This window comes from Pezoporus occidentalis, unplaced genomic scaffold (genome assembly GCF_034315485.1).
Source record: "Pezoporus occidentalis ecotype Australia unplaced genomic scaffold, CSIRO_AGI_Poc_V1 ctg135, whole genome shotgun sequence".
In the NCBI taxonomy this organism is placed as follows: domain Eukaryota; kingdom Metazoa; phylum Chordata; class Aves; order Psittaciformes; family Psittacidae; genus Pezoporus; species Pezoporus occidentalis.
Genome location: NW_026913157.1, coordinates 3,172,575 through 3,233,299, shown reverse-complemented (window position 1 = coordinate 3,233,299; position 60,725 = coordinate 3,172,575). Strand labels below are relative to the sequence as shown.

At 39.5% G+C, this 60,725-nt stretch overlaps 3 protein-coding genes across 5 annotated transcripts; 2 read left to right on the top strand and 1 right to left on the bottom strand.

The window, feature by feature from the left end:
* Positions 1-1,036: 1,036 nt before the first annotated feature.
* Positions 1,037-26,709, top strand: SLC7A6 (solute carrier family 7 member 6). The gene is made up of 10 exons (XM_062609159.1): positions 1,037-1,439; positions 6,775-7,347; positions 10,335-10,460; positions 12,262-12,406; positions 14,077-14,200; positions 21,599-21,702; positions 22,463-22,559; positions 23,427-23,576; positions 24,302-24,485; positions 25,847-26,709. Exons 1-10 carry the CDS (start codon positions 1,391-1,393, stop codon positions 25,924-25,926), a joined length of 1,632 nt encoding a protein of 543 aa, XP_062465143.1. The 5' UTR covers positions 1,037-1,390; the 3' UTR covers positions 25,927-26,709.
* A 1,862-nt stretch (positions 26,710-28,571) lies between these two features.
* On the bottom strand, positions 28,572-33,895 carry SLC7A6OS (solute carrier family 7 member 6 opposite strand). Of its 3 annotated transcripts, none has more exons than XM_062609160.1 (5): positions 33,688-33,895; positions 32,264-32,638; positions 30,256-30,474; positions 29,250-29,373; positions 28,572-28,809 (listed from the first exon to the last, which is right to left on the bottom strand). In XM_062609160.1, exons 1-5 carry the CDS (start codon positions 33,847-33,849, stop codon positions 28,688-28,690), a joined length of 1,002 nt encoding a protein of 333 aa, XP_062465144.1. In that variant the 5' UTR covers positions 33,850-33,895; the 3' UTR covers positions 28,572-28,687. The 3 variants fall into 3 exon arrangements, with proteins under 3 accessions (XP_062465144.1, XP_062465146.1, XP_062465147.1); XM_062609162.1 differs by having other exon boundaries at positions 30,256-30,453; XM_062609163.1 differs by having other exon boundaries at positions 30,256-30,450.
* Positions 33,896-34,764: 869 nt separating this feature from the next.
* PRMT7 (protein arginine methyltransferase 7) lies at positions 34,765-50,825 on the top strand. The gene is made up of 17 exons (XM_062609158.1): positions 34,765-34,936; positions 35,769-35,805; positions 36,504-36,653; positions 37,524-37,632; positions 37,955-38,067; positions 39,265-39,506; positions 39,643-39,820; positions 40,624-40,751; positions 41,598-41,739; positions 42,233-42,316; positions 43,550-43,597; positions 44,642-44,731; positions 45,438-45,599; positions 47,628-47,702; positions 48,486-48,646; positions 49,737-49,833; positions 50,591-50,825. The coding sequence occupies exons 1-17, from the start codon at positions 34,842-34,844 to the stop codon at positions 50,747-50,749; spliced, it is 2,070 nt and encodes a 689-aa protein (XP_062465142.1). The 5' UTR covers positions 34,765-34,841; the 3' UTR covers positions 50,750-50,825.
* The last annotated feature ends 9,900 nt before the right edge of the window (positions 50,826-60,725 follow it).

Sequence of the window (60,725 nt, the reverse complement as noted above, 5' to 3'; positions counted from 1 at the left end):
ACACCCCACCCCCCCCCCCCCAAAAAAAAGGAAAACCAAACCAAACCAAACCCCCAACAAACTTCATTGTTGACCAAGCACAATGTAAGGAGTATCTGGAGATACAGAGGGCAGCGGTCGCTTTGTACGCCAATTGTCTGTGACAGTGAAGGAAAAAAAAACACGCCTCGATAAATCAAGCAACCTTTGAGAGAGGATGTGGTACGGCAATTAGAAGCGTAAGCCTCGTGGCCACAGAACTGTACTTCACCATCTTATTTGCTGGCACATCTGCGGGTATTACAGGTTATAGTTTGCGTTCCCCTGCTCCTTTACAGCACTGTAAATAGTTATTTGCCCCTGTTTTAGGAACAAACTCACGTGCACACAGGGCACTGCGAGGCCTACGTAAGCCGGCAGCGATTTCGCCTCTGTGGCGAACGATCTCAATTCCCCCGCAGACAAGCGAAGGGGGGAGGCAACACGCACGCCCGCTCCTCCTCCTCCTCCTCCTGCCGGAGAGGGCACGCCGCGCGGCGGGGCGGAGCGGCCGCCATGACGTTTCTCTGTGGCAACGAGTGAGCATCCTCAGAACACCAGCGGCGCTGCCGGCAGGAGGGGAGGTAACGTGGGCCGGCGGCGAGGTTCCGGAGACCGGCACCGCGGCGGGGCGCGGTCTCTGTCCCACCTTGGGTCGGGTTGGCTTCCAGGGCGCGGCACGTCGTGCCCGGACGTTCCCATCGCGTTTCTCTGCAGCATCCGGCCAGCCTCAGCTGCCGGTGAGGGGTGGCAGTGCGACAAATGCCGTGTATATTTGATTTAATTCTGATTTTTTAAGGGTGGTTCAGGGAAGCCACCTGTGGGTGCCTCATCCTTGACAGCCCCGGGCGGGAAGCGGCTTGCCCCGCTCCTTATGCCCGAGGCGCTGGGCAAGCCACTTCCCTCCCGGGGGTGTCCAGGAGGCGTAAAATATGCCTAAGCGTTGCTTATTTTATAAGGAAAACAGGGTAACCGCTATCTGTGGAGGGGAGGAAGCCACCTTGGGGTGAAATAAGCCCAATTCCTCCCTCCCGCGGCGCGACCCTGAGGGCCGGTTTCCTCAAGGCGTTCCCGTCTGTGACAGCCCATCATGTCGCGCACATGTCGTCTTGAGGGACGCTTTCTGGAGCCACGTGTTGTATTTAGTTTGGCAGCATACGGGTTATAAGGGTTGGTTCTCCGCTCGGCTTATAACAGGATGTTTTCTGGTGCGTGTAATTATAACTGTTCTGTTAATTAGCTGTTGCAGGGAGCTGAAGTGGATTTAGCAGTACCCTCAGGCGAGCCTTCCTTTGCTTACTGGCATTTGGTAGAGATCTTGGTTGTTTATGTGTTTTCTAAGTGACACGTATTAAATGCAGCATGGTTAGGTATGATTCAAAAGTTGCAGCTGAAGAGTACACGTGGGTGTAGATTTGTAGGTAAGCATATCCCTTCTGACATTGCTTTTCTCCTTTCTGAGAGGTTTCCACTTCTGTGCCCCAGCATAAAAAAATAATATGAAATATTTTAACAATCTGTTATCGACCTTTCTGCTTTTACCTGGGGCTTATTGTATAAATTTCATCAGATGGTACTTCTCATCACAGCTGCTTCATGAATTCTCAGCCTTACTTCTGTCTAAACCAAGACTTGTCTACCACAAAGTCCCCCGTTGTGAGCTTGCTTCTGTTTTTTCCTTGGAAATACAAATTACAAGTGTGAAGGTTATAGTGGCATGTTATTTTCCACTCTAGCTAGCACAGTTCCCTAACTTTGAAGTAGCTTGGCTTGAAATCTAGTTAATATTACTGAGGTGGATTTGTCTAGGATTAGTACTTTAGGAAATTTTGAAAGTTTCTGACATTGTAACTTAATATCTGTTTCTGAGCTGATTATAGGTCTTTCACTGAATGTTCATAGCTTTATTTAAGATTTGTCTAAACACATGGGTAGTATGTGCATTTGCTGAACATCTCTTGTGCAGCTGTGTCACGAGTATTCTCTTTCATACCTTTTTACATAATAAACATATCTGGTCCTTTAAAAAAAAAGTTGATATTACAACCAATTCTATTTTATCAGTTGTTTTTTTGTTGCTCTAAAGATAGCCATGAGCCCAAAAGACTTCCTTGAACAGATTAAATCTTTACATTACATCCTGTCTGCTAACTGTATGTATAGTGGAGAAGTGATTCTTGTCTCGCCAGAAACAAGAAAAACAGACTAGACAAACTCTAAGCCTTTCCCACTTCGGTGTTCAGACTGTTAGGTGCCTAAATATATACACTGCAAGGAGTAGGCATTTCTGGGACTTACAACCTTTGCTCTGTTGGTGCTTAACTCCCTGAAGACTTTCATGCTGTTTGCCTGTGTAGGGCAATCCTGACTCTTACCCAAAGGACCAATCTTTGTGTTCAAAAATAGGAGTTTTACAGCTGGTATATGTGAATATGAGTCGAAGTATTTATGTAGTGCTATGTTACAAGTGTTTTATGCAAGACAGCTACCTAAGACATAGGCAAGAACACTGGAAATCTTTGCTAATGAGCAGGCACTGTATAAGAGTACAACAAAACATAGTAAGCTTTTAGCAGTTTGGTATTTCTCATTGGTCATTAACCCACTTGCAGGTTCACCCCCAAGTTGAACAAATGACAGGTCAGCTGCTGTCCTGCTCAGTGGGGAAGAGGATCTTGGCAGATGGTTCCTCTTTCTCCTCTCTTAGAGGAGAGCCACTCTGTAACCCCAGTGTTCGTGCTTTACTAACTCTGCATTAGTCTTTATTAGGTCATTTGGTACATGGCCAAAGTGTGATAGACCTTATCAGAATGTATATTTTTGGTGAGACAATGAAGTGATCTTAATTTGAGGTCACTGTCCTGATTTCATATCAAAGCTTTCTATATGAACAACAGTGTCATTTCAGTAAGAAAATCTTACACGTACCAGCAAAAAGATTCCTCACAACTGCAGTGATCAGCAAAAAAAAAAAACCAACAAACAAAAACAGAGTGTAAAACTTGTATTGCACCAAGGGTGAACAGTGAGGAAATCCATGTGTTATGTGAAGGCATAAGCCTGCATTAGCCACAGCAGTCCTGTGGTAAGGCGTTGACAACATTAGAAATCATTCTAAATTGTATTAACTGCAGTCTTACAGGATTGTTGTATGTTAGAAAATATATGCCGTTTGTCTCTGTTCTTCTCTTCCAAGCCTCTTTTATGTTTCCAAAAGACATTCTTTCTGAACAATGTATTTTAATATATGTGTTTTTTCCCTCTATATTGCTAACCTTGACATAGCTTCAGTTTTCTCTGGTCTCATCTCCTTCTCCCTTCCTTTGTAGGTGGGGTTTTTGGTTTTCTTATTTAGGTTGTGGTGGGTGGTTTTTTTTGTTTGTTTGTTTTTTTGTTTGTTTGTTTTTTTTTTCAGGTGGTCAAAGCTGCTGGCTTTAGTTCCAGTTAAGTGAAGTGTTTGTAGGGAAAAAACTGCCAACTGTCGTAGAGGTGGTGTAACAAAACACACATCTTGGGCAGATAAGCAATTCCTGCCCTGAAGGCTTTAAGGATATAAAACAAACAAAGTTAAATAGGAGAATGAAGTGCCAAATCTTGAGTGAGCTGTTGCACAGCCTTCATGCAAATCCTAGTTACCAGCAGATCCCTGAGATTTGGAAAAACAAAAGCAGACTCCAAGAGGAAGAAAGAATATTGGGAGACAAAACGATCTAGGTTGAGCAATACTGTGGTTGTTTTTTCCCTGGGTAGAGTAGGGCAAGAAGCATTCAAAGTCATCAGTGACAATATAGAATTACAGTCACGTGCTGGTAATTGAAGTGGAGGCGTTTGAACAGTGACATGGTCTGTAGTTGCAGGTAATTAAATGTACCTCTGAACTTCAGACCATGAGGTATATCACATTGACTCTTAGTGCAAAACTGCCTGTGTGTGAACACGTCAGATTGATTTGATTTGAATGATCCGATTGATTTGAATCAAATAATGAAAATGTCTGAGTATTCAAAGTAATAATGTTTATGCTTCTGAACAAGTCATTCTTTGAAAAGCATTGTAGGAAGAAATGGTGGTGTGGTTTGACACCAACTGGCAAATAAGTACCACTCAGGAGAAAATTATTTTGGCTGTGTGGAGCAAGAAATCATAAAGCTGTACAAATATCATGAAAATGATGCTTTACATCCATGAGTCAATTCTCAACATATTACTCAGTTTTGTCCTTTAGCTGGAAGGGCTAAGAGGGAACATGGTATATTTTCAAAGTGGTCAGTCAGGTGTCATAGTAAAAGCTGTAATATTCTTGGTTTTTTTTCTGCTGATATTTGTTCAGACTAATTTACCTTTTGAAATACATGTGCAAATAATGTCCTGAGTCAAAATAAAATGAAGAGACTGAATTTGGAGTTGATGCGTCACAGGTGTTCTTTACATCCACTTCTTTCAGTCAAATTAGTCATGAAGGCATCTGCTTTGATTAGTTGTCCTGCAGTTTTACACATCTATGCTTTCTCATGACTGCATCATATTTTGCAGTTGATTAGTGTAACAATTTATATTCAGTTACACAGTAATAACTGAACTTTCTCTTGTAAAGCAAACCAAATAATCTTACAAGCTCACAAGCCACATGCCTTTTTGAAGACTTAGTTCTACTAGACCGGTAACAGGAAATCAACCAGTATGTTGTTGCAAATGAATTTTGCACAAGGTATATGTAAGAGTTAGTAACAAGGAGAACCGGTAACAAGGTGATGACATGAATTTGCTTTCGTCATCCATTGCAGTTTTGAGCACAGTTATCTGTAAAAACTGTGTCTATGCCTCTCCCTTAATTAGTTTAATTTTTTCAGAAATGCTTCATAATAACAGTAAAGTTTTTAAGTTCTGAAACAGCAGATTTAATTTCTGGAAGTTTGAAAACTATTAGTCTAATTAAAAGCATTTTGCTTGCTTTTATGTGTGACACTTTGCTTTGCTAATTAATTAAAAGCAATTTGCTTGCTTTTATGTGTGACACTAGATAAGATGTTGGCTCATGTACAAGTGATAAAATATGTATTTAGTAATCAACCACCTTTAAACTGTTTTTTAAATATTGAGGCAAAGAGAGGCATCCCACTAAATAGATTGAGGATCTCATTTTACATTATTTAATAGAACACAGCCTCCATTTTAATGTGGAAAAAGCTAGAAGATTCACGAGTTGGAAATGAATGATGTAATGTGTTTCAGTAAATGATGTGTACTCTATTTCCATGGAAGTTACTTTTTTATAAACTGAAAATAATCTTTAGTATTTTCATCTCTTCAAAGGTTCAGGGGTGTCAGGTCAGATTTTCTGTACTGCACTATTAGATGTTGCTTTATGGTAAAGGAAGAGTATGATTACAAAGAGTTCCCTGCAGAAAGGAGTGCCTCTGCATGATCAAAACTTAGTCTATTCGTATATTACTTGATGCATTGATACATCTGTAGCTTGGCTGATTCCAAACTGCTGTTTCAAAGTCCCCATACCAGGGGTTGTTGTTCCCTTAGTTGATAAGTTTATTGTTGGAATAACAAGACCTTTTGTCAAATTAGTGCTACCCCCAAAAAGCTGCAAAAACTATTTTTTTTCATTCCTACCCCCTGCCCCCCCCCCCCCCCGCCCAATAAGCTGCTTTATTCTAACTGATATTTCTGTCTATAGTAAATGGCTGAAGAATACGCTGAGGGTTTAGTGAGGGGCAGGGCAAATGACTCGTAGTGCATCCCGGTAGTTATGTTGGCCTTGTTCTCTAAGCAGCTCATAGTAAGCAAAGGTACAGCTGCAGTTTAAGCTGGTTCCCATACAAGACTGTTCCTTGAATTGATTATTTCTTACTTGAACATATATAAAATGGGGCTTATTGAGGATTGCAGCTAATTGTCAGTATATTTTTGTGCTAATGAATGTCATTAAGCAGTTAACTTTCTTTTGGAAGGCATGGGAGAATTTCCTGGCTCTTCTCTAAGTGGTCAATTCTGAAGATGAGGAAAAAGTTTATTTAATTTCTTTGTTCTTAAATACTGTTAAATACAGTTGCTAATGGAGGAATTTGGATTTAAACTACTGTGGGTTCTTTTCACGTGCAGCCTGCACTCTTAGATAACTGCAAGAAATGAGGCAGTGGGAACTGGGAACAGTTTTGGGGAGGGAGCGAACTATAGAATCAGTTAAAAGTCAAGAGCTGAATCAAGGAGATTCTGGTGTAAGTATCTCTTCACATTGCCCTTAGTGGGAGCCTACACTGTATTAACAATATGCACATCCCTGTTATTAGATCACTCATAACTTACAGGTATAAGTACAATAATTTGATTAATCTTTTCGTACTGCAGTAAATCTATGTTCATGCTTAGAACTTCCAACTTGGTTTTACAGTGCTTGCTTTCTATATCACCTCTCTTTGCTTCCATCTATTCTTTCTTCCTTTTCAACACTGGAATCCCTTAATAGTGCCCTTCCTATGGTTTTGGTTGTCTGGGTGGTTTGTTTCATTTTGTTTTTTCCCTAGAGGTACAAGTTCCTTTCTGAGTTTAAGTTACATTGGCATTTGTCTCTTGCTCTGTATGTGTTGGTTTTTCTGTTTAACTATGCATGAATTTACCATTGTGTAAGAACATATATGAAACAACCTTTGTAAACTGTAGGGTAAAGAGGTGTAAAGAAGACTTGGCAAGAAAGTCCTGGGATAAAAAAAGTGTTATAATTTAGCTGTCTGTGTTTTGTTTTAGATTGTGATTTGGAGTCGTGGAGAATTCGTGCGTTTTCCAGAATGGGAGAAAGGACAGATTGTACAAAGTCGCGTAGTTCACTGGCTGAATACAGCCCAGTAAATAAATCAGACAGGACAGATCCAAGTGACTGCTGTGAAATGCAGGATGGAAACCAAAATACAATGCAACTGAAGAAAGAAATATCTTTGATAAATGGGATAAGCCTTATAGTAGGCAACATGATTGGTTCAGGTATCTTTGTCTCTCCCAAAGGAGTTCTCATCTACAGCAAATCTTACGGATTGTCTCTAGTAATTTGGGCAATTGGAGGGATTTTTTCAGTCTTTGGAGCTCTGTGCTATGCTGAACTTGGAACCACTATTACGAAGTCTGGAGCCAGCTATGCATATATCTTGGAATCTTTCGGGAGCTTCATCGCTTTTATTCGTTTATGGACCTCACTCCTAATTGTTGAACCAACTAGCCAGGCAGTTATTGCCATCACCTTTGCTAACTACATAGTTCAACCTTTCTTCCCTTCTTGTGATCCTCCATATTTGGCTTGCCGTCTCATAGCAGCTGCTTGTGAATGTAAGTATTTCCTGAAATTTACTGTGGTAACTTTTTTCTTCAGGGTTAAGTTTTATTAAAGCAAATCCTACCCAGTCTCAGAGTTGCTGCATACTGAACCTGCAATGGTTTGAGTTACAGTGGGAAAAGAAGAATTCCCAACACATGAATTACTTGCAGGTATTCAGTCAATGAATTATCATTTTCTCATTCGGGAGCAGAACAAGGTGTTTAACTCTTTCAAGTTTACTTACATGGCAAAAAATGGGGGAAAAAGTTTGTTTTCCCTCGAAGGTGTATTCAGTCAAACCTGAAGGTCCTCTTGGTCTGGTCTAAGACTTGCTGTAGAATAGCTCTCGTGCTATAAATTCTGGTGTAAAATATTTTACAACAGCCTCTCAATATAAACATACATAAATACTTAATGTGGTAGGATTTCAAAAGATCATTTATTCAGGATTATTCTTTATCTCATGATTAACTGTACCTGTTGTAAAGATGTTTTGAAAAGCAGCATTTTGTGTGCACATAAAACATTGAAATGTTTCTAATCAGCCAGTTCTGTTAGTCAGTATAGGGGAACAATGTCCACCTGCTTCAAATGAGGACTGTTCTGCTGTATCAAAATTATGAAACCATGATTGCACTGTGTGTGTCTTATTTAATTTTAGGTATTTCCTATTAAAAGTATTTATGTGCATATTTTACATTTCCAGTGTAGATGTAGAAAGATAATGTGATGTCCTCTACGCATGTTGCTCAGAGAGGGGATTTAGCACCATTCTCATTAGTGGAGACATGTGATGTCAAGATTACTATCATATAGGTGGAACAACTTTATTTAACAGTCCATTTTATGGTTTAACTGCTTGTTCTGTCCTGCTGTAGGTGTTAGTGCTGAAACTCACCTCGACTCTACAACTTCATTTAGCTGTTCTGTTAAGCCCTGTGCTTCTCCCTGGCCTGACAGGATTTGTGTGTCAAATCTTTAGCTCTAGATATGATTAGTAATTTATTAATGAAGTTGCTGGGAGTGAAAGGCTGAACACTGGTTAAGTTGCAGATTGTGTGTGAGAATTGGTGGGTCTGTTGCGGGGTTTCTTTTGTTCTTTTTTAAACTGTAGCAATAACAGTACTAGATCTATCGTGAGATCAGTGTTACTGGTAAGTAATGCTGTATAAAACTCATTTTGGCAATGGAGGTGGCATCTGTGCTGCAGAAGTAAACTTGGCAGTTTACTAAAGTTCTCAGGGACTTTAAGTAGCAAAACAATAATTAAGTTGAGGAAAACAAGGGAGAATAATTGTAATGAAAGAGGGAGGAGATGTGGCTTATTCAGTTTCTTAATTATAAGTTTTTTTAGATACCAGAGACAAAGTAGCATTTCATTTGGAGACAGACCAAGCCCTAACTCACTAAAATAAGGAGTTAATAATGTTACTTCTAATGAAAGCTGCTATAAAAAAAAAAAAAAGGCTGAAATAAACCCTGTGAGCAAATACGCCATAGATATTACTAATCATGAAAACTCAATAGCAGAGACCAAGCAGAGTTGTTGTTTTTCCTGAGAGCTTTTTGGCAGCTGCAGCAGCCCTGACTTGAAATTTGATGCAACGTTTTTTTTTCCCCTCGTCATGCCAAGCCCAGTGGAATCTCATTCAGCTATTCCACTTGGCTGGACTGGTATAACAGTGCCATACTTTTGAGATCATTACCTTTCTTTTGTTTTCTTTTATAAATTATTACTTTTCTATTTGGTAACTGTGCTAAGTACATTTTTATCTTAATATTATCACATTAATCTCAGGTTATGGGAAAGGAAATGATATATCACATCTTTTCATTTACTCTTGATTGCTACTTCCTTTACTCCTTAAACAGTCAAGTTTAGTTTTCATTTAGATGCATATTTAAAATACATAGTGCAAGAAAACTGTTCGGAGATAAAAAGTACAGTAGAAAATAACCACTGTTTTACTAGCTAGAGAAAAACCTGAGATTTGGGGGTAATACTTAAACTTCCTGGTAAGAATGAATAATGTAATTATAATCTGGATAACAAATACATGTATTTTGTTCAGTAAATTGAAGATAGTGAATCATATTCTGTATTCAGCATTTGAGTTCAGGCAGAGGTTGGCTGGCTCTCCATTAGAGGAACAAGTAATAAATGCAAAAGCAAAATGTTGAAAGCCATGAGAACAACGTATTTAAACAATAGTTTGAAAAGTGTTTATTGGGGAAGTTGATCATGTGAGTAAGTTTAGTCAGCCACTGTTACTAAAATATTTGTGAAAACTGTTGAGATGAGTCTAATTTCAAGTTCCATTACAATCTTGTGAAATAGGCCTTGACACTGTTTTTGGATAGAGGGAGAAATACACTCAGGATAGTCATTACTTACTACCAGTTCTTAAAAATACAGATTAATATCACATTAGCTGTAATGTTATTTGATCAGATCTGTTTTAACTTCACTTAGTAATGCAGTTTAATGCAACTGGAAAAGATTATAGAATTGCCTGTGACCATATTCAGTATTGCAAAAACTCCATGGATGTTGAACTCAGCCTAACAGGGGAGGATAAACTTTCTTAAACACTATTCTGCTTGCCTAAAGGAATTTCTAGGTAATCTTTAATTTATCAGAACAATATTGATATATAAATATTAATTAATTAATTTAGTGGTTTCTTTAGCTTCAAGGTAGTTGCAGGGTGCAGCTGATGAGGCTTAGTGTTAAGAAAATGGGCATATAATCACAGTAGGGGAAGTTCTTCCATCTTTTGAAACATTAGGTTTAGAACATCTGTTTCCTGCTGTTTTGTTTAAAAATATATTTTCAGTACCAGTGTGTATTTTGCTGAATTTAACCTAAGTGTTAGTATAACATGTAAGTGTATATTTAGATCGCAATTTAAAATCTTCAAATAATGGATTAAACCAAATATTGTTCAAATAGTATTTTAATTTGTCTTTCTTTTTTTTCCCCTCCTCCCCTTCACAGGTCTTCTAACATTTATAAACTGTGCCTACGTTAAATGGGGAACACGAGTACAGGATATATTTACTTATGCTAAAGTTACTGCTCTTATTGTGATCATCATAACTGGACTTGTTAAAATATGCCAGGGTAAGCTTATAAAATTAAAGCAAAGGTTTGTATTTATCAGTTTAACTGGGTAGCTAAAGACTGTAAAATACCTCTGTATGTGTTCTTAAATGCCTTGGTAGAGCATAATATAGCCACTTTGAAAACACCAGTAATACCAATGTTAGGCATTATCATGATATTATATCATGAGAAGCTATCCTATCTCAGTTGACTTTGAACTGGGTAAAAGAAGGTAACTGATTGCTCAGCAGTGTTATGGAATTTACAGCCTGCAGTATAGAATAATAGAGGAAATGAAAACAGCAAAATACAGAGCTAGCAAAATACAGTGGGAGCAGAGAAAGCTGTAGATTTCTGTAGGGAACATAGTGCTTTACAATGAGATCAACTGATTTTTCATCATCCCCCCCATGAATTTTGTGCAAGTCTGGAAGTGACTAAATTAAAATAAAAATAAATTTGTAAGAACATGCCAATAGGTCTCTGAAACCTCAGCTCTTTTTTGTTCATATCCTGAGTTCTCTTATAGCTGTTGAAAATTAGAAAGTTGCTGGGGTTTGGATTTTTTAAAATTTATTTTATTTTTGATTTGTGTGTGTGTTGGCAATAAGCATTCAAGTTAGAGGAATTCTGAATTTAGTTTTGTTCTTAGCCCTTGCTTTAGGGAGAATTTATTGGTGTGTTAGCTTTAAAAAAATTATTCTGCTTTCAAAGGTGCCATAAAGGTCTTTCCTGGCAGTTTGTGTCCTTTGTTCTAACCAGTTATTGTTGAAAGTCCATGATCAAGATAATTATTCTGCATGGAACAAGAGTATGTGAGCAGCATGCTGGGATGCTTAATCCTTAGCACATCTGTCCATCCCTTGTTTTGTAGATACTGAGCTTGTTCACTACTAATTTCCTTGACATTGTCTCCATTTTCTGTTTTTAACTCAGCAGTTACTCTGCCTATGTCTGTGCAATAGCACATGTCTGATGAGGATAAAAAGTGGGGAAGAGAAATAAGTGAAAATATCCTAGAGGCCTGAAATACTTCCCTGGCTGATTTTGATGAAGTCTGAATATTTCAGGATGCACAGTACAGGGCACGTTTTGGAATTACATAGTAACTCACCTTTCTCTATTGGGTGGTTTTGTTCACGTGTGCCTGTATATGTAAATTAGTCTGAATATATAAAAAAAATGCCATTGATGAGTTTGTCTTGACTTGCTTAAAGTCAAAAGATAGCACAAGTTCTCACAAATGCTGGTGCAAAAGACCCATGCACTTTTAGGTTGGGAAAATTTTATCATGTAATAATAGTATTTTATATTCTGTTAATTGCTCTTGGTTTTCTGTTTTTCAAAGGTGAAACTTAGAAATCTATTTAGTTACTGGGGTTTTTTGTTGTTTCTGTTGTCATCCAAAACTAACTAATATTTATTTTCTGAACAGGCTAAATGATTGAAAACTTAGAAGTATGTAGAAGGACAGAATAGATTGTAAATATATATGTTATATAAAATACCCTTAGCCTGAGTCATTGCCGGTTGTTTGTAGCTTAGTCTGTACTTAATGTTCATGAATTTATTGTGCCATTATGGACAAAGCATTTTATTATAGAACAGTATCATGCACAGAGCATAATTTTTAGTAGTATAAATGCCATGCTTATTGTCATGGCTGACACACAAGAGTAGAACTGGAAAAAGTTTAATAAGTACTTTGAAGGAATTAGTATTTCTAAGGTTTTTTTGTATCTGTGTGCCAAAATGAAGAAAAAAATATTACTAGCTTATTTTATTATCCTACACCTCACTGCATCTTTTCCACACACAGGACATTCATCGCACTTTGAGAACTCTTTTGAGGGATCCTCTTTTGATATTGGAGACATTTCCCTTGCACTCTACTCTGCCTTGTTCTCTTACTCTGGTTGGGATACACTCAATTTTGTAACAGAGGAAATAAAAAACCCAGAAAGGTAAGCAATTTGAGCTTTCTAAACCTGAATAGTTCCCAAATTGCTTGTTTTGTGGCTGCTCTGAGCTTATACAGAAATGCGTAGAACTGCTCTGTACTTGATAAGGCTGTGAACAGCTACTAGTGAAGATTCATTAGTTTTAAATGCCATTAAAAAGAAGGCAGGGACAGGGGGAAGGTGAGAACATCTGCTATTTATAGGCATCGTTCTTGTAACAGTTGAAGCTGATGAAGTGAACTTCAGATTTCAGCTTTCTATGTTGTCTGTTCTTGGGAATAGTGAGATGTTCCAGACTTATATAAAATTACTCCAAGAATTAAATGTTTTTCATATTCACTTGATTCGTAGTACCCTCATGCTTGTCCAGTCAAAAGTTACAATTCAGAAATGAAATTTGAAAGAGACCCTTGGCTTTAATCTTAGGTGATGCAAAGTCCTTAAAATGCCATTCCAAGTTAATTTCTAAGTGCTTTTCTAATTACATTTCTTCTCTTCACTGAGATTCACAGGTCTCTTACTGTGAGTGTACAACCTGGAAGGAGAGTCAGAACTCCTAGTTACTAATTTACTGATTTATATGGGGGGGTTGTTGTGTGTGTTTTTCAGCTTCCGCAGCATCAGACAGCGCCAGCTGGAGTTCTGGGTCTCTTGAAATTTTTGAGGAAACTTCCAAAGTGCATTTCATTTTTCTGCTTTGTTAGTTTTTTTATTGTTACTGAAAACCATGTTCATGGCAAATGCTCATCCAAGTCACCATCCTGTGTTTGATTTCAAACTGGGCAAATGTGAGAGTAACAGTCAGTTCTGCTTCCACTTTTGGGACATTTGAATATCCCTGTGAGCTTTGGGGAAAAATAAGGTTGAGAAAAGCCAAAGCCTAAAATTGAAAGTTTGCTTCTGGTCTGCAGTTTATCCCTGTGTTGCTGCAGACTCAGGGCTGTGAGTTTATCTCAGTTTTGAATTAAATCATGCCTGTTTAGATCTAGAGGTTTTCATGTTACTCTAGACTTCTTCTGCGCTACTTTCTAGATGTGTTTGCTAGTAAGGAACACCACATCTTGAGATTCACAGCTGTGTAGCAATTTTGGATCTGCCCTCTGCATCTCTGTTTTCTGCAGTTGCACCACCCAGATAGTTTTCTGCAGTGAGTATAGAGGAGAAGACTGGGGTTTTGGTTTGGTTTAGGTGATCTCCCTGCATCATTTGTAGAAGTAGGTGCTAGAACAACAGTAGCATTCCTTAAGGAGAATAAATACAGTGGCTCAGAGCTCTGCCCTGTGTGTTCTAGTTGTGGTAATTAACATGGCCAGTAGGAAATAATTTAAAGCATGTAAATTTGAAGGCTGTTATGGGTCTGGAAACTCCGAGGCTAGGGTGCTTGATGAGCCCTTGTGCAGAATCCATTTTTAGGCTTAATTTAGGTTTTAAGTTATTGCAAAATCTTAGATTTCTTTCCCAGTATTATACATTAGAATTTCTAGTTTTGACAGAAATAAAAGTCTGTCAGAGATACCTGTTTTGAAATCTTTATTCCGTTTTTTGTTTCTTTTTGTTTTTTGGTTTTTTTTTTTTAATCTCTTAAGGTAAAGAATTTCAATAAGTAAGTTTATTCTGTTACTAATGTATTTTTTCGCCTGGGTTGTGGGTTTGGTTTTGTTTTTATCTTACAGGAACCTGCCACTGGCTATTGCAGTGTCTATGCCAATTGTGACTGTTATCTACATTATGACCAATATAGCTTACTACACAGTTCTGGATGTTGAAGCCGTTCTTTCCAGTGATGCTGTGGCAGTGGTAAGACTTTTCGATTTTTAGGGATGCATTTGATTTTGAGAAACAAACCAGGAAAAATCCCTAGTTTCCTGATTACAAAACAGCTGAGGACAAAACAGCTCATCATGAATAATATAATCTTGAAGTTCATCTTCCAATTTAGCCTGTTATAGTCGGAAACAAGTGTTTCACTTGGAACACCTAAAAATGATTCCTGGTTGAAGCAAACGGTTGTACTGCGTGATAACTGGCTGTTATCTTTCTTGGAGCTGTACAGATTCGTTGGGAGAGTTGGGAAAAAGGTGACTACTTCAGTGCATCTTTGAGTGCCATTTGATCAATCCAGTTTACCCTGATGTGCTCATATTGAAGAGCGGACTTGCTTTGCTTCAGCGTGCCCTCTTCCTCAGTAAATGAGGAATATGGGAGGCTGTGTTTTAGCTGTTCTTCTTTGGCATATAGCTTAGTGATGATGAGTGTCTTTCTTCTGACTGAATTCAGCCAGAATTTCTGAAGTTACTCTTAGACCTTTTGGGTATTACTTCTCTTCTTTCATTTGGCCAGTCACTGGTTTCTTTTCTGAAGAGGAAAATCTGCTTCTCTTTGGCTGCTGGTGTCGTGTCCCTCTTGTTTTCTCACATTGACACCTTCCACTAAGGTTCTCTTGGATGAAATGCACATTTTAAACTTTATCATGGAAGAAATCTTCATTGGGCTAGGCAGTTGCATTTATAAGGGAGCTGGTTAGCTTGCTTTCTTGGAGATAGCACTTCTGTTGCCACTTAGGTTAAATTCTCTGGCTTTGGAGGCCAAGATGGAAACCTGAGCTAGAACTCAAAAGAGTGCTACGTAATAATCTTCATTATGAGGAAGGTAAGAGACTTTGGAAAACACTGAACTCTTGTTCTACAGCTAGTTATTGAAAATGCTAAGAACAGCATGAACACCTGAGAAAATTTAGATCTTCAGGACCTTCACGGAGACATAAAAGAAACTGTTTTATTGTTGGAGCTGTCACCTGTAATCTTAATGTGGACCATGTAGAACAGACATGTCATATGCAGTGGGCATGCAGTATATTAATGGAGTAAAGTAATGCTGTTTTCAGTAAGAGCTGTAAAATTTTATTGAGTGACCTCAAGATGAAGAGGGAATTTCATACTGGACCTTGCACTGCACTGGTACGTTCTTCTTCCAGAAAAGGCATTGCCAGTAATACAAGGAGACAATTATGTCTGTTTGAGTAGAATCAATCAACAGGATGGTGCTTGAAGCAAGAATTACAGGAAACCTGAATGTTTAAATTGCTTTCTTTTGCACCGTTAACAAACTTCTGACTCTGTTTCAGTTGATGTGCACTCTCTTTCCTTTATTTAACATATATATGATGTTAAATCTAATTTGGTCAAACTTGAACGTTTGTCGTACAGTATCTTGACAAATGTAATTACGGCAGCGGAAAGAAACTTCATCTACTCAGTGGCTTTTTTGCATGTGTGGTTTCCTGGTTGCCATAAATCAGAGCTTCTTTGTTTCTTTTAGGAAGTAGCTCCTTAGAGGCCTGAGAAGCTAAAAACTGAGAAAACAGACTGTAGTTTTTACTGCCAAATCATACTGTTATGTGGAAATGTATTTATACTCTGCCTTAGGAGAAAAGTCAAAGCAGAATTCACTGCACTTCTGAGATACTAGTCAGATTGCTTGTAGATATTCATTGTTCTGTACAGCTTTCAGGGTAAGAGTATGTTTTACCAGATGCTGAGGTCAACAGAAAGGACACTTGACACCAACAACAGTAGGCTTATTTTGCTGTCTATGTCAAGATAATACAGAAGTAATGCATTTTGCTAAAACAATAAGCTTATTATACTCTAGTTTTAAGCATCAAAGCAAATAAGCAGGGTAATGCACCTAATCGTTACTACACAAGGTTAATTGTAGTGAGAAAGCTTCATCACCAGTTGCCCTTATTATGCAGATCTGCAGTCACTGGGGAGCCCCGGTTGCAGTGAGGATTTGAAGAACCTGTCCTGGCAGTTGGGAGGTCCTACATAGCGCATCCACTTGTAGATGAAGTCTCCAAAGTTGCTGCAAGAGGGTCCAGCTTTTACATAGTTGAATAAACACTGGCAAAACTTCAGGTGTGGAAACACCCTCCCTGTTGGATTCCACCCAAAGCCTGGCCAGGACTTAAGGAGGAGCCCAAGGGAGTATCTCCATCTATTTCAGCTTTGACCACATATTTCTGAACAAGAGAGTATCTCTTATCTATTTTTTCAGCAAGGTCAGACACCTGATTTCATGGCCTTGCAGTATGTCTCTAAATAAAGAAGGATTATTCTGCTGGTTACTATTACACAATAAGCATTACAGCAAAGCTTTCATAGATTGGCGTATTCATACTAAAATAGATAATACATTGCATATATGATTAATACTGTGCATTTTAGATGTATACATTGTTGGGGTGTGGGATTCATCCAGAGGTCAGCTTTGCTTCCAGACCAGTTGTTCAGGCCTCGGTACTTCAGAGTATTACAGAACTGAATCTGGAAAAGCTCACGTGTGATAGGATCTTGAAATGAGCTACATAAAGAGGCTTTGTAGCTGCCTTTTAAGCCTAATAGATACATCTCATACTTTTGGCATATAGTTTTCTGTAAGCTTCTTACTCATGTTAGTCTACATTCTGTCTGCATTTATACACCTGATCAGTACCGTTTAGTGCTTTGCCAGCCTAGCATGTGTTCACAGCTCCATATCCTCTGCGTGTAGTCTGACAGTTTTTGTGTGCTTCTAAGAGCACTTTTTGTGTGCAGTTAAGTGGTGAAATAGTTTTCCGCTTGTGATTCGTAACATAAATGTGGGTCTTTCTGATTATCTCTGTGCCTGAATTGCTGGTGTGAGGCAGTATCATGTGTGTTTTGTTGTGGCAGCTTGTGTAGTAGTAGTTCCCACTGCTTTTAGTTTAACCTGTTTGTATAGAACAGTTGTTCGAGCCTTTAAAAAGACAAAAAAGTGTTCTTGCAAACCAGTCACAAGTTATCAGCAAATGATCATGAGATCAGACTAACCCAAGATAAAAATAAAATGTCAAATCAGTCATTCATATCTTGAAACAAAGCTGTAATTCAGTTTTGACCATTCTTCTGGGAGTAATGTAACATTTTAGTCATGATGAAATAAGGGCAGTTCAGCTGAGAAGTGCACTGCTGGAAGCTTCTTCTTTCATTATTATTCCTTGTTGATGGTTTGGGAAAAAAATCCCCAAACCAGTCAGAACAAAGGGGAACAATTCCAGGTGCATGTCTTTCTACAGTGTGCATGTATGTGTATATCTTACATGTCCAGTGAATGGGAGGGCGTAAAAGGTCTTTATCTGTAATTGCAGGTGCTGTATCATCCACTAAATTCTGTTTCCTAGCTGTTAGAAGCAGTTATAGTTCAGGTCTGGACTACAGGACTTGTCAGACTGTAGCAGAGATGACAATTTAATGTCTTAATCCTTCTTGCTCTTTAGACTTTCTCAGAAGAAACCTGAGAAGAAATCCATCCCCATAGCGGTGGCTTTCTCCTGTTATGGTGGACTAAATACTTCTGCTATAGCTGCCTCCAGGTAGGCTCCTCTGTCATCCTCCGCACGCCCTTGCAAATGCTCCAGTCTTTTCCCTATTGCCAGCTCATTTGTTTTTATAAATGCACTACTCCCAGAAGTAGTGGTAGTTAAAATGGAATTGGTTAGGTGCTCAGTTCAGAGCCCAGGTCTACCTCATTTGTGGAGGATCTGTGATTGTACAATTGCAGTTTTAGCAGAAAGCAGGCACTAACTCTTCTCCCTCCTTTTTTTTTCCTCTTGATACAGTGCACGTGGTGTATGTGCTTGATAATTTGCTTTTTTGTACTTCCTTCTGACCTTCCTTCTTATTCAGAATAATCTTCTGACATATTCACATGGTTGAATGCTAATTGTAGCCAGTTCTGCTTATGCTTCAGTAACGCTTCCTGCAAGAGACACTGTAGAGGGTATAGCTCAGCTCTGGAGAAGACATTTCTTGGCATCTGTTAAAATGGGAGTGTTGAAGGATTTATAAATGTGTACTCTGAAGTGCAAAGGTGTGTTTATTGTCTGAGTAGTAATACATGAACTTGGCTGATTTTGATGTTAGATGTGTGGCTAAAGTGTGTCAGAAGACACTTGCATAAAGGCAGGTGGGTCTGTACTTGTCATGTTAAGTTTGTTGGTGTCACCAGAAAGTTTAGCTAAACTTAAGTACCCTCGACTTCGTTTTGCTGAAAAATCATTTTGCAGGCTTATCTACTTGGCAAACCAAGCTGAACTTTTTAGAACATTATCGATTAAAATACTCTTTTGCATTACCTACTTAGGGAAAAGTTAAGCTCTTGAAGTTAATGCTCCATCCCTTGCTCTGTCAGGTAGCCAAACCACAGTGTTAGAAAGTACATCAGAAATGAGTGTTTGGTAAAGGCTGTCACTAGGTTATTCTCTTTTGAGATGTCTGACTTGTACAGATCTAGGGAAATTAATTATTTAGACTTTGAGCTGGATTAACAGTTGTTATACATCATAAGGCTTGCATTCAGAATACATTGAATCTGTAATATCTTGATCTGCATACAATTTCTGGCAGTGATACCATAGCTTTGTCTTAACTCTTTGTGGTTTTAACATCTCATGGGAATGATTGCTGCTTTCCAGGATGTGTGTAACAGTATTAGTATATCTTAGAAAGATTAGGTATGCATTATAGCATGGAAGTGGCCTTTGAGTTAGTCCCACATCTGGCATTCCACAGTGGCCTGTTACTGGATGTTTCAGAAGGAGATGGGAGAAACTTGCAAAGAAGAAGTGAACCTGCCTTTTGGGAGAAGAAGTTTCTTCAAATGATATATGAGCTAATTTGCATCATGCAGCATAAGATTACATTGATACGTTTTCTCTCTCCTCTTTAGCTGTTAATATTACTTATCTAAATGCTTATCCTTTAGGCAACTTTACTAACATCTTAATTCTGTAACATCTTGTTAAGTGAATTCATCTTAACTTTGTATATTAAAAAATGCTTTGAAGTTTGATGTCTAGTAATGTCACTTATTATTTGACTTTGGAAATCAGGAGTCCAAGTTTAAATCATCCTTTGAAGTATCACAACAACTGCATGTTAAAATCTTGTCCTCATTCTCGTTGTGGAGAAGTTGTCTTAATTCATTCACTGGATCATTATGAATTACGTTCTGCTTTGGGAGACCGAGTTTTTCAGAGCTGTATTTAGGTCCAGCAAGGATCTGAAAGAAGCACTGTGGGTTCTAGTAATTCTTTATTTTTGAGCAGCAGAAATCTTTTATATACAATAATGTAAACTCATGAGTTGCTTGTTCAGTTTCAATTGACTGAAAATGGGTAATTCATGGTATACGGAACACATTTCTTATGGCATTGTCTTGCTAAATTGATGTTCTGATGAACCTTTGGTAGGATTTCCATTGAAGTGATTATATGGTTTTACATTGTCCTTTAGCAACAGGAAATCCTATCTGCCTTTGCTGATAAAGATGGAACAAGTTTTACTTTTTAGTGTAGATGGTGGTATATGGCTAAGCAGAGTTGGATTCTGAACCTTAACCTGGATAATGTGCTGAACAAAGCACTTTGTCACCTCTGATAAAAGACAAGAAACTTTGGCTGGCCAAGCTTTGGTTTATGTCAGTAAATTTTTCTGCATTTTATGGTTTAAAGATTGACATTATATGAAGGGTGTTGCCTCATGAAAATCAGTCATTTCACAAAACAAATCACCCCACTTTATTAAGTCATTTTGTCTTTTTTTGACATACAGAAACATTCAGATAACAGATCATAATGCACTGCTCTGGGTGATCTTGTTCCTGGAGTAATGAAATCAAAATTTGACAAAATCCAGAAAACTTTACAAACAGAGGCCAGTTCTGAATGTTGATCGACTTTGACTGAACTCCTTAGTTCATGAATCTTATGAGGAAGACCAGTAGTCTAAAGGGGAGGTCAAAGGGGAGGTGTTTTAAAATACTAAAATATTAAAAACTGAAGAAAATTTTTGTAATAGAAAAGACAGATCTGCAGAAAGCTGAACTAGAATATATACTTTTTGCATCTGAGGAGCTGAAATTGGTATGCAAGAGAAAGCGATTAGAGGAAGGTTCATAAAAAAGATTAGATTACTACTACCTCCTGAGGTATGAAATGTTCTCATACCCACAGAGTCTTTGGAGTTTGTTTGAATATCGTTTATACATAAGCATATACCTTTATGTTTCTATAAATAGTTGTTTCATGCTGTCTAATGTAGACATATTCCTTTTGGTACCATGACTGTTACTTTGCTTCTGTAAAAGAAATCGTGGAAGTAATTTAGCTATTGGTAGGTAGAATTGGGATAGGAAGGCTTTCACCCACATCTTTTGGACACAGCATGAGTGGATTTTTGCTTAACTCCAAACATGATAATGTTCAGATACGTACAGTGCTCAGACCAAGATGGGATTTGGAATAGCTGCCAGTCTTCATGTGTTAAGTTTCTTGATTTTTTTTCAAACATTTTGTCTGATATTCTAAGTCTCCGTCCCTTTTTTTCTCCACCCAGGAGGCTGAACAGAGTTGACAAGGACAATATTTTGCAAATTAGTACCCATTTTTATTATAGGTCCCAGGTCACTGGCAATCGAGGACTTCTACCATTTGCTGTGAAACTTTGATGCTGCTGGCTTTGAGGTTTCAGAGCTCTGTGTCAGAAGGTCACTGCAGTTGGCCTGCACTATTGTCAGGCAACACTAACAAATGACTGCTACTCAGATACTTGCTCTGTCATTTGCCATGTTGTGAGACAGAGCCCAGAGGCCCTGGTGGTGGAGTTAAAGGAAAAGGTGTTGCTTAGGGAATCGAGAAAGAGGGAAAATTAAATAGATTCCTAGAATCTAGGAATCTACAGTATAGAGTCTACATCAGGAATAAGCAGTAGGTGTGATGGTGGCTACGTTGATAATCTGCAATGTGGCACTATCCTTTTTGTATATGTAATAATATTGTTGTTCTTTATTCTCTGTAGTTGCTATGTCCCACTTGAGATGGGTAGCTCAGTTAGATAATAAAACATACTAGGTTTGGTGAGAAAATTATAAAACCTTTTTGTTTTCCTTTGTGAGGAGAAAATGTTAGTTCAGGTGGTTGGCCAAGGAAGTTTGTGCTTATTTAGAATCTATAAATAAATAAATAAGCTGTGTGCTTCTTTGTATTGCATTATGGATTGTCCATACAATAGCACTATTTTTCCATACAAACTTATTACAAAAGCTCTGATGTCATTATTTTATGTATGCTTTGTTGCAGATATTTTCATGTTTCCTTTCTTTTTTCCCTTTCATCAGACATTTGCTGACCAGGTATTTGGTATCTTCAGCTGGACAATTCCCATTGCTGTAGCCTTTTCTTGTTTTGGTGGACTTAATGCTTCAATTCTAGCATCATCAAGGTAGCGCATACCTCTTTCTGTTTGACAAACATTTATAAGTATTTTCATATGTTACTGTTATGCTCATCTGTTTATGAGAGTAGCAAAAATTGTTGGGTAACCGAAACTATAATGAGTAGCCACAATAAAATAACAGACCTAAATAAACCTCTGTGCACGTGTACATACACCTGTAACACTGCCTTACTTTCCCAAAGCACACCTAGGTGTATGTGGAGTACAATTAAAGATCAAATGAATGTTGTCTGTGTGGTGAGTCCTCAGGCCTTCTGATTCTTCGGATTGAGCTATCTTCCATTTTCATTTATACAGTAATTCCTGCAACTTCTTATTTTCAAATGTATTTACTTAAGATTTACTTCTAAAATCAGTGTCTTTAAGGTTTTTTTTTTTCATTAAAAAGTTTTAAAGGTTGCTGCTGCTATTAAGCTGCAGCCAAAAAGCTGATGATACAGTACAGAAACTTGCCTCTGAACACTGATTATGGATGTGACTAATGAGAGTTTTAAATAGATTAATTCAGGCATTTTAAGATCCTTCTTGTCCATTGAATCTATGTGGAATGCCTCTGTACTGAGAACAATATGAACATAATCTGGTGAAGTACTGAATACAGAACAATTTGCAGTTGATAATATTTATTATTTATTTAGTAAATTATTTTGACTGGTATTGTCCTTTGATTTTCTGCAATACATTATCTCTCATCTGTGGCATCAACAACTGTGTTCTGGTTTGGGTTGGGTTGTTTTTTTTTCAGGCTGTTTTTTGTAGGATCTCGAGAAGGTCACCTTCCTGATCTGTTGTCTATGATACACATAGGCAGGTTCACACCTGTGCCAGCACTGCTCTTCAATGTAAGTTACTATTGCTTTTCAGCTATTCAGATGTGACTATAGGAACTATTTAAAAGAAGACTTAAAATCATGAACTTCAGATGTAGAATAGAATCATAGAACAGTTAGGGTTGGAAATAAAGATCATCAAGTTCCAACCCCCCTGCCATGGGCAGGGACACCTCACACTAAAACCATGTCACCCAAGGCTCTATCCAGACTGGCCTTGAACACCACCAGGGATGGAGCATTCTTCAGGCAACCCATTCCAGTGCCTCACCACCCTTACAGTAAAGAATTTCTTCCTTATAGCCAATCTAAACTTCCCCTGTTTAAGTTTTAACCCATTACCCTTTGTCCTATCACTACAGTCCCTAATGAAGAGTCCCTCCCTAGCATCCCTACAGGCCCCCTTCAGATGCTGGAAGGCTGCTGTGAGGTCTCCACGCAGCCTTCTCTTCTCCAGGCTGAACAGCCCCAACTTGCTCAGCCTGTCTTCATACAGGAGGTGCTCCAGTCCCCTGATCGTCCTCGTGGCCTCCTCTGGACTTGTTCCAACAGTTCCATGTCCTTTTTATGTTGAGGACACCAGAACTGCACACAATACTCCAAGTGAGGTCTCACAAGAGCAGAGTAGAGGGGCAGGATCACCTCCTTCGACCTGCTGGTCACGCTCCTTTTGATGCAGCCCAGGATACTGTTGGCTTTCTGGGCTGTGAGCGCACACTGCCATCTAATGTCATCAAGATGATTTCTGAGAGAGTGATTTTTGAGGCATAAAATTGTGCCAAACACCAGAGTGTAAGATGGTACTTTAAGTCAAAAAGCAGCATAAACAATAAGTTCCAAACTTCTGTTGTTCAGCTCACTCTTGCTTTTTTCTGACAGTGTGTTATGACTCTTATATACCTGGCTGTGGAAGATGTCTTCAAGCTTATTAATTACTTCAGTTTCAGTTACTGGTTTTTTGTTGGTCTGTCCATTGCTGGGCAATTATATCTGCGTTGGAAAGAACCAGATCGACCCAGGCCTCTTAAGGTAGTATTCATTTATTACAGAATTGTTTAAAATATCTGTCTTCCACATAATGTAAAAGTACTGTCTAAAATCTGGACCATACATAGTATGTCTAAAGATTACAAATTGAACAGGACATAAAACATTACTTCCATTTTCTATTGTGCTGTGAAAGCCAGTTTGTCTGCTAGATAAGAATAAGTGATTGTTGTAATAGTGTATTCTTTTATTGCCCATTAGTTCAATCAGTAGCCCTTCTCATCAATTGGAGAATGTCTGAAAAGGTTAACATAGTAGTTAGCCTTTTCTCTTGGATTAGTGATCTCTAATTAGGAATGCTAAAGTTAATTGATTCTGTCAATGTGGAACACATTTCATACTGATTGTGTTTCAGTTCAATGTCTGATCCTCTTAACCATCTTCTCGTAGTTTAACTTGATGCTCTGCATGAGAAAATCATTCTTGTTTCCTCAGTTTTATTGGATTTATCTAACAGCACTTTGTGCTGCTATGCAGTTTCTGGCAACACAGCAGAGTTACCACACTTGATTACTTCTGCAATTTTTAGCAGCAATTCTGTTCAAGAATAATTCTGCAATTTGCTTATGGTTCCAAATAGCCAGATATGAAAGAGGAAGAGCAGGTAGTTTCACAAAGGGTAGAGAGGGAGAAGTCTGTAACTGTCACCAAAATGTAACTGCAGACCACAGATATTAAAACATTCTGTTCTGTTTTTCTCTCTCCAGCTGAGTGTGGCTTTCCCAATAATATTCTGTATATGCACAGTATTTCTGGTGGTAGTGCCACTCTATAGTGATACTATAAATTCGTTGATTGGAATTGCCATTGCTTTATCTGGAATTCCAGTCTTTTTCTTGGGAGTCTATTTACCTGCATCAAGGAGACCTCGGTTTATCAACAAGATTTTAGGTAAGTAAGTTTCTTTATAGACAGAGGTGTTAGGAAAGAGGAAAATTAAATAAGTGAATCTCAGTTTGTTGATGAAAAATGTTGTGATCAGGTGACCCCAACCAGCAGCTAAGTACCCACAGAGTCACTTTCTCACCACCATCCCTCCCAGCAGGATGAGGGAAAGAATAGGAAGAACAAAGGTGAGAAGACTTGTTGGTCAAGAAAATGACAGTTTAGTAAGTGAAGGAAAGAGGGGAAGAAAACCTGCTGCTGCAAAGGCAATAATCACCACCTGCCACAGGCAGGCCTGTATGCAACCAGATTCCAAGCAATGGTCACCTTTTGGGACACCTTCCCACTTCTTCCTCTACCTGTTTTTATATCTGAACTAGAAAATGTATGGCCTGAAATACCTCTTTGCCTAGTTTGGGTCAGCTGTTCTGGCCATCTCCCCTTTGAAAACTTCTTGCCCATGCCTATCCCCATTCTGCTTGCAGGGAGGGCAGAAAGGAAGGGGAAAAAAGTAAAAAGCCTTGATACTGTGCAAGCATTGTTTAGCTATAGCCAAAACACTGGTGTGTAAAACTGTGTTGGAGCCACAGATCCAAAACACAGCACCATATGGGCCACTGTGAAGAATGTTAACTGCATCCCAGCCAGAGCCAGTTAAAGGGGTATGCTGATTTTTATATATATATTACATGCTGTGCCAGTGAGGGGCAGAAGAAGCAGGGAGGAAGCAGAGACAGGACATCTGACCCAAACTAGCCAAAGGAGTATTCCATGCCACAGCACATCATGCCTAGTATAGAAACAGGGGGGAGTTACCCTGAAGGGATTTATCACTGCTTGGGTCAGGCTGGGTATCGGTCAGTGGGTGGTGGGCAGTTTGTATCATGTGTCACTTGTGCTTATTTATTGTTTTTTTTTTCCTTTTTAGTTTATATTCTCTCTCCGTGTTACTTCTCGTAGTAGTAGTAGTAATTTTATACTATGCCTTAGTTACCAGACTGTTCTTACCTCGACCTGTGCGATTTACATTCTTTTGATTTTACTCCCCATCCCGCTGGGAGGGGAGCAGAAGGGGGAGTGAGCGAGCGGCTGCGTGGTTGTGAGTTACCAGCTGGGCTTAAACCACAACAGTTTGGCAGGGTGCCAACAATAAAAATACTCTAGGATATCAACAGAACAAATCTAAACATTATTTGTTTAAAAAAAAATGTGTAGAAAACAATATTCTGTAGTAACTTCTATAATTTGTTTCCCTGAAGAGGTGAGGCAGCATTCTTGACAGCTAGTTTTCCTTAGTCAGATGCATATTGTGTAGTTAAGAGTTGAGATAGGTGGCAGTTCTGATTTATCTCCAATTTCCTATGCAGGTGCAGTCACACGAAACGCGCAGCTGCTCTGTTACTGTGTTCTAACAGAGATGGACCCAAGTGAAGAAAAGAAGTTATAGATCAAATCCAACAAATATTTCAAAGCCATTACAAGAAACAGAAGGGAGGCTAAAGCAATTACGACAACAAAAGGGAAGAGGTGGGACTGGAAAAAAACAAAACAAACCAGAAAAACTGTTTCCAGTGATCTTTCAGAAACACTGAAACTGTACTTCCTTGCAGTTGGATTCCCACACAGATCACACCCTCGCCTCACCCTTCTGAACTGTGGCATGTTTCAGGGCATGTTTTTTTTTTCTCATTGGATATGGATTACCTGCTCAGTTCAGGCACACAGGCTATGTATCAATACTGATCCTTTTCCAGAATTGGTATTCAAATGATTAGAGCTAATAGATCAAATTAGATTTTTGCAGAACCAGGTGGTGAAGTAATGCATTTGGTAAGTTAGACTGAAAACCACTTTGACTCAGAAGACCAAAAGCCGTTTCCAGTTTAATTCTATGGATGCTTGCATGAAATTTGCTGTGCTCAGTTTTCATCACAGAAGATACCTGGTCACAACAAACTACCTTATTAGTCACTATAGCAGAAAAATGAGCTAAAGTTGTGCTACATTATTTAAAGACTGAACCAACTTTCTCCCTTGAAGATAAGTATTTTATTCCATATGCTATGTGGAAGTGTGCCAAGTGTGGCAAGGACATAATCAAGAAAGCACCTTGGCACTAAAGATTTGATTAAAGGTTGATGATTCTTTCCTGTTAGCTTGTTAGCACATGGTCAACTTCTGTTAGGCTTTATGAAAATTTCAAAATTAAAATGGTGTTTGAAGCTTGTAAGCGTTTGTTTCTGAACTTTTTCCAGTAAGCACACATTGTGTTGCCTCAGCAGTCACAAAGCTCTGTTTCTAAATTTGTCACAAAGCTCTGTGTCATAAAATGGCCATCCAAAACCTCACGGAACAAACCACTTTCTTTTTTGCTTCTATATCAGAAGTAAAAGTTCTGTATCAGCTGGAAAGCAGTATCTTGAAAGATAAGTAGCAGGGAGTGAAAACAGGAATAAAAACAGAAATAAAAATTATTATTGCAATGCAGATTGATGCTGATTAGTAGTATTTGTAATTCCAAAGCTGTTAAGTCTAGTATTAGGACACTTTGATACTTAATTCTGGTGCAGCAAAAGAGATGAAGCCAGCCTGTTTGGCTAGCAGAGTGAGGTACACTTTAACACTATGCCTAGAATTTTTACCTTAGTTCAGAATGTTTACTTCAGTTTACCCGAATTTGGCCATATATGCATTTTTTTGTGCATTTAAGTTGAACTAAATCTTGTAATTGCAAGATTATAGTTGAAGCAATGCATGCATCAGACACTTGAGTAATAGTGAGGGTATCTGGATTCTTGCACTAACTCTGTGATTAAGGTTATCTTAAAAAACTACGGATAATGGCAAATGGTAGTAGATGGTGAGGACTAATGTAAAACAGGGTTTGGGGCAGTCTTCATGAAGCAGCATAGGGATATAAGAGAAGTGAAAATTCTAGCTGGGGAATTTTGTGCCCGCTTGGCATGTAAACATGTAGGATCTTTTGGTATTTGATGAAAATTAGCATTTAGTTATTATAATATAGCTTTTAATCTTCCATATGATTAGAATAAATTCAGTATGTTAAGACATCTGTCCAGTAAGCAAGAATAGCTTTAACAGGCTTAGGGCTGTGGCACAGGTTAACAGCAGTATTAAAACCAAGGAAAAAAAATTTTGCCTCCACTACCTTGACATCACCAGTCAAACCTAATTTACCTAAAGTCTCTGCTGCAGCCTACAGGTTGTGAATGGTGTTGATCTAACATCCTATTAGCTATTTTTTACAGACTCAGGTGGGAGAGTGCTGAAATAGTTAGTATGCCCAAACAGGTAAGATTAATTTAAAGATCTATGAATGTAAAGTAAAATACTGACATGGCTTCAGCTGTATCAGCTTCTATGATCTTTAAACAAGTAAAGAAAACTTAGTCAAAAATTGTTTATTTAAGTGCACATATATTGTTCTACTCCAATGGCAAAATTACTGGAGAGAGATCAGCAATAAATGGACAGGTCAAGGCATTTCATATGCGCAAATACTTGTGAGGGAAGCAACTTGTGAACAGTAGAATGTACTAGGACAGAGCACCCTTTTCCAGGACTTTCACTTGCTGCCATGGAAGACATGTTGGTCTTCATGTGAAACCTGGCACATTAGTCATGACCAGAAGGGCTGCTCCCAACAGTACCTCCATACTTTATGTGGATGCTTTAAAAAAACAAAAATGTTCCTTCAGAACCACAGCGTCACAGAATGGGCAGAAAAATATTTTAAAGTATACAGTATCTTTTGCTTCGAACAAAACTCTGTTTTGTTTTTGAATATGTCAAGTGGACATAAACTCATCTGTTTAGTAGCTACCAGCTGAAGCTGGCTGCTCAGATGGTAAAAAGTTTTACCTTTTGCTGGAGTCCCAGTCTTGTATCTAATCTCAAGCCTAGTCAGTAAGTGCGAGGGTAAACCTGCTAGTCACCAACAGCTTCTGAAGGTCAGACAGCTCATACATGTGAAGACTGGTTTCCTGCTGTCCCAGTGAACACAACTTTTATGGAAAAGGGTGTTCCAGGGTTTGTTTTGTTGCTTATTTTTTTTTTTTCTTTTATTCCTTCCTAAGTTGAGTTCAGCATTCTTTAAAATAGTTATCAGCAGCTGTCTGGATTTTCAGTTATGTTGCAAACGTAGAATTTAATCTTCAGTGTGCATTTAATCTTCAGAAAAAGGGCTGTTAGTCAGACTCCAAATCCTGGATCTCTTCGTATCCAAATTCCTGTAGAACCTCTTGTCGGTATTTGTTCCATGTTCTTCTCCTGTAGCACTGGTCCTCATCACTGACGCTGTCTTCAGACTCTTAAAAAAAAAAAAAAAGCATCAACTTTTAGATAGGTTAATCAGACTATTTTAAGCTTCTTCAGTAATTAACAAAGTCTGAGCAACTTCTGTATTGAGGTTTGAACTGTGTGTGGCGTGTACTGGAAAGGGAGTTAAGAAAGCAGAGGCACTGTCTCAAGCATGGGGAAACAAGTCATTGATTTATTTCAAAATAAGCAATCCTTTGCCATAGCAGCAGCCTGCAAAGTGAAGTTCTCAATTTTGACTTTGCAAAAACATTAGGAGCTCATGTAGTTGCAAGACAGATTATCCTTCTCTAGGCAGATTTAACCCATTACAAGAGGAGAATACTACCCCAGCAGTGCTTACTTATTTGCTTTTTTAGAGATGGCATCTAAAAAGGATGAGATTTACACATGCACAGTATGAAAGCAAACAAGTGTTTATGACAGGCACACCTTTTTCTCCATCACTATCTTCCTCAGGTAAGAATTCATCTTCATCGGGATAGTCATTACGCCAGTTATTTTCGTCATTTTCATCATCTTCATCTGTTTCCTCTAGAACATGATCATCATTTACCTGCATGTCAACACAACAGATAAACATTCACTATAAATACACTTAGCATTATGGTGGTTTTCATTCACCTATACCACCCTGTGCAGATAATAAAAAAGCCAAGAGATACTCATCTGCTGCATGCGTAAGTAATTCTGCAGTTGCACACAGGGCACTGCAGAAGCATTTGTGTTGTCAGTATGTGACAACATTTGTGTTGTCATAATACAGCAATCTGCTTTAGGTGAAAAAACAGTTAAGTGATGCGTTTACTTCAGCATTTAAATGCTAATGTTAACGTCTAAAGTAATCCTACTCACATCAGCAGCAGTGTAATACATCAAGGAAAAGAAAGTATATTCAGGTTCCCAACCTGCTAATCTATTGATCACAGTATCTACTATGGAAGACTAAAGCTTACATTAAACTTCCTAACTCCACAGCAACTGAAGGGACAATTTTATTACAAGAAAGTATCTCATATTGAGATTAAAGTCAAGTTCTCAAATACTGGAAAAAAGCGTGTCTCCCTTTGCTCCTTTTTTCACATAACCATATTTACAGCTACATTTTAATCACTGCCTCTTAATCACAAATAAGACATGTATTACTGAAGTTTTCATCTGTGTGCCAAAATTTGGCAATTTGAAGCCAGACACATTCTTACGAGTCCATGAGCTATATCCCTTTAGTTTTCATTGTCATAACGTAATTTCCTGGAATCAGCAGTAACCTGTAGGAACACAGAACTGGCAGCTGGAAAAAGCCCAACACATAAGTCCCTGAGCATATGTGTAGTATCTCAAAGCATCTTTCTTGGTATGGCAACTTCCAATGATAGGATGTTAAGAATATTTATTTGTGAGCTTTATATTTAAGAAAGCTGTTTTCCCAAGACCTTACCAGTTCATATTCTTCTCTGTAGGGCTGTACAGAAAGAATATTTTGGATCCAGCCAGGGGCTGATGATTCCATATAGTAGATGTCATAAACATACTCATCTTCTTTCTCGTGTTCCTTTTTACTATCTTCAGAAACATTCAAACGCTCACGGATCATCTCTACTGCATTGCAGAGGATCACATCTGGATCAGTCTTCTGCTGAGAAAAAATAAAAAATGGCTATTTCCACTGAAGCCACACAAAGTTTTAGTTACAACCAACAGTTTTCATTGTAGACAGTAGCCAACAAACAGCTAGCTGACAGTCTGAAATCTTAGACCAAGACACTTCCCCGTTGTAATGCTGATACTTAGAACATTAGCAAGCTAAAATATAAACGCAAAAAAAAAAATTCCAATTACTGTAGTACTGTGCAGCCATGCCTTATTTCAGGTAATAGCAGAAAACTTTTGGGACAAATCTTTAGAAACTACTGAAAGGGATACAACTAATCCCACAGAATTGTTCATCTGTTTCTAATGACATGTTGGTTGAAAAGGCAAGTCTTCAGCCAGCCTGTGCTTTGTACAACATTACACTTGGAACACTGCAGGAAAGATGTGCATTCAGCAGCATGGATAATATGCAAACAGATTACAGTGTACAAAGTGTGGAGGAGAGACAATGAAAATGTGGTAACAGGAAAAAGCTGCCCAGCCCTACGGGTTAAGTTTTTTATTTCTTCTATTTCCTCACTTCAGTATTACCAAGAGAAGACATTTCTTCATGCTTTCTCCTTCCTAATAAATTATTTGCGATGTACCTGCTTTAGTGACCCGCACTTGAAGGTCTACGTGGTCAGGTTTTTGCTTTTAATCTGCTAGAGCTTTTCAGAATATTTTGTTCAATCCACAGTCTTGTCCTGTGAACTACTTACATAATTCTGAGGAACAGCTACAGACCAACCTTTCATTAACTTCTAAATATGGAAACAAAGCTTGCTTCATGCTTTCAACACCTACTGCTAGCTCTAAAGGAGTATAAGAAAAATTCTGATGCTACCTCAGTTTCATTTCTGTTTTTCTAATCAGCATAATGATTGACAGCAATTAGCTAATATCTCGAATGTCTGCTTGAACTACCTGCTTAATGGAAAGTGAGAGTTTGTATTAAAGACTGATGGCAAAGCCCTGAAATAACCTATCAGAAATGCTGAAGGGTGACAGCTGGTTACGTTCTTCCTCACCTAGGTTATCTTTTTTAACATCAACCATTTAAGTTTTCCTTGGTGCTCTCACAGCTGCATAAATAAAGCATTCATGTGTACTTACATATAGTGAAGGCATTAGAGAAAGCATAGACAGCCCTCTGACTTTTTACATATAAAATCTTAACACTGTATACAGGGCAACCCTACACAGAACGCAGAGCTTCTTCATACTTAAAGCTATGCTAGGTATTAAGCAGATATTCTGCCAACTGAAAAAATACTTATACCAATAAAACAGGATGTAGCAGCTCAAGTAAGTGTCAAACACCTAGAATTCTAAAATAAAACTGTATGATAAAACCTTATATTGAAATTATAAGAAGGGGAGGCTCAAAAATGTCTTTTCCTGGAGTGACTCTTGCCTACAAGTGACATTCCTAATCATTTGCGTAGGTGACACTGAATTAGATTTTTTTGGTTCTCTCGGTAGAGAAGTTAATTAAAAAAACTCAGAAATCCACCCAATAGATGGATCTGAGAGTTTATACATCAGAATAGGGTACAGAAAAAACAGGGTAGTACAAGCCCTTCCTGTAGCAATTTCACATGGCTCTCTGTCTCAGCATTAGCGCACTTAAGGATCCTCGTGACAGTTCCTCCCTGTACAATATTCCAAGTTGCAAATACCTAGTTCAAGCTCCCAGTAAACTTCGGAATACTTACAAAGTAAAAAACCTTCCACAGCAGTCAGTCTGCCCACATGTACCAGTCAACAGTGATATCAAAGCACCTCAAGTACATTAAGTTCCATTTGCTGACCTGCAGGTTTGCAGCAGTTATGCTGGAGTCTCCCACCACCTCCTCTTCTTGTACAATATCAAACAACTGGAATTGCCCACAGCAGTCCAAACTCTCAACAGCACTGCTCTCCTTTGGTGAAGTATCTTCCCTCGCTTCAGAGTCTGATCTGTCACCATCAGTTGATGCCTCACCATTTACGACAGGTTCAACATTTTGACTACAGTTAGGTCGATTGTTGGCTATTACATGGTAACGGTTTTCCTTCCTTATCTTTTGCTTGGAAGAACGGAGTTCCTTAAGGATTCGCTGAGTGCTTCCTAAAGAGGGTCGCAGGCTTTGAGCTGCTTTGTCTTGAGCGATCACTTCCTGAACGTATTTATGAACTGGTTCATTCTGAGTAGAGAAGCAAAACGGAGGAGGAATATAATGATACCATCAACACATAAGGGTTTTAAGTTGTGAAGGTGATTAATAACTATTACCAGTGCTTCCTATTTGAGCGCTGCAGTGCCAGTGTTTCTAACAACATTCAGGTAACCTCTTCTACTTACTGCTTTAAGCAACACAACTACCATAATTCTTGAAACTCTCTACTGTGAGAATTATGAGACACTGGCACAGGTTGCCCAGAGAAGCTGTGGCTGCCCCATCCCTGGCAGTGCTCAAGGCCAGGCTGGACAGGGCTTGGAGCAACCTGGTCTAGTGGAAGGTGTTCCTGCCCGTGGCAGGGGGTTGGTACTGGATGAGTTTTGAGGCCCTTTTCAACCCAAACAACTCTGTGATGCAATATTCTCTCAATATGAGGGGAAAACACATAAGGTATCTATAAATTGTAAAACTGCTACAATTTGATTTTTAAAGAATGCATTTTGTGGTACAGGACAGCCTTCCAAACAAAATCACATGCCTTTGGAAGACTGGTGTTGTCCAGTCTGTGATGGTCCTATGAAGACCTGTTCCCAAGAAAGACCAGTTTCAAGATAAAAAGCCATACAGTGGGTGCAAGTTTTAAGCCCTGTAGGGTTTAGCTTCAGAACCCCGAACAGCAGAAATTTAGGCTCAATTTACTGAGTACTCTGTGGTCTGTATGTGAAGAACAGTTCGTAAGTATAAGAGCCAGGGCTGAACCGAGCTTTTCATGGTGGCCACTCTGCGCTTTATTTACCCAGAAATACCCAGTAAACAGCCCGCTTCGCAGGCAGGTACGGTGGGTCCGGCGGCAGGGAATAGAGGCCGCCGGTTTATCAGGACAGGACACTGGGATGCTGCTGCCCAGGCTACTAGCCAGAACTTCGGAGATCCCGCACAAAGGATCCTGAGCTTGCCCAGCTCAAAGGCCCCCTTCAAGAGCACAACGAAACTCCCCGGTTGGACCAAGCCACCCCCGGCCGCCTGAGACGCGGACATGGCCTACATCGGCCCCGGCGGCAGGGCCTCTGTACCTTAGAGGCCACGGTCGCCACCAGTTTGAAAAGGTTCCTCTCTACTGCCTGGGCACCGCCGCCGTCCTCCGTGCGCAGCCGCTTGCAGGCGAGGAGCAGCGCCTCGGCCGGCTCCGTCCCGCTGCGTTTCCGCTTGACGCGCAGCACCGCGGGACCCTCCATGGCGCTCGGCGGGAAGTGGTGGGAGGGGAGCCGCTGCTCCCTCCCCGCCGCGCGGTGCATGCCGGGCAGGTGACGGTTGCGGGAAGGCGGCCTGAGTGGTAGGTGGTGGTGGGGGCGATGGGCGTGGGGTGCTGCTCTGCCGGCTTCGGGCCGCGGGGGGAATGAGATCGTGGTCCCGTCGGCGCTGCTGCTGCCGGGAGTTTGTAGGTCCCTTCTCAGGCAGGGTCGGGGACCGTCTCGTTTAGTCTGGAGAAGAGAAGGCTCAGGGCGGACCTTACTGCTCTCTACAGCTACCCGACAGGAGGCTGGAGCCAGGAGGTGGCTGGTCTCTTCTCCCAGGTATCAAGTGATAGAAGAAAAGGAAAAAAAGCTGCATCAGGGGAGGTTTAGGTGAGTATTAGGAAACATTTTCTAACCAAAACGGTGGTCAGGCATTGGAACAGGCTGCCCAGGGCAGTGGTGGAGTCACTGTCCCTGGCAGTGTTTGCATCCCGTGTAGACGAGGCCCTCAGTAGCATGTTTTAGTGGCAGTGCAACTTGGCAGTGCAGGGGTGACAGTAGGGCTTGATCTTAAAAATCTTTTCCAGCCTGGTTGATGATGATTCTAGAGATTGGGTGCTTGGCCTTCCCCCGCCCTGTGTGCTTTCCCTCAGGGAGAGGCATTTTTCCTGGAAAATTTACCCATGATTTTTTGTTTATTTTTTTTTTTTTCTGGGCTGAATTCCTGCACGGGGCTAGGTGACAGATGTGAACTTAAAATACCCGTGTAGTAGAAGTATAAGACAGTCACGAGTGCTGCTGGCCCAGTATGGAGTATGTTTATCTGTGTATCCAGAGATAAAGTGGTGTCTGTAGCTTTCACTGCAAGTTTTGTGGTGTTTTGTTATTTTTTTCTTTTTTTTTTTTCCCCCACAGCAAGTATTTTGGGTATTCTACTGAAGCCAAAGTGGGAAAACTACATAATACATAAATAATACAAATTGAGATTGATCATGAAGACCTTTTGTGGAAGAGCTAATCCAACCACTGGTGCAATGGAGTGGTTAGAAGAGGATGAGAACTATGACTACCATCAGGAAATTGCACGGTACACTGGAAAAAAATATCCTGTTGTTCCACTAAAGCTACCAAAAAGAGCAAACACAACTTGATTTTGTAGCAGTTTTTGGGTTTACCTTTATACAAATAACAATGGCATAAAATGAACAGACTGTTGAGTAGTCTAAATGTTACAGTGCCCTGTGTTGTTCAGGAACAGATTTATATATGTAGAATTTTGTCAATTAATGAAGTAGCTTCCCTCTAAATTATTTTAAACATTTTCTGAGGTTATCTTAATACTGAGTTGTGGAAAAATTCATTGACTAAATTTCTTTTTACTCCCCAGTGCAATAAATAATTGCCAGTTGGCTGTTCCTGTAGTAACTTTGTAAGAGCTTAATGTAACAGTTGTAGACATTGGGAAGATTAGATTTTGGGATGTTTTTAAGTAAAGTGATCCATGAAAAAATGGGAACCAAAGAAATTTACATCTTGGTAACAAATGGTAGACCATTAGTAGGCTGCCTTTCATTGCTACGTATAGCATTGTATGAACCTCTGTTTGTCCCAGCTGTTACTTCACAGCTATTTGTCCATAGGTTAACTGGGACCATGTATTGGATCCATGGCTAAAGAGAGGATACATGGCAGCAGATAATGAGTTCATTTATATGGTGATGACAGATCACTGAAATGACATTATTCTTTAAATTTGAGAAACAGTTCAGATCCTCAAGGAACATGTCAGTTATCTGTGCATTTATGGGCCATGTAGGACAGTTGCCTTAGTAAGAGATACTGAGGCAGCTGTATAAGATCTATCAGTTTTGTTGTGCTTTGCGTTATGTAGTATTTTGACTGGATTTTTTTTACTGTAGGTCACGCTATGCAGATATGCTTCATGATAAAGACAGAGTAAGTATAGAAGCAAAACACTTCTGAATAGTTAGAAATGCCCACTTCCTTTCTCTTGAGTAGATGTCACTTCATGATTACACAGGTTTCTCTGGAAGATGAGATGATCAAATTTGTACCTTTTAAGATACCAGACCTGCTTTTAGATCAACAGATGTCTTCTTGCGTCTGACTCTAGTGCTCTGTTGTTTATTGCAGAGCATAATATGTACATTCAGTCGCTATTTTTGCTGGTTTTGTTTGACATTTTTGATGAAGAGCGCTCACTAGATGAAATTTCAAAGGCTGTAAATGTGAATCTAGGCTGTTAGTTTTTGTAGTAATGTAAGTAAAGTATTTTTATTCTTTTGTGGTATTTTTAGCTTTTATTTACTGCTTAGGATTGAGCAGAAAATTCAGATACCATATCTGTGGGCATGATAAAGTCTGGAGTGAATGGTTTAAATGTTCCTTCTGCTCTGTAGCTATTTAGAGAGGAATCTAAACCCAAGATACTTTAGCTCCTGTGCTGGCATAGTCAATATTTGAGTGGTACTGCTGGGAAAGAGTAATCAGAAAAACAGGAGTATCTCACATGGATCTTACTTGCTTCAGAAAATATATTGCATTTGTAACTTACGCATAAGGTGTAAATAGCTGAGTGAAAAGTATAAATTAAGAAAAGGTCGTTTTTTTGTTTGTTTGTTTATTCTCCACAGAATGAGAAATATTACCAAGGTATTCGTGCTGCAGTGACCAGAGTAAAAGAAAGAGGTGAGAAAGCAATTGTTCTGGACATAGGGACTGGCACAGGACTCCTGTCTATGATGGCAGCTTCAGCAGGTGCTGATTTCTGCTATGCAGTTGAGGTGAGCATTTGTTGTGGGTTGCACATATTTCTGTTGGTGTGTTCATGGCCTCTTTTTAGAGCTTCAGTGCGGTTGTTCTATCTACATGATCAGTGGCATAAATGCACTTGCTGTTTTGTGTTGTGGCTTCTGAAGTGAAAGCTTGATACTTCTATGTGTCAAAACAGCTTAGGTCGTAAAAGAATATAACTGAAAAGGTACAACACACTTTTAATTTTTTGACAGATTCTGTAAATGCACAGATTAAAATTACTGAGTGAAGTTTTATAGTATTGTCTTCTCTACTTCTTATCAAGACTTAAGTGTAATATGGAAGACTTTTAACCAAGCTTTTAAAAAATGTATTCTTCAACCATATTGCTTATCTTCATAAATTTCAAGTCTTGGAAATGGGTTCTCAAACCACTTAATCATACCATGGCCTGCATCATAATAAAGAGACTGTCCTATCAACTGACTTTCCATATATTCATGATTAGGTAGAGCATCTCCTTTTTTTATTAGCAGTTAAGAAACATCCTCATGGTTATTAGTAGCAATTACTTATATTAAGGATAATAACAGGAACATTTTGTCCATTTCAGCTTTTTTTAAACACATTTGAAGAAACAAGGAGAAGGTTCACTTGTCTGTAGGTCATAGTTGGAAGAGTGCTGTGTGATTTTTATCCAAGCAGAAATCTACTGGTTTGGTTTGGTTTGGTTTTTTTAATTGAGGATCGTTGATGTCTTGTTTCACGGTAATGAGCTTCAAACAGGGAAAGATACAGAAGATGTGAAGTTTCTGAGTTACTCCATCTTGTGTTTGTGTCCTTTCATTTCTGAAAGCTAATCACAGCTTTCCAGTTTGTTATGCTCTTGTTATTTACAGGTTTTCAAGCCCATGGCTAATGCTGCTGTGAAGATAGTGGAGAAAAATGGGTTTTGTGATAAGATCAAGGTAATCAACAAGCACTCCACTGAAGTCACAGTTGGTCCAGGTGAGAAAAATAGGTTGGGGTTAAAAAAATTGGCAAGTAGCTCAAAACCTTGAAGGAATATGCCTTATTATATATGTGCTTTTAATTAAAACAATCTAATCCTTAATCTATAAAAAGTAATATTGAAAATTTACTTCAAAAGGGAGTGTTATGTATCAGTAGTCATTTATATTTCATAGTAAACTTCTAAAGGAGAACAGATTGCAGTCCTCAGGAGGTTCTCTTACAGAAATACATTTTTTTAATTACTTGTGTTTTCAGGGTAGCATCTTCTTGAAAGACTTTTATATTAACTCTTAAAATACTCAATTCTGTCTTTTAGATGGAGATATGCAGTGTCGTGCAAACATCCTAGTAACGGAACTGTTTGATACAGAGCTGATCGGAGAAGGGGCTTTACCAGCCTATGAGCATGCACACAGGTATCTTGTACAGGTAAGAAAAATAGCTATTGATAGTATGCCACATTTATCCCTAGAGAACCTCTCCTTTCTTTTTTGGAGTAGGGTAGAGACTGTGCTTGATTTAGGCCTTTGTATCCATTGTGAATACACCATCAGGTGTGTTAGTTATTTATTCAGTAAATAATTCACTGCATTCATTCCTAGCTGTTGGAGTTCATATTGTAAATCACAGGCTCTGAAATTACACTTAGTTGCTTTGTATTAAAACCATTAACTTTGTGGTTAACAAATGTCTTTCTGAAAGGCATCGAGTTCTGATTTGGAGCTTTCCTTAGTAGTTTGTTCCAAAATGTTGTAAAAATAAAATTTCCCTTCTAAATTTGATGGCTTTCACCTCCCTGGCATTGGTTCAGTTTGGCTGGTTTTCTGTTTTTTTAACTAAGGAGGCCTTGCTACTCCACGTACTTTTTGGTTATGGAAATACTTTAAACACTATAATTAATACTTTTTTTTTTTTTTTACTTATAATCTATTGGTATAATTTTAGTGTTTCCTCTTTTACCCTTTCTAATTTTTTCCTTTAGTTAAAATGTGGATGGCAAAACTTTATTTAGTTTTCCAGGTTTCATTTCACCAGGTTACATATGAAGACAATAACATTCTATAACTTTTTGCTGGTCAGCATATATAGTTCTAAATAGTAAATAGTCATAAAAGTATTGTTCTTGGACTTCGCTCTTAGCTCTTAGTTTTAGAACAACGTACATGTTTTCTACTCTTTAAATACGGATACCAGGTTTTCTTTGCATAAAGATTTGAGCCATTATTTTTCTGATTTACTCACCGTGATCACAGACTGTTTTAATGTTGATAGCTTAGTACTTTTGTGCCTTGAGAAGCTCAAGATAGATCTCTTGTTTCAGAATGAGAATGGGCATGCAAGTTTAACTGAGGCTAGGAAAATGATAATGTTGTGTGTTTAATAGTAACCTGGTCTTGCTGAGTCATACTGAATAGGATAGATACATATATTATACTTTACAGATACAGAAGCAAAGAGAAAATGCTCTGATTTTATAGAAGTCTCTGAAATCATTTGTGTATAAGACTTCAAAGCTCCCAGGCCACCTTTTCTTTAAATTGGTTCACATTCCAATTGATTTAATTCTCATGCATGTTAATAAGTCAGACTTGTTGAATGCTTTTACCCTTTGTTTTAAACACTCAGGAAGGATGTGAGGCAGTGCCTCACAGGGCAACAGTATATGTCCAGTTAGTGGAATCCAAAAGAATGTGGGCCTGGAACAAACTGTTTCCTGTTCATGTCGAAGCAGAGGATGGTGAAAAAATTATTGTCTCCCCTTCAGAAATGGAGAACTGTCCAGGTGTTCCTTCTGTTTGTGATATCCAACTGAACCAAATGCCTTCAAGTGACTTCACTGTCCTTAGTGATGTGGTAACAATGTTCAGGTAAGGTAGGCATTGTTTTGTTCAAACCAGAATTTTCCTGTTAATACCTTTTATATAAGTTCTGTATTCAGTTAGGAAGTTGGTGAGAGCTTCTGAAGAATGCTCTTTGTTTTACAACTTTCCTGCTTCTCCACAGTGTGGATTTCAGTAAGCCAGTAAGGAGTGCTTCTACTTACTATAGTGTGCAGCTGGAGCCTGTAAAATCTGGCAAGGCACAAATTGTACTTTCGTGGTGGGATATTGACATGGACCCCTCTGGGATGATAAATTGCACAATGGCTCCATACTGGGTAAAACCCATTTCCGCTTTCCAGGTAAATACCAAGCCTTCAGATGCTATCATCAGATGACTGTCAGTAATTATTTTGAGTAAAGGCCATGCTGGGTGTTTTACGCATCTGTCTCTTAAACTGCATAGGAACTTTGGTAATGTTTTATGTATTGAAATGCACTAAATGAGCAAATCATAGAAATGTTTACTATAAAGAAAACCTAAAATAGGTATATAATAATGTAAAACTTAAGCTTTATGTTAAAGTTTAGATTTAAAACTTGTAGTTTGTCCTCCATATATTTTTCTTATATTTCCTTGACTTTCAAGAAATCAAATATTTCCACATATTTTTCCTTATCTAGTCTCTATCTCTGGTCAAAACATTAGTCTGTGGTTTGCTTCTATGTAGTTCTGTTAAATTTCCAAGTAAGTGTTCAGTTTATGGTAATATACACCCATAAAAAAGGCTGGTGTGGGAAAAAGCTGAGTTGATACTGGATAATTAGAGGAAGAGGAGATCACTATTAAATTAGACTACTGTGGTTTTGTATAAATGTATTTACTAGTAGGATGAATTTAGTCAAAAGCAAGCTACAAAATGATTTCACTTATTGTGCTTGAGAATAAAATTTGAAACTATCAAGCTTTGGGGCATCCAGTCAACTCTGGAATGACCGATCACCTTGGAATATTTGCAATGCAGAAAATAGCATTAATAAATGCCAGGTGTATTTTGGATTTGTTTTTTGTTTGATTAAAATACAGGCTTAGCTAGTTCAGCAAGCTGGTGGTCTCACTTCTAAGTGAAAAAGTTCTAAGGTTTTGATTATCGATTCTTTTCAGTGGCGAGATCACTGGATGCAGTGTGTATATTTTCTTCCAAATGAGGAGCCAGTTCTTCAGGGTGAGAAGTTGTACCTGATTGCCAGTCGTGATGAGTACTCTTTGTGGTATAAGCTGCAGAAAGCCAGGTAACAATACATGTTTGTTAAAAAGGGTAGTACTCCAAGCCGAAGTATTTGCAGCTCTTAGAGCAGCTGTTTTGTAGAAGAGCAAGGTAAGAACCTGAAGATGAGAAAATTACTAACAGACTAATTCATGGGCAGTGCACAGCTGGAAAATTATCGTATGTTGTATATCATGTATATTTATGATATGATTTATTATACATTATATATATTATTATTGTAAATCATGTATATTTATTATACATGAAATCACAGTTCAGGTTTTTTAAAAGCTCCTGCTTTATACCTGGTAGCATTCTGTGTTACAGAAACAGAGAACACTCATGGTTGGTTCATGGCTACCCTAAAATACAGCTCAGCTGAGATGGCGTATGGGTAAATGAGCAAAATAATTGCCATTCTGTCTGTCTGTTTTTTATTTTCCTAGTCAGCTCTGCCTTTTTGAGATTAATGCATTTTGTTAAAAAAAGAGCTTAATCATGTTGGTTGTGATGACAATAGCAGCTAACATTTTTAAAATTCAGCGATAGCTTTAAAAGTTAATGTCTGAATTTTATGTGCCTTTTTCACCTAGGAATCCAAATCAAAGTGTAAAATACCTAACCATTAGAATTGGTGGAAAAGTTTGGGGGGTTCTTGATTTCATCTTTTAGAAAAGGTGTAAATTGGCCCTTTCTCTTCATTTAGAAAAGCAAAACTACAAAAGTGTCTCCAGAGAACTAGTAAATTTGAACAAGTAACAATGGAGTCCATATGCATTGATGTGCATACTAGACAAAACAAATATATCTGTTTGCAAAAACATGTTATTGATGCCATAATTAATACTTCATTTAATTATTTTTCCAGAGGAGAAGAGGAGAGCAAAGCAGATGTTCTTGTTGAGAGTCCTGTTTGTAGATGCCAGGCTCATCTTCTTTGGAATAGACCACGCTTGGGGCAATTAAATGATAAGAACCGAACACTCCAATACACCAAGTCTCTGATGAAAGTGAGTGCATGTTGCCTTTAGGTTTTTTGGCTTCTCTGATAGCTGCATATATTGTTTATTTGCTGTAATTATTTATGGGATTTGTTTCTCCCTTGCTGAAGGACTTCACTCACAAAGTGTATCTTATTTACATCAGCAGATGCAAGTTAAATTTTGTCATGAAAATGATACTACTTTTTTTTAATTGTAAGCAGCCATTTTTCGATAGAAATCTGTAACAGCTCTGTGTACTTGTGAGAAGGAGTATTAGTAGTTGAATAAAGGAACCCAGAACATTTTTGTGCAGACTTTTTCTGGGCTAAAAATAAGTGGATTACATGAACATTTCTTGCAGTATTCTTTTGTGCTTGAACTGGTTATGTTAATCACTGATTCTCCCAGTCCTTATTTGATATGAAGTGCATAAAGTGGGAAAAAGCCCCACCAAAATGTCTAGAATTTGAAAACTTTTTCATCTGGAGTAGGAATAACAATGGCTGTTTATTTTCTGTAGGTTCTGAAAACAGATAGTGTTTGCCTTTGTATTAGTGATGGCAGTCTGCTGCCTGTGCTGGCTCACTATCTTGGAGCAAAGCAGGTACAGTACTTCCTGTTTTTCTGATCTTTGTGTTTTCACTTGGTATTTTTAATTCTCTCATAGTTCAGTGTTTCTGGCCCATTATTTAATTATTTCCAGTGCTTCTTCAGTGACAAGTGAGAAAGAGGCTTCTGTTGTGTTCAAGTGGAGGTTAAATTCATACCTGATCAAGCTGAAGTCCAGGGAGGAGATAATTACCAGTTCTGATGCTTACTATTGTGGAGTCCTGGATGCAAGTGGTGTTTGCTACTTCCCCCTGATTCTTTTTGCTTGCCATCTTGTATCTCAGTGCTTTTGGAAATACTCTTTCTACTGACCTAAACGTTTCGCAGTTGTTTTTCTTCTTTTATGTTTGCAATTCCATAATTATGTTTATTATCTAGTCTGAAGTGAAGGTCTGCAACAGCAAGATAGGAAGCAGTAAGAATACTGAGTTTGTGTATAAACGAAAGCTGAGAGCTCCCTGGCTGCCTTGCTTAGGTATATACTTTACTTGATGTGTTCCGTCATGGGGCTCTTGAAAATGTATTACAGGTGTACAGAATATTTGGGAATGTGTAATGTAATATCCTGAGGAAGATGCTAGGCAATTTGTAGAAATGAATAACCATGATGAGTTAAACCAGTGATCCATGGCTCCTGTATTTTTGCCTTTAGTAGTGGCTAGTCACAGACAACTACTGAGGAGAGAGGAAATTAATAGGGCAGACAGATTACTTAATACTCTCCTAGCCCTGTAGCAGCCTATTGACTAACTACGCACCAGTTTTGAATAAAACCTAATTTTTTTTCTTGCTTCGAATGGCTGGTGTGCTGCAGTGCACATCTGAGCTGTTCCTGGCTGATTCAGTCGAATCATGTTCAACGGTGCTCACAAGGAGTAAGCACTACTAGAGGGTGGGTCAGCACAATGGTAATATGCTTGTGTTTGTTCAGGAGTAAATATATACCTAGAGCAAGTGCTAATATATTGTGTGCATCTTAAAAATGGAAAATAAATATCTGCATTCTGTTGAGGTTTTTCATGTATGGTTGTGAAAACAGCATGATTTAGCATGTAGTTATTTGGGGTGGTTTTGTTGTTAAAAAGGTGCCTAACTCTGGGTTAGCTTCACAGTTTTTGTGAACTCTGTTCACCAGGGCATCAAAATTGTTCCTTCATTGTTTATTTACATATTCTTTTAATTAAAAATTATAAAGCTAGTTTGACTAACTGTTGTGTATTTTCTTTAGGTATTTACACTGGAGAACTCTGCTGTGTCCTGTTCTGTCATGGAAAAAGTGAGTCTTCAGTTTTCTGTTAAAGCAGTAAATGAACTCATGGCATTTCTAAGGCCAGAGTTGATGCCTTTGATTGTCCTTGCATCAATTGCTTGGGGGTTAAATTAGTTTAATGAATGTATTTGATCATACAGTTTGACAACACTGTGGGAGGTGGGATATATTGGGCAGGAGGAGTTCTTATTTTTTCCTGGTATTTGTACAGAGCTTTATGCAGATACTTGGAGGAAGACATCCTGTTGGAGAGAGATCCAGTCTAACAGCTTTAGCCATAAGCTGAATAGACCTCTGGAGAAGTTGAGCTGAGCAGAGGGAATTACGGTTTCCGCTTGATCTCTCCTTGCAGATGCCTGTTGGCTTGTCTGCTTGAGCTGCTGCTCTGCTACCCCTCATTGTATTGGTGATAAAACTCAAGGGTTTCTGAGAGTGGAATTTGAGAACACCTGTTTTACCAGAAAGGTGGCATCTAGCAGTATGGTCGTACAGCTGAGACAAGCTGGAAACACCTGCTGTGCTGTTTGGATATTACGAGACAGTAGGCAGTAGTGAAGTGGAGGCTGCTCAGGAGAAGCAGCTAATGCCTAAGAAGTGACTAGAAGCAGCTTCCTGAGGTCACTGTTCAGCTGTTTTAGTTGGCACTGTATGTTTCAAAGAGGTCTATCCCAGCCTGTGGTTTAGGGGTACAAAAACATGAACAGTAGGCCAGTTAGGTTGCAAACCTGGTCTCAAACAGAAGCTAAATATGCAGTGTATTCATAGGTGAAGTGATTTTTATATCTCTTGACTGTCCTTCCCATATGCTTCAAAGTACAGATGAATGAAGGTGAGGCAACTTATGTGTTATCTGCCTTTTTATGTATTTAACTGAAGGAATACTTAGGGCATGTGCTTTAGTTCACTAGGTGTGACATGTTGGCCCTGAGTGCATGCACACTTCAAAACCAGACTTGTATCATCCTGGTGAGTTACGGTAGGCAGTATTTTTAGGAGTTTGAGTCTCAACTGCAGCATTTGATAAAGACATACGCTCCTTTTTCTCTTCAGTTTTTTAAAGCAAATCATCTTGAAGATAAAATTAAGATAATAGAAGCACGTCCTGAGTTGCTGACATCTTCTTATTTGGAAGATAAAAAGGTATGTTACAGTTGTCCAATACTGAATTTCAGTGGGCAGGAGAGGAGAAGGTGAAAATGAATCTTGCTTTACTATTGTAACTACAATGAATCCCATTATATCCCAGTTCATATATATATAATTATATATATAATCTATAATCTATAATATATATCATATATAATGTATATCTATTATATATACATATAATGGGTAATGGTTCAGACCTTGTCACACTAAAGCTAAATGGGACTAAAAAGCTTTGGGAGGGTTTCTCCTTGGTTTTGAAAGGGTATGACTTCCCTTACCGCATAATCTACCCCAGCAGATTTAAAACTGGTTTAACTGCACATGCGCTACTGGGCTGCAGCTCTCTTTTCTCAAGCCACTCAGAAGATTGCAATCTATTTGGAAGTACTAACATTCTTAAACTAAAAATTTCAGAATTGTTTGGCTGTCATTACAAAGCCTTCCAACCTAAAACTGCAGTATTTTCTCTCAAACTCTGTTTCAGGAAAATTAATCTTAAAGTTTGCTAGCTAAACCCACAAAAAGATGTCTGTTGTGCAGTATATGCGGTAATTAAGTCCTTATAGAGCAGTAAAAGGTTTTATCTAGATGACTTCACTGGCTACATTGCATTATTGGCTATTGAAGATATATATAGCCTGTGTTATTGAGCTGTTCTTTATTATAATGCTTTTTATCTCCTCCTTTCTTTGCCAAGATTTCTGTTCTCATGGGAGAGCCATTTTTTACTACAAGTCTGTTGCCGTGGCATAACCTGTATTTCTGGTATGCCAGAACAGCTGTGACCAGTCACCTTACCAGCGACGTCACTATCCTCCCTCAGTCTGCTTCTTTGCACATGATGATTGTGGAGTTTCAGGTGAGATTGTTCAGAACTATCTGCTTGATATTTATACAAATCCATTTAAAATTGAGTACCCTTCTGGGGTTTTTTAGGGACAGATTTATCTCAACTTAATACTGTCCAGTATGTTTTGCGCTTGCCACCTGAGAAAGGAATATTTGACATCTTGAAGATGAGTTTTGCTATTTCAGCCATGTCTCATCAGAAAACTATCTCAAGTAATATTACCATTTTAAATGAAAGGGATGAATGTTTTAAAATAAATATTTTCATAATTAATATGTGAACTTTTTTTCCAGTAGCTAAAGTGAGGGAGCTCTTTAGTCCGAAATTGTGTAACTGAAATATCCGTATCTGTAAAAAAAGTCCTATAATCTAATGAGTTTTCACATAAGCATAACCTTCAGTTTATCTGTTAAAATTGGTAAGTCTTTTCTCTCTTTTCTTCCTTCTGTCTGGATCACCAGCTGTGTAGTTTTGTGTCTGAGCCTTGTCTCCCTACCAGTTTCCTTATTCGAATGCTCTTTAACCTTGTTATTTTACTTCTGCCTTTTATTTGTGAAAATGTGTGTTCTTTTTTCCCTCTGAGACTAGTCAACTACACTGCATGTTTTTACATACCTTTCAGTTTTCTGCAAAGATGCAGAGAATTTAAATATATACTGAGTAAATAACATAAATCTGAACCTGGTAATAGGAAGCAGATGTTTAAGACTAATCAACAGTAATCAGATTGAAATAATATCTAGAAGTTTTACTTCCCTAGAACTCAAAGCATTTTCTAAGGAAGTAAGCATTATTCTCTTCATATTCTGGATGAAACTGAAGCATGCAGAGTGATGACTGAAAATTATTCAGCAATCTAGTAGCAGAATGTAGAGTAATGCCTCCTATTTTAACTTTTTATGTACAGGGTTTGTGTTCAGAGATGATTCCACATAGTTGTTTTGGTAGAACATTTAACTTGTGTTATGTTCCATTAAGCTATTCCAAAAGCTATTGGTTTAATTGTCCATTTTCCCCTTTGTTCAGTGGTTACTCTGTACTTGAAGACTAGAATCTGTGGGTTTTTTTAAATAACCTCTTCATTTAACAGTTTTTGGTTAGGCAGAAGGGACAGACATGGTGGTGTAAGGTATTCTGCAGAACTGGTTCTTTAGGCTGTTCTGTCTTCTTAGAATAGGGGTATGTCATTACAATAAAGCAATTGGCAAAAGCTAGATTCGGGAGAAAGAATTTGTTGAAATTACTTCAGTTATAAACTTACTTAGTCCACAGTTGCATTTTGGGAGCAGGATGCTGATAGTTTTATCAGGTATAGCAGTCAGAGGTTCTATATAGTCACTCTAGTTCATGCAGTATTCAGGCATAAATTAGAACAGTATTTATGTAAATTTATAGTGGTCCTGCTGCTGTCTTGAAACACAGGAATATTTGTGGTAGCTAAGTGCAACAATGAACAGGGCATAAAATGTCCACAGCTAGTGAATGCTCATGTTCTATTAGGAGGCCATTAATGCAGTATGAGAAAAGGCAGAATTTGAATCTGAACTGAATCGTTGTCTGTCCAGTGGATTGCTAAAGTCAATGAGAGGCATGGCATAAAGTGCCTAAAATGAGTTTACTAATTGTTGGAGTGCTAAAGGGAAGTATGGTAGTCGAATGGGCTGTAGGATGTTTCATGCAACTGGCAGCACTTAGCTGCACTAGGTAATAGAAGAGGGGAGGAGGAGCTGTAAGGGTTTAATCGTAGCAGATCCATACCTACTGTAAAGTAAACTTTACATAGAGATGGTAGGAAATGTGGCAGATTCTTTGGAAGTGTTGAAAACAGTGGCTGAAAAATTATGTGACTTGAAAAATATTTTCCCAGAATTACACTACCTTCTGATTTTTTTGTAGTAGTCCTAATGGTTTAGGAATGTGTAAGATACTAGAGTCTTTATCTGACTTGTTATCGAATGTCTTATCTACAGCTAAAATTATCTTGAAGTTTCCTATTTCCTTTAATAAAGCAAAACAAAATCCTGATTTCTTTTTTAGGACTTATGGAGGATCCGGAGTCCATGTGGCACCTGCGAAGGTTTTGATGTCCAGACTATGGATGATATGATTAATGTAAGAAAACTGAAAACAGTTTCAGTGCAATTCTCAACAAAACAGAACAAGACTCAACTTACTTAAAACAGTATTTAGTGATGAAAAACTTGTATGTTGGGCAGAACACCATTGGATTAGTTTCTCATAAATATGGTGGCTATTTAGTTCTTGCAAAAGAGTAACTTCTGTGGCATGGGTTTTGAGGTAGAATGTTTCTTCTCATTTGTGAAGCTCATCAGTACTTTGCACTGTTTTGAAAATACTTCAGTCAAAAAGAAAAATAGTGTTTTCAAAATTTTTTTCTGAGCTTGAAATTAAATTACCTGGGAATTGTTCATAGATGGACCCTGCTGCCCTTACTTGCCCTTGAAGGTACTTTTGAAAGAGAAAAAGGCTTTTTGACTTTATTAATAGATATGGAAAGTGAGATTTATTTGCATCAATTTCTAAAGCTGTATTGTTGGTATCCATGTTTGAATTAGCCATTTAGATGACTCTGAGCATTGTGGAGGAGTACAGGCAGTGCAGGAGTAGAATTCTTCCCAAGGGAGAAGAAAAGTTAAATGCTTTGTATTTTGAAAGCGCCTGTTTCTGTTTCGCAACTGAAGACTGTAGTCATAGCAGTTATTCATGCATGCAGTACATGGTTTCGCTTACGCCTAACAAGTGGAGTCCCGTCCTCTGGCAGCTTTATTGCTTCAATACTCTGTGTTCAGGACACATAATTAACTTGAGAACAAGGACTGTTTGCCTTTGGATTGTTTTTTTGTTTCAGATAGTTTTGTTACTTTCTTTCCTCAGAATTCTCTGAATTTTAGGGAATCCAAGGAAGCAGAACCTCACCCTTTGTGGGAATATCCTTGCAAATCACTCTCTGACCCCCAAGAAGTTTTGACATTTGACTTCAGAAAGACTGTACCACAACACTGTCTCAGCACAAAGGGTTCTGTAAATCTTTTACGGTGAGTTTTCTCATTGCAAATACTGTTCTTGTCATCATCTATTTTTTTTACCTTGTATTCAAGCTCTTAGTGTATTACAGTTAACTAATGGGATCATAGTTGACACTATGACAATATTTTTAATAATGTGACCTAAAGTTCCAGTAACTTCTGGAAGTTACTCTGACATGAATTTCCTGCGTCTGTTCACAATAGGCTATATTATATAATAAGGGTAATTTCTTAGATAATATTGTTGTATTTCAGAAATAACATTTTTTCTAGATGTTGCCATGATTTAAAACTTAAGTAAATTAATTTATAGTTTAGAGAAAATAAACAGTTTTCTGGGTGTTTTTAATCTTTCTGTTTGTTCCTTGCTGATGAGTTCTTGCAGAAAAAGCTCCTATTTAGCTTTCAAAATCATTCTGTTTAATAGCTTTAAAGTGTACATTGTTCTTCCTTTTAACTATGATTCTGACAATCTTCGTATTTGTCATATGTCTTCTAGGACATTTTCACTATATTCTTTTTAAACTTGAAATGCTGTTAAGAATTAAAAACCAGGGGAAAGGTATTTTTAACTATGTATAGCTTGTGTAACTCAAACACCGCTGTAATTATACATTTCTCTTTGTGAAGCAAAATTCAAGGTTTTACAAAATCTAGAACCATCTAGAGGTCTGTACCTCCGCACTGATAGTTACAGGCAACACAGTAGCATGACCTTTGCTCCGTGTGGAGCAGACACTTGAAGTGAGATGGTGTCTGTGGTAAATACTTCCTCAGAATTCAGACCATGCTGTGGTCTCTAAAGAAAGAATTCTCCAAATATGCCATATAACTTATGCCGTCTTATCAAATGACTGTTAAAGGAATGTGAATTTGAGCAGATTTAGGTATATTTTCGTTTTGTCTTCTTTAGATTTTACATCTGGAAACACTTTAAAAGTTGCTGCCCATTTAACAAATCATTCAGCTGTTGAACTTTTTTTCAGGGAAACAAGTTAATCATGCTTTTACAGCTCTTACCTAAACTATGTGAGGAATAGGTGCAGCATTTAAGCTGTCAGTATAAATTAACAGGTTTTGATCCTCCACCTTTCCCCAGGAAAGGAAAGAGCCATGGAGCAGTTCTGTGGATGGAATATTGTCTTGCTGCTGATATCTCCGTTAGTACGGGACTGGTGGAAATTTCAAATGAAAAGGTAATTTTTCAATCTAAGTCATTATGCCAGAGTCCATGGGACTACAGTACTGAAAAATGGGTCTCTGTTGGCCATGCTTGGTTTGTGTAGTACTCTTTGTTATGCTGTTTGAACTATGTAGGCAGAACTGCTAGAGCTACCTGGTCATAGATTTAGGGGAAGCAAATGTACCTTGAAATGGGAGAGTGTGGATTGAATCCAAATGCTCCCATAGTTTGGAACCACATTCAGAACTTAAATGTGATAACTAGCTCAAAGTAGAATTTATTCATACTTCTTTCTCAGTCTGATGAAAGCAGAATTTTTGAGAGGAAAGAGTAAGTATTTTTATATATATATATATTTTATATATATATTCTTTGACCAGATCTGTTTTTTCCTCTACAGCTTCACTGTGCATATGTTAGTTTAAGTTATGTGTTCTTAAGTGATCACTTCTTAAGTGATCAACTTCTTCTCAGTGAGGGTGACAGAACACTGGAACAGGCTGCCCAGGGAGGTTGTGGAGTCTCCTTCCCTGGAGACATTCAAAACCCACCTGGACACATTCCTGTGTAACCTTATCTAGGTGCTCCTGCTCCGGCAGGGGGATTGGACTAGATGAACTTTTGAGGTCCCTTCCAATCTCTAGCATACTGTGATACTATCTGATCATTGTATAGTGGACTGTGAACAAGAATGCTTACTGCATATTACTGTCTAGTAATAATATCACAGGTTTTGATTGCTTTCACTTGTATCTCTCTCCCTCCTGTAGGGAAACTGTGAGTGGAATCCCCACTGCAAGCAAGCTGTCTATTTCTTCAGTTCTGTTATTGAATCAGAAACTCTGTCAGACCTTCCTAGTGCTGTCACGTATGCTATAAATTTCGACACAAAGACAGGAGAGATTGCCATGGATTTTAAGCTGTTGTAAAATAGCTTAAAATTTTAATTACTTTCTTTTTATTCATGTTCCCAAATTGTAATAAACTTGTATAGAATTTTTTGTATGGCAGAGGGGTTTTATTTGTTGTGCTCAGAGAGAAAGCTGATAGTTCTGAAATACACTTTAAACCTTTCTGGGGTTGTTTACAAGGTAGATAGTTGGGGAAGTAGAAAGGAACTTTTTCATAAGGACAACTATTCCTGACAAGAATTCCTGACAGGGTTTACATACATACATGCACATACTTGTTACATATGCTTCAGTGTGAAACTGGTATTTTGGGTTTTGAACAACATTACAGTGCTAAAAAAGGGTTGACTTCCTGGTTATTGCATGGTATATCACTGCATGAGAACACTGAACCTTACTTGCACTAATGTTAAAGTGAGTTAAGCACATCTATTTCTAGGCTTTGCTCTTGTCACTGTAAAATGGGAAATAATCTTCAAAGTGCACAAAAAGAAATCCTGGCTCAAGCTGCATATGTGTATTAGTGCAGTTAATAGGGAGAAGGAAACAGTTTAGCTGCTTGCAGACTTGTGTCAGTTATGGCTAGTATTAAACTGAAATGGTCAGTGAATTAAAGTATGATGCACTGACGTTCTTGTGGAGTCTGAGATACTGCATTTCTGAAGAGACATTCGCCAAACAGTGACCAAAGTCAGTAAAGGTGTAACTAGAAATTAAAAAATGTACAAATTCAGGTTAATTGGAATTGACAAACTGATGGTAGTCTGGCCAGAAACAAAAGAAAAAGCCATAGTGTACAAAACCGTATAAATTTTAGGAGATACGTAATATACATTATCTGGTCAAAAATGTGGACTTATACTCGTTCCACTAGAGGTCTAAATAATACCTGCTAGTTGAGCTGAGTTGTATGCTCTGCAGTAGCACATGTTTGCAGCTGAGTTTTACTTAGTTGTATTCCAGATCATGTTGGGAGAAGTTGTAATGTGTGATGATGTGTATGCAATTAATTCTGCTTTAGATGAACAATCAGTTGGTGGATTTGTTTTGTATGTGTGACCTATTAAGAGAAATAGAAAGTCATTGTATTGGCTGTCCTAAATTATGTCAGCCAGTCACAGGCATAGCTCTGCTTACCAAAGCTACTCCTGTTTCCTATGAGCAGCAACTTCAGCAAAGTGAGAGGAATGCCATAAAGAAGCCATGAGGGAGCAGGAGCTTACTCTGCTTTGCTTTCCTGGTCACCATGGTACATAATTCTGGTGAGTAGGAATTTTTTCTTTTCCTAAGCGTGTGATCACATTTATAGACCTGGAAGCCATCTGAAATATTCCTAAATTTCTCAGGACTGTTTTTCTGATAAAGGTCTTCACGCTTAATCGATGTCAGGAATCAATGAAATACATGACTAATGTTTTTCACTGGAACAGGAACCCTGCAGCTCCTATTGAGACCTGTGGATTTCACTTTTCAAAACTGTACTTTTAAGATGCTTAACATCAGACTCTTGTTTCTTACAAACTTTGCTGGAATATGTAGGTTACTGTTCATTAAAGAATTGTTTCTAATTTTGCTACCCTGCACCTAGTCCACAGAACGTATGGTGGCACGTATCTGTTTGTTATATGTTGGGAACATAAGCTGTGCAGTTGTAAAGGGAACAATAATACGGCCAAGCCTTTTAAATGGAAAAGGCTTTTTAAATTAAAAAAAAACGCAGGGAGATAATTGTGCAAGTGTGAATGTTGTAAGGCTTGCCCTGTAAATTCTCTTCTGGAAGAGATTAACAGCAGAAAAACCACAGGTGCTGCCTCCTGTGTTTGCTCATGGTCTGACACAGAAGGCATGAGCTGCTGTTCTTGTTCTGCAATATTCGGAAGCTGTTTTTCAGGAATAGCTTCTGAAGGTGGTTTGTGTATGACTGCAGAAATGATTCTGGACTGAACAGAAGCATACAGTGTTCCAAAGGTAACACAGAACTGATAGGCATCGATATATTAGACTTACAGTGTTTGAAAAATAAAGAGCAAAACCACAACTGAATTTACATTATTTTAATGTCTACTGTTAACTTTCTTAAAGATTACTGTATATGTATGGGCCTGAATTGTGCTTCCTAGTTAAAAATAAAACAGTTAATTTGCTGAAATGCCAAGGAAAAGAATCCCAAATTGATGGGAATTTGTATTTTGTTATCAGTGTTGTGTATGTTGAAGATATGTGGGTACTGCAGTAGAAACTAGGCATGGGAATGGAGAGGTATCATTTCTAAACAATCTTGGTATTGTGAGACTTGAGACTACTGATATTCTCAGAGGGGGGTGTAGTGAAAATGAAGGGCATAAGCTAAATGTAGTAGCTAGCACAGCTGCAGAACTATGCTTCCAGAACTGAACTGTGGCAATTAATATGGATCATACTATCTGCATGTGAGGAAAAATATCTTAAATTTCAATATACCTAGAGTGGAAGTTGTATTGCTGTTCAAAAAAAAAAAAAAAAGGCTGAAAAGCTGTAAAACTGAGTGTATTTTAGCACCCGTGGGCTCCTCACAGGAACAAAATCTGATAGATTTTGAAGAAACCTTGTGTGTGTTTTAATTCCCTGTGTGATCAACATTACTAATCCTTGCTGGTTATACTTGGGCATTTTAACAGGCACTGAAACTGCTTGGAGGATTTGGTTTGTCGTGGTTTAAACCCCAGCCAGACAGCTTGTTCACTCGCTCCCGGTGAGTGGTGCCAGGCTGAGAGCAGTCAAGGCCCCCCCACACCCCGGCTCTCCCCTTCCACACTCCCAGAGGAACGGGGAGGAGGATCGAAAGAGTGCAACTCCCACAGGTTGAGACAAGAACAGTCCAGCAACCAATGTACAACTGTTCCCAGGCTGGAAGTCAAAACACAGCACTGCACCAGCTACCACGAAGGAGAAACATGACTGCTACTGCTGAACCCAGGACATTATACACCCCTTATTCCATACCATTCACGTCATGCTCAGATCCCACATTTTCAATACACCATCACTCTCCCATGTATATACATCCATATACACACAGACCAAGAGAAAAAGATCATTTTCTTAGTGCATGGACCAATCCCTGTAATGCTGCCGAGTCCATTCGGTCCATGATGTCAGGTTCCATCTCTTGTAACAATCTTTCAGGGCAGGAAAGGCTGTGTGCAGTATTGGATCGTTGCCTGCTGATGCTGGTCGTTCCTTTACTGCGGAACGCATCTGGTTCTATCAAAGTTCATTCTCTGTTGGGATGATGGTTGGAGGGAAGTCAGGGCCAGTCGCTGGCGACCTGGAGACATCTAGTTGATGGGCTATAAAAGTATTACACAGCAGGCAACAGCATACAATTGAGTTCACTGGCTGTTTTCCCCTAAAATCAAATCCCCTTGAGGTATACATCGGACTTCCCCATCTTCCCGCATTACCCACCAAGTATGTCCAGGTCCCTGAGCAAAAGCAATCCCACGAGTGGGTTTGCCTTTACCTGAAGCAGGAATTACCCAGACTGTCTTCCCCAGCAAATTCTTCATATGCACCACGGGAACTTTGTCCCCCTCTACAATATGTAAAAGTTCTGACTGGGCTGGGCCAGCCCTGTTGGCAGATCCTCTGGTGTTGACCAACCAGGTGGCCTTTGGTAAGTGTGTATCCCAATGCTTGAAAGTTCCCCCACCCATTGCTCTCAGTGTAGTTTTTAACAGCCCATTGTACCGTTCCATTTTCCCAGAGGCTGGTGCATGGTAGGGGATGTGATATACCCACTCAATGCCATGCTCTTTAGCCCAAATATCTATAAGGTTATTCCGGAAATGAGTCCCATTGTCTGACTCACTTCTCTCTGGGGTGCCGTGTTGCCACAAAATCTGTTTCTCAAGGCCCAGGATAGTGTTCTGGGCAGTGGCATGGGGCACAGCATGTGTTTCCAGCCACCCGGTGGTTGCTTCCACCATGGTAAGCACATGGCGCTTGCCTTGGCGGGTTGGTGGCAGTGTGATATAGTCAGTCTGGCAGGCCTCCCCATATTTATACTTCAACCATCATCCTCCATACCAAAGAGGCTTTACTGCTTGGCTTGTTTAATTGCAGCACATTTCACACTCATGAATAACCTGGGCAATAGTGTCCATTGTTAAGTCCACCCCTCGATCACGAGCCCATCTATATGTTGCATCTCTGCCCTGATGGCCTGAAGTGTCATGGGCCCACTGGGCCAAAAATAATTCACCTTTATGTTGCCAATCTAAGTCCATCTTAGCCGCTTTATCCACTTGCTGGTTGTTCTGGTGTTCCTCAGTTCACAGTATCACAGTATCACAGTATGCTAGAGATTGGAAGGGACCTCGAAAGATCATCTAGTCCAATCCCCCTGCCGGAGCAGGAACACCTAGATAATGTTACACAGGAATGTGTCCAGGCGGGTTTTGAATGTCTCCAGGGAAGGAGACTCCACAACCTCCCTGGGCAGCCTGTTCCAATGTTCCGTCACCCTCACTGAGAAGTTTCTTCTCAAGTTTAAGTGGAACCTCTTGTGTTCCAGTTTGTACCCATTACCCCTTGTCCTATCATTGTTTGCCACTGAGTAGAGCCTGGCTCCATCCTCGTGACATTCCCCCTTTATATATTTATATACACTAATAAGGTCACCCCTCAGTCTCCTCCAAACTATAGAGACCCAGCTCCCTCAGTCTTTCCTCATAAGGGAGATGCTCCACTCCCTTAATCATCTTCGTTGCCCTGCGCTGGACTCTCTCCAGCAGGTCCCTGTCCTTCTTGAACTGAGGGGCCCAGAACTGGACACAATATTCCAGATGGGGTCTCACCAAGGCAGAGTAGAGGGGAAGGAGGACCTCTCTCGACCTACTAACCACTGCCCTTCTAATACACCCCAGGATGCCATTGGCCTTCTTGGCCACAAGGGCACAGTGTTGCCTCATGGTCATCCTGTCGTCCACTAGGACCCCCAGGTCCCTCTCCCCTACACTGCTCTCTAACAGGTCGCTTCCCAACCTATACTGGAACCTGGGGTTGTTCCTGCCCAGATGCAGGACTCTACACTTTCCCTTGTTATATTTCATCAAGTTATTCCCTGCACAACTCTCCAGCCTGTCCAGGTCTTGCTGGGTGGCAGCACAGCCTGCTGGCGTGTCAGCCACTCCTCCAAGCTTAGTGTCATCAGCAAACTTGCTGACAGTACTCAATTCCCTCATCTAAATCGTTGATGAATATATTAAATAATACCGGTCCCAGTACTGACCCTTGAGGCACTCCACTAGATACAGGCCTCCTACTAGACTCAGCCCCATAGACTACAGCTCTCTGTCTTCTCTCCTTCAGCCAGTTCACAGCCCACCTCACTACCTGATCATCCAGACCACACTTCCTCAGTTTAGCTGTGAGAATGCTGTGGGAGACTGTGTCAAATGCTTTGCTGAAGTCAAGGTAGACCACATCCACGGCTCTGCCATCATCCATCCACCGTGTTATTTCCTCATAAAAGGCTATGAGATTGGTCAAGCCTGACTTCCCCTTGGTGAAGCCAAGTTGACTGCCCCTCATAACCCTCTTATCCTTGATATGCCTTAAGATGGCACCAAGGATAAGGTGTTCCATCACTTTCCCAGAGATGGAGGTGAGGCTGACCGGTCTATAGTTACCCGAGTCCTCCTTGCCTTTTGAAGACTGGAGTGACATTTGCTTTCCTCCAGTCCTCAGGCACCTCTCCCGTTTCCCAAGACTTGGTAAAGATGATGGAGAGCGGTCTAGCAATGACTTCTGCCAGTTCCCTCAGCACCTGCGGGTGCATCCCATCTGGACCCATGGATTTATGGATGTCCAGATTGCTCAACTGATCTCTAACCCATTCCTCATCGACTAAGGCAAACCGCTCCGTCGACCTGACTTCATCTAAGGTCTCCGGGGTACAGGGCTCTTCAGGACTGCCTGCAGCAGAGTAGACAGAGACAAAGAAGGCATTCAGTAACTCTGCCATCTCTGTATCTTCTGTCACCAGGGCACCCATCCCGTTCATCAGTGGGCCTACATTGCCTCTGGTGTTAGTTTTGTCTGCCATGTATTTGAAAAAGCTCTTTTTGCTGTCCTTGACCCTTCTCGCCAGGTTGCCCGACTCTCGGGTACATGGGCATCTACATGACGTACCTTCACCACCAGGTGCTGCACCCTGGCAGCAATATCTTTCCACAGTGCAGCAGCCCAGATGGGTTTACCTCTGCATTGCCAGTTGCTCTGCTTCCATTGCTTCAACCACCCCCCCAGGGCATTTGCCACCATCCATGAGTCAGTATAGAGGTAAAGTACTGGCCACTTTTCTCGTTCAGCAATGTCCAGGGCCAGCTGGATGGCTTTCACCTCAGCAAACTGACTCGATTCACCCTCTCCTTCAGCAGTTTCTGCAACTTGTCATCTGGGACCCCATACAGCTGCCTTCCATCTCTCATGCTTTCCCACAACACAGCAAGACCCATCAGTAAACAAGGCGTACTGCTTTTCACTTTCTGACAGTTTATTATATGGTGGGGCCTCTTCAGCACGCACCGCCTCCTCCTTTGGTGACATTCCGAAATCTTTGCCCTCTGGCCAGTCCATGATGACTTCTAGAATGCCTGGAGACTGAGATTTCCTATTTGAGTTCGTTGTGTAATTAGTGCAGCCCATTTACTCCATGTAGCATCAGTTGCATGATGTGTAGAGGAGAGCCTGCCTTTGAACATCCAGCCCAGCACGGGCAACCGGGGTGCCAGGAGGAGCTGTGCTTCAGTGCCAATCACTTCCGAAGCAGCTCGAACCCCTTCATAGGCTGCCAGTATCTCTTTCTGAGCTGGGGTAGAGCTGGCCTCAGATCCTTTATATCCCCGACTCCAAAAGCCGAGGGGTCGACCTCGAGTCTCCCCTGGAGCTTTCTGCCAGAGGCCCCAGGTAGGACCATTCTCCCCAGCTGCAGTGTACAGCGCATTTTTTACATCTGGCCTGGTCCGGACAGGTCCAAGGGCTACTGCATGAACTATCTCGCATTTAATTTGCTCAAAGGGTTGTTGTTGCTTGGGGACCCATTTAAAATCATTCTTCTTCCGGGTCACATGATAGAGAGGGCTTACAATTGAACTGTAATTTGGGATGTGCATTCTCCAGAACCCCACTGCACCCAAGAAAGCTTGCGTTTCTTTCTTATTAGTTGGTGGAGACATTGCTGTTATCTTCTTAATCACATCTGTGGGGATCTGTCTACGTCCATCTTGCCATTTTATTCCCAAAAATTGAATCTCCTGTGCAGGTCCCTTGACCTTACTCCGTTTTATGGCAAAACCGGCTTTCAGCAGGATTTGGGTTATTTTCCTCCCTTTCTCAAAGACTTCTTCCACTGTATCGCCCCACACAATAATGTCATCAATGTATTGCAGGTGTTCTGGAGCTTGCCCCTGTTCCAGTGCAGTCTGGATCAGTCCATGGCAAATGGTAGAGCTGTGTTTCCACCCCTGGGGCAGTCAGTTCCTAGTGTACTGGACACCCCTCCAAGTAAAAGCAAACTGTGGCCTGCACTCTGCTGCCAAAGGAATTGAGAAAAATGCATTGGCAATATCAATCGTGGCATACCACTTGGCTGCCTTTGACTCTAATTCATACTGAAGTTCTAGCATGTCCGGTATGGCAGCACTCAACGGTTGTGTGACTTCATTCAGGCCATGGTAGTCTACTGTTAGTCTCCATCCTCCATTAGACTTTGGCACTGGCCGTATGGGTCTATTAAAGGGTGAGCGGGTCCTGCTGATCACCCCCTGACTCTCCAGTCTACGGATCAGCTGATGGATGGGAATCAGGGAGTCTCGGTTGGTGCGATATTGCCGCTGGTGCACTGTTGTGGTTGCAATTGGCACTTGTTGTTCTTCAACTTTCAGCACCCCCACAACAGAAGGATCCTCTGAGAGACCAGGCAAGGTGGACAGCTGCTCAATTTCCTCTGTCTCCAAAGCAGCAATACCAAAAGCCCACCGGTACCCTTTTGGGTCTTTGAAGTACCCTCTCCTGAGGTAGTCTATGCCGAGGATGCACAGAGCCTCCAGACCAGTCACAATAGGGTGCTTTTGCCATTCCCTCCCAGTCAGGCTGATTTCAGCCTCCAGCACAGTCAAATTTTGGGATCCTCCTGTCACTCCAGAAATATAGATGGGTTCCACCCCTTGACAGCTTGATCAGGGTACACTGTGCACCGGTATCTACTAGAGCCTTATACTTCTGTGGGACTGATGTGCCAGGCCATCTGATCCACACAGTCCAATAAATCCGATTGTCCCCTACCTCCACCTGGCTGGAGGCAGGGCCCCTCTAATGGTCATCACAGCGTTGGACACTTAAGTCGTGTTGAAAGGGATTATTCTTCGTTATCACAGGAGCTGGAGTAAAATCAGCTCTTCCGCTCCATTTGGGAAACTGCTCACCAGAGACTGAAGCTGTAGCTCTCATGGGACGATCAGTCTTGGCCCTTGCTCCCCTCTTCAGTTCACTCACCTGTTCCTCCAAAGCTGAAGTAGGTTTTCTATCCCACTTTGTCATGTCTTCTCCGTGATCCCGCAGGTAAAACCGTAGGGTAACCCGTGGCGTATACCTCCTGTATCTCCTCTCTCGAACAACAGGACGCCTTTTGTTAGTAGCTGAGACGTGTGTTGGTACACGTGAGGAGCTGGATAAATCAGATAGATCGTCCCTCAATTGTTTGAGGTCCTGGGACAGTTTTTCCACATCTGAGATGATGGAAGGGGTGAGGTTGTCTTCGAACTCTCGGAGTTTATGAACCATTTCATCCACTGTTAGTGATACTATGTCATTCCAGGTTACTGTTGCCAATGAATGGGCATATGATGATGGTGCATTCCGTGTAAGTTTTCGCCACATGGGTCGTGTGCATTCAACTTCATCTGGATGTATGGGTGTATGCCCGTTATTCAGCTTGATGTGATAGATCATCTCTACGATGGCTGATTCCCTCAGAGGCTGGATGCCTTTGTCTATAGTAGTCCACTTGGCCCAACGACTCGTAACATCATCCTTGTATGGAAATCTTTCTTTCACAGCTGCCAAGAGCCGCCTCCAAAGACTGAGGGACTTTTTCTCTCTTGCAATTGCTTTGTCAATTCCCCCTTCTCTAGCAAGTGATCCCAGCTGCTTGGCTTCTGTACCTTCTAGTTCGTGACCATCGGCCCCGTTGTCCCAGCTTCGGAGTAACCAGGTGATGATGTGCTCCCCTGGTTGACGGGTAAAATCTTTTCGCATATTCCGCAGGTCGAGAAGTTTCTTCTTCTTCTTCTTCTTCTTCTTCTTCTTTCTTCTTCTTCTTCTTCTTTCTTCTTCTTCTTTCTTCTTCTTCTTCTTCTTCTTCTTCTTCTTCTTCTTCTTCTTCTTCTTCTTCTTCTTCTTCTTCTTCTTCTTCTTCTTTCTTCTTTCTTCTTCTTTCTTCTTTCTTCTTTCTTCTTCTTTCTTCTTTCTTCTTCTTCTTTCTTCTTTCTTCTTCTTCTTTCTTCTTTCTTCTTCTTCTTTCTTCTTTCTTCTTCTTTCTTCTTTCTTCTTCTTCTTTCTTCTTTCTTCTTCTTCTTTCTTCTTTCTTCTTCTTCTTCTTTCTTCTTCTTCTTCTTTCTTCTTTCTTCTTCTTCTTTCTTCTTTCTTCTTCTTCTTTCTTCTTTCTTCTTCTTCTTTCTTCTTTCTTCTTCTTCTTTCTGCTTTCTTCTTCTTCTTTCTGCTTTCTTCTTCTTCTTTCTTCTTTCTTCTTCTTCTTTCTTCTTTCTTCTTCTTCATGTGATGATGACTCCTTATCAGATTCTGGACCGGGTGGTTAATTCATTGTTTCTTCATCTTGCTTCACCCTTCTTGCCTCTTTTTCACTTGTTCTCTTGCGTACAGGGGCAACCGATATTGGTACGAATTGGTCCTCTGGTTTGGCTGCAGTGATTATCACTGTGGTTTGAGTAGC

What these genes read in the sequence shown, in the direction of transcription:
- SLC7A6OS (XM_062609160.1), bottom strand. Translation starts at nt 33,849, where the DNA reads ATGGAGGGTCCCGCGGTGCTGCGCGTCAAGCGGAAACGCAGCGGGACG. An exon ending in ACAGAGAAGAATATGAACTG is followed by an intron (nt 29,374 to 30,255) that starts GTAAGGTCTTGG and finishes GTTGACATGCAG; the next exon opens with GTAAATGATGATCATGTTCT. An exon ending in AGATAGTGATGGAGAAAAAG is followed by an intron (nt 28,810 to 29,249) that starts GTGTGCCTGTCA and finishes TTTTTTTTTAAG; the next exon opens with AGTCTGAAGACAGCGTCAGT.
- SLC7A6 (XM_062609159.1), top strand. Translation starts at nt 1,391, where the DNA reads ATGATTCAAAAGTTGCAGCTGAAGAGTACACGTGGGTGTAGATTTGTA. An exon ending in ATCGACCCAGGCCTCTTAAG is followed by an intron (nt 23,577 to 24,301) that starts GTAGTATTCATT and finishes TTCTCTCTCCAG; the next exon opens with CTGAGTGTGGCTTTCCCAAT. An exon ending in GTTTATCAACAAGATTTTAG is followed by an intron (nt 24,486 to 25,846) that starts GTAAGTAAGTTT and finishes TTTCCTATGCAG; the next exon opens with GTGCAGTCACACGAAACGCG.
- PRMT7 (XM_062609158.1), top strand. Translation starts at nt 34,842, where the DNA reads ATGAAGACCTTTTGTGGAAGAGCTAATCCAACCACTGGTGCAATGGAG. An exon ending in ACTATCTTGGAGCAAAGCAG is followed by an intron (nt 42,317 to 43,549) that starts GTACAGTACTTC and finishes TATTTTCTTTAG; the next exon opens with GTATTTACACTGGAGAACTC. An exon ending in GGTTCTGTAAATCTTTTACG is followed by an intron (nt 48,647 to 49,736) that starts GTGAGTTTTCTC and finishes ACCTTTCCCCAG; the next exon opens with GAAAGGAAAGAGCCATGGAG.